At 38.2% G+C, this 72089-nt stretch overlaps 3 protein-coding genes and 2 long non-coding RNA genes across 11 annotated transcripts; 3 read left to right on the forward strand and 2 right to left on the reverse strand.

Moving 5' to 3' along the window:
• Positions 1 to 2004: 2004 nt before the first annotated feature.
• LOC133739766 (glycine-rich protein 5-like) lies at positions 2005 to 2812 on the forward strand. Its single transcript, XM_062167566.1, has one exon. It carries the CDS (start codon positions 2092 to 2094, stop codon positions 2638 to 2640), a length of 549 nt encoding a protein of 182 aa, XP_062023550.1. The 5' UTR covers positions 2005 to 2091; the 3' UTR covers positions 2641 to 2812.
• A 2888-nt stretch (positions 2813 to 5700) lies between these two features.
• Positions 5701 to 7466, forward strand: LOC133740397 (uncharacterized). Its single transcript, XR_009861199.1, has 3 exons — positions 5701 to 6033; positions 6104 to 6174; positions 6294 to 7466. It is a non-coding gene; the product is annotated as an uncharacterized LOC133740397 (long non-coding RNA).
• An 11427-nt stretch (positions 7467 to 18893) lies between these two features.
• Positions 18894 to 19472, reverse strand: LOC133737716 (cytochrome P450 71AP13-like). The gene has a single exon (XM_062165221.1). It carries the CDS (start codon positions 19470 to 19472, stop codon positions 18894 to 18896), a length of 579 nt encoding a protein of 192 aa, XP_062021205.1.
• Positions 19473 to 22413: 2941 nt separating this feature from the next.
• LOC133737718 (uncharacterized) lies at positions 22414 to 27366 on the forward strand. Its single transcript, XM_062165222.1, has 7 exons — positions 22414 to 22486; positions 23182 to 24648; positions 24730 to 25437; positions 25525 to 26327; positions 26430 to 26506; positions 27173 to 27251; positions 27301 to 27366. The coding sequence occupies exons 1-7, from the start codon at positions 22414 to 22416 to the stop codon at positions 27364 to 27366; spliced, it is 3273 nt and encodes a 1090-aa protein (XP_062021206.1).
• A 5468-nt stretch (positions 27367 to 32834) lies between these two features.
• LOC133738164 (uncharacterized) lies at positions 32835 to 37326 on the reverse strand. Of its 7 annotated transcripts, none has more exons than XR_009859999.1 (11): positions 37312 to 37326; positions 36776 to 36834; positions 36203 to 36406; positions 35974 to 36001; positions 35696 to 35741; positions 34818 to 35036; positions 34018 to 34201; positions 33786 to 33812; positions 33639 to 33695; positions 33245 to 33302; positions 32835 to 33089 (listed from the first exon to the last, which is right to left on the reverse strand). It is a non-coding gene; the product is annotated as an uncharacterized LOC133738164 (long non-coding RNA). The 7 variants fall into 7 exon arrangements; XR_009859998.1 differs by lacking the exon at positions 37312 to 37326 and adding an exon at positions 36932 to 37294; XR_009859995.1 differs by having other exon boundaries at positions 36203 to 36834.
• Positions 37327 to 72089: the final 34763 nt, after the last annotated feature.

A 72089-nucleotide genomic window follows, 5' to 3' on the forward strand; every position in this document is an offset into this window, starting at 1 on the left:
CATAATCGCTACGCAATGCGTGCGGGATCAGAGATCGTAAGAAGAGGAGGGCTATTTTGGGGATAAACAAAAGCAGTGCAGGCGGCGGCGGCAGCTCCAGCGCAGATGAAAATCGAAAGGGGAAGAAGAGTAGTAGCAACGCAGCTCGGCCGGAAACTGGTTAAAAGACAACCTCTCCAAAACCCCCAAAATTTTACCCACAACAAAAATTGGTGATAAGTAAATTTTGATATTTTGTCATCTTTTTTTTTTCTTTATGGGCTTGCCACGTCAGTTTTTTAACGAAGAGGTTATGAAAATTTAACGAAAGTATCTCCTTGATAGTATTATAAGACTTTAGGTATCACATTGATAGCTTTGTGAGTCTAGATTGACACCAACTAAAATGTGGGCACTGATGGTGAATTTTTTTCATTAAATAATAAGGAGTGTGTATTTGAAACTCCTGTTAGAAGTAACAGTGGATAAATGAAATAGGAAAACCCTTTTGGAAGAAAAAAATGCCAGCAAAACTTTCCTAGCTAGCCTGACAATGCATTATATATCAGCAATAACTTTCTCCCCAACTCCAAGACTAGATATTCAATTTCTAGCCATATAATTTGTTCAATTTCATGTATGTACTTTAAAGCCTTCGGTCCACATGTAGTCCTTTCCAGTCAGCAAGCAGTCTTCCCTGCAACACCAATATGGACCTCTGAACACCATCATGATACTTATTACATGGGTGCGGTTATTGCCACCCTATCAAATGCTCAGTTCACCCTACATAAAAATTTTAAATCAAAAATTTAACCCCACAATTAAGAATTTTTGAGAAAAGATAAAATAAAATTAAGATATATGCAACCATAATTGCAGCAGTTCTGAGTATCTCTCAAATCAAATTTGAGTTTTTTTTCCCCATCAGATACTGAGAGAGCCTTGACTTAATCTTTTGTACATCTCAATTAATTGTCCAACCAGTGCGTACAAGAAATAGAGAAATAAAGAGACAAAGATAGTAATGAATTGCTCTTCAATCTTCAATGAAGTGGTCGTACAATGCAGTGGGATTGTTTTGCATATTTTTGTTTTTTTTTTTTTTTTGTCTTTAGTATCTATGGACTATGGCTTCTAATGTAGTCTTAATTTCATATATATATATATATATATATATATATAATCATAAAGAAGGAAGAGATCGAGGAAAGCATATGATCATCTGAGAAGGATGGAGATCTATATCGATGATGGTTTGTTTTTATATATTTTTAAATGTACTCTTTAATTGTTCTTCTTTTTATATTTTTAGGTTAAAAGAAAAAAAAAATCAGTTTTTCTGACTTTGAAGGACAGAATTGGAACTTTAAAGGTCAAAAATAAAACGTAGGGTGAACTGAGCATTTGGTAGGGTGGCAATAGCCGCACCCTATTCATAATCGACTACGAAAATGAAAAATTTGAAAGGCACGAGAGACCAAAAAGTCTAGAGAAAAGTATTTAAAAAACTATTACAGTGAGGAGTGGACGAAAATAAATAATTGTAAATAAAGTAAAACAAATATTTAATGCCTTCCTAAATTTATGCTCTTAAAATTCAGGCATGTCGTAAGGATAAGAGAATATATTTTAAAATACTACCGAAATGAGCATCGCAAAAATAGTGCAAGACGCTTGAAAATACTCTTAATCCTCATTTGTACATCTATACAGATGTCATTATCTAAACGAACAAGCTAGCAAATCATAGGGGGCCGGGTACTGTCCTGAGCTTCAACAAAGCCACTAATGCAAACTCTATATCTGACAAATACATGTGACACGATCTGGTTATCCTTCAAATGTATTGCTGTTAATTTTTAAGATATGAGGATAGGTAGCTCTCTTGGTTTTAATCTCTGCGTTGATCATGAATGTTTAGGTAGAGAGATAGGTAGCTCCGTACCAATGCCCATTAAACCCTTATTTACTTCACACAACTGCCCCCCAACCGCTCTCTTCTTCTTTAAAAACACAACTCTTTCTCACACTTCACCACTGAACTCAGCCACAGAGAGTGAGAGAGAGAGAGAGAGAGAGAGAATCAGAGAAATTGAGAGATAAAGAGAGATGGCAAGGTGGTGCATTGTGCTGGTTGTTCTTGCCCTAGCTGCAGTTCACACTACAGCAGGTAGGAATGTGCCTATGCCTAATGATGCTGGTTTCAAGGACCAGAAGAACATTATCGGTGGCGCTGGTGGCTTCTCTGGAGTTGGTGACAACGGATTGCCCTTCGGTGGTGCTGGGGCCGGAGTTGGCGGCAATGTTGGCGGAGTAGGTGGTGGTGTTGGGATTGGTGGAGTTGGCGGGCTAGGCGGTACTGGTGGAGTTGGTGGGTTCCCTGACTTGGGTGGTGCTGGTGGCTTGGGTGGTCTCGGTGGACTAGGCGGCACTGGCGGGTTAGGCGGCTTGGGCGGCACTGGCGGGTTAGGCGGCTTGGGCGGCACTGGCGGGTTAGGCGGCACTGGTGGTCTTGGCGGATTGGGCGGTACTGGTGGTCTTGGCGGATTAGGCGGTACTGGTGGCTTTGGGGGACTTGGTAGTGGCATACTGGGTGGTGCTGGGGGCGGCGTTGGTGGTGGATTTGGCGGTGGAAGCGGTGTTCTTCCTCAACCTTGAAGATTTCAAGTTAAAATGATATCGTAGGATTTGTGTTTCACTGATCACTACCTCTCTACTTTATCATTAGTTCAAGTCATGTAATCATGTATGGCAGTTAAACAAGGTTGTTTTATGATCGAGATGAGTGTAGTATCTACTAAGAAGAAATGCATGTCTGTTATGTGTAGTACGTACTGTTTTTTTTTTTTTTTTTTTTTTTTTGACTTTGTCAAGGAGAACCCAAAGACTTCTTAGGCCCAAGATAAATCCCTTCGGAGTACGTACTGTTTCTTAATTTAGTGGATGATATTATTAAATTTCCGATTATGGTCCTAGAATGCATGTTGTTCTGTACTATCTATTAATTAAGAAGAAAATGCATGTTGTCCAAGTTGACTTAAACATTCCCCAAAGAATGCAACATGATCGATCTAATTTCAAGTTGTAAACATCAGTCTCATTTTGATTAGGTTATTCTAGTACGTACCAAACTTTTCCTCATCAGGACCAATATTACGTTAATTGCTGGTTGATCAACATTCTAGACAATTCGTTAAAACTGATCAAAACGGCAACCAAGTCCTAGCTAGCTAGAACACAAATTAATCAATGAAATCAGGTTAATTAAAATGGATTCACAAATGACATGACCGTTTCACTAGCTATAGCTAATGGTGTTTCCTTTTGTTTTAGTCTTGCAAAGACATTCTAGACAATTCGTTAAAACTGATCAAAACGGCAACCAAGTCCTAGCTAGCTAGAACACAAATTAATCAATGAAATCAGGTTAATTAAAATGGATTCACAAATGACATGACTGTTTCACTAGCTATAGCTAATGGTGTTTCCTTTTGTTTTAGTCTTGCAAAGACAGATAACTTGTGACATTACCTGACACAACTCGTGGGCATATAACTACTCGATCAAACTGATCGAACGCATAATGTGCGACAGAGTTAATGCGTCTGGTGAAAAAAGATGAAAAGCAGATATATTCAATGGGCTGGCTAAATGTTAGCTTGGTTAGTAGCTAGTCAATTTAATGAAATCATGAATTGAATTGAACTTGTAGCCAGAGGGAGAGGTCTTCCTCAACATAAACATAAACGCAGTAAAGAGCTTCCACCTACAGCTTCTACCTGTACTATATTTATATAACAGATAGATATTGGCTGGCTGGCTAGATTAAATACCAAGTGTTTTGATCGATCGACATGCATATATACGTACATACAGATATGTAGTGCGCGCAGTACTATAGGGAACAGTTGTATATTATTGTTTAAAGCCTATGCAATTGTATAAAACAATACACTGCCCATGCTTTACGAGCTAGAACGTTCTACTAGAAATCTGGGTACGTCAAGCTGTACCAACTTTTTTTTTTCTTTTTTCTTTTTTCTTCTTAATGTATACTGAATACCACCAATTCTTTCTTGATGACAAAGAATGTGAAAGTAAAATATGCATCACATTCCAGATGCATGTCAACTAATACAAAGGGGAGTGCTGGAGCCCCTACAACTATATATTTTCATGCGTTTCATAAAGCTGCAAATTAAATACAAGCAAGAGCTTCCCAACTATTGCATACGAAAACCATCAAGATGTTAGGCGTGAGTTAATTATCTCGTTCACAAATAACTTCCTTTGTACCAGTTTGTTCATACATCTTCTAAATAAAGAAAAGAAAATTTAATTTGAAATTTACGAGTTTTCGAGCAAGCTGGACTTTGATATTCCTACCTATACTATTAGCAATGATTTTATTTGTGGGTTTAATATACAGGATGAATGGCCATCCCTTCCCCAAACGACCCAAATGAATTTTTAGCAGAGCCTAGCTAACTCTTTTTAGTTTACATATAATTCATCGATGAAGGAACCTAAACCAACCACTACTAGCAAAATGCCAATTACCCACAGTGTGAAATAAGGCTATTTCACACGGATGTCAGTGAGTAAAGGGCTTTACCTACGGTGCAAGCACGGATTGTTTTTCGGTTGCCTTCGGAGGGGGCGCTAATGCTCTATTCACACGGTTTTGAGAGTCCGTGTGAATATTTATCGTGGGCCCCACTATCTATCAACATGCATGATTAAATTTAGATCAATCCGTGTGAGTTCAAAATAATATTTTAATACTCTAATCAGTGTGAAATGTCTTGCTAACTCACACAGATTTCAGTGTGGGAGAGTGATGGCATTGAAAAAAAAATTATTTTCAAAATCAATTAATGGTGACGGTGTTCATAGAATGAGTGACGGTGTTCAACTCTTGCATCCACCATTCACCGCCGCACCATTAGCTCCACGACACACGCTGCCTTCTTGATCGTGTCCTTCTTCGCTCTCTCTGTGTGTTCGCAGAGCGTGAGGGAGTTGTGGTGGTGGTCCTGGACTAATTGGTTTTACTCTCTTGCAGGAATCTGGAAATCAAATCAGGAAAATGGTTATCTAGCAAATTTATGCCCTAATCAGTACTAGAAAAACTAGCCAATGCACACAGATGTAGTCCACACAGATATTCACACGGGTAGAAATCTGTGTGAGAAACACCTCAATACATACAGATGTCTGTGTGAAAACTATATTCACACAGTCATCCGTGTGAAAAAAATTCTAAAAGTGGGACCGCAAAAATTCACACGGATGTCTGTGTGAATTAAAATTGACACACAAAAATCTGTGTGAATTGTATTTCAAAATAAAACTAAAATAAATTAAATACATAAAATTTAATAAATGTATTTGATTTCACACAAATATCTGTGTGAATTTTTTTCTTCTGTAAATTTCAATATTTCCTCATTATCTCATAATTGAACACCTCTCTCTCTCTCTCTTTGGGGAATTTTTTTTCCTGCAAATTTCAATATTCCTCATTATTTAACTTCAATTTATCAACTTCCTAACTTCATTTGAATTTTTGAATTTGATTGTTTTTCTCTTTACACTTTTACAGCATGAGTGGATAGAGGTTAGTGTTTTTTTTTTTTTTTTTTTTTTGATGATTGAGTTTAGGTCGGTATATATTATTTAATCTTCCTACTTCCTTCTTATCGTTTACTAGTAGCTAAGAAGGGGCTGTAAACAATTGTTGCCAAAAGAGGGAAATATCTCTTTTGAAATTCTGCCGAATAGAGACTCAAAAACTGGGTTGCAGACTATCAGATACACTTTCAGTCCTTATTTCCATTTCTTCTCTTTTCACTCCAATCACCTATTCCCAGTCTCCCTCTCTCTCCCAACCCCTCCTTTCTCAACCCCCACCGCCAGACTCCTCATCTCCTCCGGCAGCACCGCAAGTAGGAGCTATGAGAAGAAAGAAAGGAGAACTGATGGAAAATGCTCAGATCTCTCTCTCCCTCAGTTAACCTCATATATGAACTCGTGATGCCAAATCCCCAGGTAACATGGGTTTCAATTTTCTCTCTTTACTAACTCTTGTAGATCTGCCTGATGTTGTTGGTTGTTATAGGATCTCTCAAACCCAGCAGAAAATTGAGCCAAGAAGTTTCGATATTTCTCAACAAATTAAACACACTATAAGTCTCTCTTTCTCCATCTCTCCCCAATTTACAGTATTGTGATTGCCTTCCTAGATTTTCTGCACTTCTTACTACTTCTCTGATCCAAAGTTTGTTATTTTTCCGATTTGGTGCCTGCAGAAGAATCCGTAACAGATCGAAATCGAACCCACTCACTTCGGTTCTGCTTCTAGATTTGGTCAATTTCCTGCTTTTTGGGTACTAGATTTCCGGTCTCCGAAACTTGTATATCAGCTCATGCATTACAGACCTGTGAGGATATCTGTTTTAGTGTTTGAATCGGATGAGTTGGTTCTGCCCCATAGATTTGGTGGTATTGAGGAATTCAAATGGACCGGAGATTTGGTGGTATTGGTGACAGGAGATGTAGTGGTATTGGGAATTGAAAGGACAAGAAATTGAGGGACCAAAAAATAAATATGTAACTGTAAATAATATAATAAAATTCAATCAAATATATTATATTTGGTACATACGGATCTTTTCGGTCATGAGATAGTCGTCTACTGTTCATCTTCTCTCTACTCAGGCTCTCTTCTTCTCTGCAGCTTTTTTCTTCTTTGTTTTTCCTCACCCATGTGGTGATGCCTCACTCTCTGTGGTGATTCCTCATCCTCTGTGATGATTCCTCACCCAAGTGGTGTTTTGTTTTCCTTGTTTTTCTCTTCTTTTGCCTCTGATTATTGTCCTCAATGTTCAAATCGGTTTTTAGATCTTAGATCTGAATCTCTAAGATCTAGTCTCAGATTTGTTCTCATGGTCATTTTCAGTTTTTGTTCTGCCTTTGCTCCTCAAGATGTCCAAACCGTGAACAAATCTCTTTCTTCTTGTCTACCTTGCCCTGCCATGGAAGAGTTCGCACTCCTCTTCAACCACCTCTTCAGATCTCAGGTTTGTTTGCTAAGATCTATTTTGGTTTGGTTGTTGTTATCCTTTTATGCGAGATCTTTTCGTAATCGGTAAATTGGAGAATGCATTGCACCTCTGCCGACCACCCCTGGTTACCAACCGTCGCTCATGATTTCCGTCAGAGCTCCGGTGTCGAATCTGCTATGGCGGCTACAAGGTGGAGATGAAGAAGAAGCTTTGAATACGATTTGGGTTTTTTTTGGACTGCTTAGGCCTTTTTGTTTTCGGCTGTTTCTTTTTTGTATTTGGATTTCTCTAGTCTTGCTTGTTCTGGCAGTTGACTATGTGAATCATGCTTTACAGACTTGTCTGTATTGGGCTGTGTCCCTTGTACTGTTGTTTGGCTTTGAGCCTTGTTATTTGATGCTACCTTTCGACCAAAAAAAAAAAAAAAAAAAGATATAATTGCTGGAGTTGTGACTTAAGTGGGACCCATTAAATGCATTCACACGGATTCAAAAAATCCGTATGCAAGTAGTATTAGCAATGCCAGTAATATGTATGGATTGTTTATCCGTCGTTGTACCATGTGTATTGACATATTCACACGGATTTCCGTGTGAAATACTATGATTTCACACGGATTCTCATCCGTGTGTGATGGGGGGTTTTTCTAGTCTTAGTTCTTTTGTATGTTAGGTTCGTTTCAATGCCTTAACAGTAAATTATTTTACGAAATGGACGTGCACAAAAAGAATGGATGAAAAAACCAATAAGATAACAAGGTGTAGGTCGTCTTGCAGTTAGGAATTATTTAGGATTAGCATTAGTAAAGAAAAATAAAGGGTTATTATCACAAATAGTACCTGAACTTATCCTCTATTTTATCGATGGTACCTGAACTTCAATTTTGATCACAACCAGTACCCGAACTTTTCGATTTCATTTTAAATGGTACCTAAAGCCACTTTCGGTCACTATTCCGGCCAAAAAAGCCAAATCCAAAAAAAGAAAAAAACAAGTTCAAGGAAAGTCTATTACCAAAATGATCATCACTATGATCGCAGCCTTTGAAATTACCAAAGATCATCACTATGATCGCCTCACATGCCATTTTTAGTCGGAAGAGTGAGCGAATGTGGCTCTAGGTACCATTACAAAAGAACCCGAATAGTTCAGGTACTGGTTGCGACATAAAATAAAGTTTAGGTACCATCGATAAGATTGAGGTATAGTTCAGGTACTATTTGTGATTTTTACCCAAAAATAAAATACATGAATGTGTAACCTCACATGTAATTCAGTCTAGGATGTTATAATAGTCGCGTATTATTTATCTAAACAAAAAGTTTATATATGTTAGGTAAAGATAATGTTAGCTAGCTGATCAGGAGACCGGCCTTACAACTAAAGGCTATGTAGGTGAAGTTTATTGCCTCTTATGCAATCATCAACTTCAAGACGATGCTCATTTGTTTTGTAAGTGTCCAACAACCTCATTTTTACTGTCTCAAGCTCCCTTTAATCTTACTATGCCTCCCCATATTGATTTTTAGGAGTGGATGTTAGAACATGCAAGCTTTATATGTCAAACCTGAGATTTTTGAAAAGCTTTTCATGGTTATTTGGAGCCTGTGGAGAATAGAAATAACAAGTTATGGGAGGACAAAGTTCAATTTGCCACTGATATTTTCTTAAGCTGCATGACATTACTTCAAGAATTTCAGAAAGCCAGAATGACAGGTTCAACATCTAACAAAGCTGATGTGCACCGGTGGAAGCCTGCCCTGAATAGTTTCAAGCTAAATGTAGATGGAGCCTTTCTGATGCAATTACGTACCAAAGGGAGGACTAGGAGAAGTTCTATGTAACCAAAATGGCATGGTGCTTGCTACATTTGCTCAACCTGTGCAGCATGTGACCTCGGCATTACAGGTAGAATTGCTTGCTATTCAAGCTGGACTTGATCTACTGCATATATCTAAAGCTACTATTGAAACTGACTTGTTTCCGGGGCTTAATGAGAGTAAATTACTGTAGGGGTCTGGAATCACGAGTCTAAGTTATCTCCCTTCGTTCTCCTCTCGCAATCTGTCCAAAACAACAAAAGTAAGAGAGAGACTGTTGAGGAAAAATATGCACACAGTGAGCGTAAATGTCACCCAACATAATTTCACTCGTATTCATTTAGTGAATAGAGTTTTAATTATTTCGGGTTCGACCCATTCAAGACAGAATGTGTCTCTTAATTATATTCACTCGTTACAGGGAAACACCCTTTGATTCCATTTATGCAGAAACCAATTGTGGATGTGTGTTTGTTTATTTGTTTATTTGTTTTTGCGGCTGCACCCGGATATTTGAATGGGCTGCCTACAGACCCTTGGAGAGGGATCAAGCCACTTGTAGTTCAAAAATTCCATTGGGTGAATGACCCATTAGAGGGTATTGCTTTTGGAATGTGGATAGTGTTTGGACGAATTTGGTGTAAGTGAACCAGGGATTCGATTTGTTTGGAAAGGCTGTGACGTTTCCTGGTGTTTGGCGGAATTTGACTGATGAGGTCAGGGATTCGGATTGGATGAACCAGGGAGTCAGGGATTTTGTTTGGACTTGCGGTTGCATCTAGTGGGTCGCTAGATTGCCTACATACCCTCGAGGAGGGATCAAACCGTTGTAGTTCACATGAATTTGTATTTATGGTATTGGGAGAACTTGACTGGAGTCCGTGATTCAATTTAGGATTGGCTGAATTTGACTGGTGGAGTCAGAGATTCTGTTTGGATTTGTGGTTGCATCTAGTGGGTTGCTAGATTGCCTACGTACCCGTTGTGGGATCAAACCGACCGTAGTTCATATGAATTTGTATTTCTTGGTTTTGTACCAACTTTTGTGTTCGACGGATGTATATATATTTCTTGAATCCATCAGATGTATTTCTTTTGCGGACATTCGGATTGCTGATTTGAGTACCCGATGTACTGAGGTTTGCAGTGGGCCTTGAGATTTGGAATGAGCTTTGGGCTGCAAATTAATCGGGCTCGAGCTTCCGAAGTAGACGGGCTCAAGTAAACAAAGTGATTTGGACACCCACTGCGAAGAGTTGAGTTTTACACCGATTCATCGCTTGTCATTTTGACGAGTCGGGTTTTCAATTTGGAACTCAAGATATGAAGTGAACCTTCGTAGATTAGGCTTGCTTCCATTTCTTTTGTAGGAGGCCCAACAGATCGGGATTTGGAGAATTTCATTTCTTTCTTCCTTTCACCGGGAACTCTTACTCTTCACTTTCATAAACTTTGTCACCTCTTGTCGGGGGGGGGGGGGGGGGGGTCTTGATTAATTAGAATTCTTGACTGCGTATTGACAGAGGCTTCCCAATTTTTGTTGCTGCAGGTTCAGTTTTCATTGTGGCAATTTGTTGATCAACTGGTGTGCAGAGTTAGCGCTAGCTATCCTTTCAATTCTGGTGCGACTGACTCCTTCATAACATTTTGTTCACAAACCAAAACAATTAAACTTGCTTTTGTCTTCTTGCTTAACAGTAGAGCACCAACTCAAGCAATTCTTGTTCTAATTAATCAATTAAGCTTGCCCCCCATTTTTGTCTTCTTACAGATCACATCATGACCTCAAAAGATCATTTAATTAAACTTGCCTATCATTTATTTGTCTTGTTTGCCACACACCACCGCTTCAAGCTCGTCACATTTTGGCTTTTTTTTTGTTAGACCACCGTTTCAAAAACAAAGCAAAGTTTAATCAATCCTTCCTTTTGCGTTTGAGCATCTGGACCATGTTCTTCCATCCATAACAATTTGACAAATGCTTTTTATTGATTTTAAAGCGTTTGTCCACACTCAATTGTATTGCTTTAATTTAAACCCTTCTGCATGCTTTGGTTACTTCACCACCGCCAATTTTGGGTGACGCTTCTTGTTTGGTATTGCCTGTGAGCTTCGGGTTTTGTATGGCTTGTTGGTGCAAAAACAACTTGACTGCAGATTTGTTCACTTTGTGGCGTCATGATCAGCAACAACTTCAAATAACAATCAACTGAAAGCATCGGTCGACCATGGAGAAAACTTTGGTCGTGTTCATGAACGACCTCAGTTCTCGTAAGTTTTGGTAGGACGACCATGGCAGCGTCATTTCAGAGGAGTTTTGAGCATGAAACTTGGCTGTTCATGAACATGCAACCACTCTTGTTTCAATGCTTGAGCATTTGAGGAAGCAACAATGTCAATTTGACAGGCATGGGAAGACTCTAATAGTTGTGGTCGTTCATGAACGGCCTATTAGAGTCTTGAAGGGCCGTAAGACACACGAGGATTAATTGGAGAAGCATGTATCACAGAGAAGGCATGTGTATACCTGTGGCTTTTCTCTTTCTTTCTCTGGTGGCTTCTTCTCTCGTGCGTCTCCTCTTCTTTGTATTTCTTTTGTTCTGCTGTCTAGCCTTTTTTCTCCTTTTCTCTGCTGCCTCCTCTTCTTTTATGTCGAGAGTCTCCTTTTGTAGGCAATAATGAGGGAGTCTGTTTTTGATCGGATAAGCCTTTATTTAAATTTGAATGCGTACATTCAAATTTCAAACTATGTTGACTCAATCTTTATGTGCATTGATCACGTACGACTTTTATTTCTTTCTCTCTTGACCGACTCATGCATGATCTGTTTTGATTGCATGGGAGTTCAAATACTTACGGATAAGATCATAGATTCAAAAGAAACAAAAGAACTTAATAGTTCAGGCCAACTCGTCATTTCTTGTTGGCTTACTGTTTCTCTTCCTTAAGAGATAAGCATAGAGACTAATTAACCAACGCTTGGCCTACCTCCCTTTGCACTTGTCTCTTTTGCTTTGAAACCCTTTGATCAGACAATTACATGAGATTGCTTTACGTTTGAATTGGTAAAATTACCAACCAACTTCAAAAAGAGAGCTTTTCGATCAATATGAGACTGAATGTATTTCTTTTTTTTCTTGTCTCACAAAAGCTAGCTCTCTACAAGCATATAATTGTGCACCATCAATATATATATTTTTTTTGTAATGGGCTCCCACCATATAATTTTTGGACTTGTGATTTTTTTGGTTTCAACAGACACTGAGATTGCCAGACCTCGAGAATATAGGGATCGTTGGACATGCAAGGACGACGACACCAAATCTCATCACGTGTCCGACATCTCTGAGTGTTACAAAGGTCATGCGTCGTCGCCTCGACTCCTTACCACTACACCATTATTACACATTACGAACTCCAGTACACCGGACTTCCTGCACACAAAAAACCAATGACAACAGCACACGTGTCACCATGGTATAGCATCTGCGCCAAAAGACGCATGGAACCCTACCACAGATTCGCTATAGCGACACAATGACAATCGCGAGAATGATCTCCTCACCCCAGCCAAGACTCCTCTTAAGTGGGGACTGGGGGTAATGGTTGTACGGAAGCCACGTGGCATGAACTCGCCATGCACTTCCGATACTTCTACCAAAGACAAACTCCCCACCCAAGAGAACTCTTGACCGGGGACTTGGGGGACTTTTTGGTATGCATATATATACCTCCTAGGCACAAGTATCGGAAGCACAAGACTAGTATTGCCAACATAGAAGTAAGGAAAGCCCCCAGCTGAGGGTCCCGATACCCCTCGGGGCGATATCGGGAACCCCGATCACCCCACACCGAAAGAACGGGACCAAGCTCCCACAAACCTGCTACATTAAGGTCATCTCCAACAACTCAAAGAGGTAACTGTTTACTATCGCTTTCCATTATCATTATCTTATATCGATACTGACTTAGGCATCGGAGCGTCGAAGGCCGGCACACCCGGTCTTCCCTCTGACCTTCGTCTGTTTTGTAAATAAGCGAGACCGATTGCGATAGTGGTAGACCCCCATCGAGACAGCTGAAACAACATAAACATGTGATAAGCAAGGTTCTAAAAAACGCTAGGCGCTAGTTGGGCGGTAATCCGGGGCCTAGCGCCCAAAGGTCTAGGCGGGAGCCTAGGCGGGGATTAGGCGTTTTTTATTATTACTTTATTTTATTTTTATTTTTATTACATATATATAGTGTGTTAATGTGTGTGTATTTCCCGCCAAGGCGGGGATTAGGCGTTTTTTATTATTACTTTATCTTATTTTTATTTTTATTACATATATATATAGTGTGTTAATGTGTGTGTATTTTTTCCCTTTTAAAACTTTTTTTTTCCGTTTCTTTTGGTTTTAATCTCCACTCTCAGATAAGAGTGTTATGACTGTAATTATATTAATTAGTCTTAGGGCATAATTGTCATTTTCTAGTTGTGTGTGCTTAGAAGAAAGTCAAGAAACGAAGTCCAGATGCTTCGTGAACTCTCAACTCTCCCATTTTTCTCTCCGCACTCTCCCAGTTCTTCTTCTCGCCAAAATTGATCATCAAACACCAAAATCTTCGTTGTCTTCATCAAGGAAAGCTTCATTCATCTACCAATTGATAGTTTTGTTGATCAGAGATTCTGACTTAAGATTCAAATTTCAATCCCCGACTTTCTCTCTTATCGGGTTCATCGCCGGAACTCCACCACCACCGACTCATCCGAGCGCGCTGGGTTGTTAGTTTTGATCAAGGGCTCTGTCAAGGATTGGGTTTCAAATCAGAGAGAAGTCTTTGAAGACTATTGAGTTTGGGAGTTATCAATCTGGCCAGACTTATCCCATTATCTGCTGCTACATAGCATATTCACGTCGTCAATGGACTGAGCTCTGAAAGAATTTTCCTCGTCCATTGCAAGTCTAAAGATAATGACCTCGGCACCCATAATCTTGCAGTCGAAACCAAAACCACTTGGAGTTTCAGAGAAAACTTGATGGGGACAACACTTTTCTAGTGCTACCTGCGCACGGACTATGAAGAGTACGCCAGTTTTGATGTGTTATGGTAGGAGCATAATCGCAAATGGCTTCAGACCATATGCAACTGAAAAGATTGCATATGGGCCGCAACAGATGACTGAGTTTACATAAAGAACGTTCCTAACGACAATGATGAGCTTATTCATCAATGGGGAACTCACTAGTAATTCAATTCATTAAAATTTTAGGGTAAGCTATTATGCTTAGTCGTCATTGTGAACAACATGTAATGAATAAATCTTAATGTCATCAAATATAAGAATACATTCATTATTACAAACAATACTCCGGCATGCTTTTATGAAACACATATTTACGAAACAAGTAATCTAACCTGATATTGAACATTGTGAATCTTCTCCTCTGATTAATCCTTGATGCTAAACTCATTGATGGGGCTGAGTCAATTAATAACTTGTAATTGATAAAGCAGGGGCCCTCTATCTATATTTATAGGAATTGCACTTGCCTCCTCCCATAAAGCATACTAAGTCCTAAACCATATACTAAATATAAATTGAAGTCATCAGATAGATCTCCAAAACCTTGTGCAATATTGGTTCATATTGTTATAGGTCATAAGGATTAGAGACAACATTCACTAGTCCATTACTTATTCTGCTAGTAGTAAAGGCAAGTGAGTTGCATATATATTGAGTTTTTTTTTATTAATCAATAGAAACTTCATTCAAATGAACTGCAATTACATCACAATCACAACATCGAACAAAGGATTATAACTAAAGACAAATACTCTAGCTTCATACTACATATCCTAACTCTAACGTGGAGAGACTGAACTGTTAATGGATCCATCGATGAATGCCAATTTGAGCAGCTGGTCAAGTTAAATTGACCAAAATAGGTAGCAATAACTGGGACAGGATCTGACCACAATAGAAACTATTAGATGGGCCATTCCAAGATCTCCCAAAAACCTCAACACAGGCTGATAATGAAATGCACGGCCTTATGCCTGCAGAAGACTGGGTACTATTAACAACAAACCAGCTACCCAAATCCAACCATCCGTCGGAATCCATGACAGCAACCTTAATTCGAAATAGTATGGACTTATTTGAAATCTGGCCAATAGATCCAAAAACAAAAGACAATGAAAAAAGACTAAACATCAAAATCGCCAAGCAATAACACAGCAAAACTAGAAATAATAGCCCAGTCCTCTGCAACAGTGGTCCGTATCAACGGTAGACACACCAACGCCAACACCCCACCGTCACGAGACCATTCCATAGTCGACCCAGTACCACTCTGAGTAGCCATCGCCGCCTTCTTCCTAACAACAACTTCAAGGAAGGTTTGACAATCCACTCACCATCTTGGGACCACAATCCACTCAGCAACAAATTTTTGTTCCCACAAACCCAATTTAATATCAAATGACCATTTTGCCCTTGACATAATTAACAAACTACAATATATGCCACTCACTCTCCAGCGCGACTCTCTCACTCTCTCTCTCTCTCCCCTCCCCTCCCCTCTTTCCCCGATTTCCACATCCAGTTTTTCTCTCTCTCTCCGATCACCTCCGCCGCGGAGTCGAACTCTGGCATCATGATGTTGGGATACATGCGGCGATGGCGTCCAAGCCTGAAGCTCCGGTCGGAGCTACCGGAGTCGAACTCCGTCTCGATTAGGGCCACAAAACAGTGCCGCCTCGATGAAGTTCTGAGATAGTCGACGGAGAGGCCGAACTTCCGGTCGATCTGAACGTCGTCATCTCTCTTCTCTCTCTCTCTCTAGCACGACGCCTCTTCGATCTGAGGGTCTGTAACCGGCGAAAACTGACCCGACAAAGAATGGTTGAGGGGTGGCTGCCCAAAGCAGTTTTTCGGTGCCCAAATCAAATTTTTTTTTTTTAAGTAATGGGACAGAAGGTAGGAAAGGAAAAAAAAATTTGAATTTCTATTGGGAGGCAATAGACGTCTATTGGGGGGCAATAGACGTTATGAATTGATAGAATCTCTTCGTTTTTTTCTTTAATCAAAGTTTTATTTGTCTAATTTTAAGAAAATTAGTTCCCATTCCGGTGACCAAAAGTTTTATTGGGGGGCAATAGACGTCTATTGGGGGCAATAAATCTTTCCGGCAACCTATGAGATCTCCGACGACCTCTTTGGGGACCTCCGGCGAGGTTTTCAAAAAAGTCCGGTGGACGACGGTCGGTGACGGGACTCCGGCTAAGTCTTCTATGGTTTCTCTCTCTTCCATTTTTTTTCTCTCTCTAAGTAATAAAGGGTTGAGGGTAAAATAGTCTCAAAAATAAACAAAAAACCAAAAAAAAAACTTAATGGGGTATTAAGGAAGACTTCCTTAGAGTGTTTTGGGTAAAAGGGAGAATTAAAAAAACTTAATGGGGTAAGTGGGAAAAAAATCCAAAGAAATGGGGTAAATAGACAAAATCCCTTTCAAATAAATTAGTAATAGCTACATTAAAATATTCAATAAAGCTACTTGTTTAAGGAAAATCCAAATCAGATTATTTTGAATTGAATTTTGTATTAAATGATAAGGCCATAGGTAGAAATTAATTAATTTTTTTGATTATTTTAGGTAAATTATAAACTTATATAATTAATATAAGGAAATTCTAAACAAAGTTTGAGTGTTATATTAATGCGATTGTCCAAAAGAAAATTGAATGTTATATTAATGAGGGAGGTAAGAAGAGTATTTGTGTTTTTTTTTTTTTTCTCTTTGTCCTTAATTGCCTTTTCATATGAGTTGAGACCGTCTATTCAAAAGATGGAGGTCCAAATATCAAGTTTGGAGGTCCAACTAGAACCATTCAAATTAAAATTCTGGTAATCTTTTTTTTTTCTTAAATATCTTATGCAATTTATAGAAATTATGAACATTTCAAAAAATCTTAGAATCATAATAAGATATTTACTCAATATTGAATGTAGACATTTAGATGAATGTAAAATTATAGTTGACTATTGACAAAATCAGTGATTTGCCTATTGACAGAAGCAATGATTTGATTATAGTTCAACACAATAAATATAGAGTTTTTTATTGGAACCTCCAAATTTACTAACTTAACCTCCTATGCTTTTTACACCTCCTATCAAATTTTTTAATACTAAATTTACTCACTAAACCTCACTGAATTTCCTCAAATAACCTCACTCATATAATTTGCAAACAAACTATTATCTTTAAAAAAAAAACTTAGTTAATTCAATGAATTGATTACTCTATGAATCTTAATTACATATCCATTCCTTAATCAGACAACATAAAATTTTTTTTTCAATAAAAAAAATTAAACACAGGGTATTGACTTTTAAAATAACATGAACTATTTGTGTTTTTTTTTTTAAACTTTTTTTTTTCTGTTTTAGCTCTGCAAAAAAATATGAAGATTAATCATTTTTTCTTAATGTTTATTTTATGTACCTCATGATTAATTATTTAAATATTTGTTTTAAAAAATTGCTAGCTCATTTTTTATTTATTTATCTTATTTTTTTGTAAATATAATGGATAGACTTAGGTTTAGGTCATTATATGATTTGTTTTGTTTTCACTCACCAATACGCATTCAACATGTATATATATATATTTTTTTTTTGAAAAGGTATATCATATATTTTTATGTCACATAATCATAGTTTTAACTCTTATTAAATATAGATGAATGCTTTAATGAGTATGTAGTGAAATTAGAAAATTTAAATAGATAAGGGAAATAATAAAGAGTGCAATCTAATATTATTGAATTGGAAAGTCTATAGAACATCAATGTAATATTTTTTTGGTATAATTATTGTCCTTAATAGTCATTTTATAGTAGGTTATATATGTCATTTAATAATTCATAATAGAGTGAGGTCAAATGAGCAGATTTGGAGGTCCCAATAGAAACACTCTAAATATATGTACATAAATGGTATCGGCACTACTACAGAAATCAGTTTTGGAGACACGTGGTTAAAACTTACAAGGACGCATTTTTAAAAAATTGTCTTTATAACTTATTAAGGACGCTCGGGATTCTAAATTTCATTTATCTAAAACCCGGGCGTCTCATTCTATTCGATACTCCGTGAATCTTTTTGCTCTGTCCTCCCATCTTTCATCTCTCTCCCTCGCAGACTCGCAACCACAGCCATCGCTGAGAACCCATAACGATAACCTTCATAGATCACTATTGGGGCGGTCTTTTTCTCTTCGATCTTCATCTTCGATTAACACTTCTCTAAAAAGGTTGACTCACTTCTCTGGAACTTTCGTTGCGAGAACTCTCTCGCTCTCTACCCATTGGGCGTTCTCGTGTGCTCCCTCTAACGATGATTTCAACCAGGTTTATCTTCTAATCTTGCTTTAATTTCAATTTCGCATTTCTAGGGTTTGGATTTTTGCAAGTCTGCCTCGATTTATTCAATAAATAAGTTACAGATCTACTTTTTCAAACCAAAATTTCGCATCCCTTCCTCTAATAATTGTATCTTGTAAGGTCAGAATATTTCCCCATATTCCAGTTTTCTTAATTTCATACCAATCACTCGATGCTAAAGTTGTTAAACAGTCAACATTTAAAAGGACCAATAGCGGAACTGTTGGTAATGATTCTAATGAACTTTACTCTATATAATCAAAGAAAACTTACTATTATACATCAGAATTAAGTTATGAGATGCTGCTACAACTCAAATTAAGTCTTAATTTTTACCTAAGTTGTATCAAAATGACGATATTTCTGGAAGCACATGATCCCTTAATTCGCTTTTGAGGGTCTGGAATGCTAGTTTTCCCTCTCTTGATTAATAGTGTTTAATTTTAACTATGTTTTCATGTCCATATGTTAGCTTAGATTTCTTAATCGAAGCTGAAGCATTCAGGTTCCAAATGTATAGTGATGCGTGAATTAATGTGCTGATTCATATAATTACAGACTAAACTACAACGGCCTGGCGGCAATGATGTCAATTGACAAAGAAAATAGTAATCCTGACATCAGGATTGGAGCTTTGACATTGTGTCACCCGGTTAGTGTACTTAACTATGTCAACCCGACGAGCCAGACGAGCAACTTCTTCTTCTCTGGCATGGCTAAATGACTGCACTCTTTTGGCACTTAACAGCTCAAGTATGCAAATCTTACGTATGTGTCTCCAATAAGCACCATAAGGGGAGAAGACAACATCAGTGCAATTATAGAAGAGGTGTATGGCTGAAAAGATTTGTGGACGGCTTGATAGTGCAAGATCATGGGTTTTCAGTACTTCCTTGGCAACTCTAGCTGATGAAACCACCACAGTTGGGATCTCACCAAGTTGTAAGTAAATTATTGGACCATACTTTTGTGCCAAGGACCGGAGAGATAGGTGAGGCTGGTTTCCTAGCTGGTGAAGGTTGCCAACAACAGGTAGCTTTGGAGGGCTTGGTGGGAGTTTAAGTATTCTTTTTCTTGAACTATCCTTGAAGAGGAATGTAAGCAACACTATGAGGAAACTGAATGCCAAAAGCAAAGAGGGTATGTTAAGAAATTGAAGAAGATCCATTGGAGTTTAGATCAAAATCAGGTATGTAATTAAACAAACCTTTATATTTCTGTGTTCATCGATTTTTAGTTGCTTCTCACATGTCTCTTTTATCTCACAAAACAATTTGTAATGCTGATGCTTGACTTTTTGCAGTGTAATAGTCAGTACCAGCCAACGTAGCCGCCTAAATTATTTTGCATCGTTCAGATTTTCCAAATCTGTGTGGTGCTTGTTTTTCTAACTGGAAGTTTCGGTGCTAATTTCTACTTCTGATCTGGTGGCCTTGGAAATGGACGGACAGCTAGAAAAACTACAAAACATGTATGGAGCTCCATGAGCAAGTATCTAGAAGAAAACGACTGGTGTGCTGGCATGACTCATAGGTTGCATCTTTGCACTTCTCTCGAAGATAAAGTTGTAGAAAATGATTCTCATTGATTGGTTTTTTTTTTTCTGAATGTAAATTCACAAACTATATCATAGTTTAATTGTACAGTAGTACATGTAGGTTTATTTTTTTTTTTACTATATTTGCTTGTCTATGGTTTTATTTTAGGTACTTGGTTTTATTTTGTTTTGTTTTTATCTATATTGTTGCTCTCACAACCTTCTAACTTGGTTCTCTGTTTTGAAATTTTTGTTTGTTGCCTCATGACGGTAGCTTGTAGCCTTCTTGTTAGTCTAATAGATACAATATGTTTCTTTTTTCAGATTGTAAACTATATGATTATGGATGGGGACTTGGTTTGCCTTGCAAAAATGGGAAGATCTGTAGGTAATCCTGAATTGTTGTTTTTCCACTGTTTGATATGGATTTATTTTTCATTGATGTATTGGTTGCTTATTTTGCCAATGCCTAGCATTAGATTAATTGGTACACAAAAAAAATTACCTTTCTCCTGCCTTAATACCGAGCTGTACTATATGTCATCTAATATTGTTGCAAGAGGGATATGTGTTTTTTTTTTTCTTACAGAATTGGTGAAATATTTGAGAGTAGAGCTCTTGTTTTTCTTACTAGGTCTATGCTTGTCTTATACTTGACAGAGATAATTGCATCCAGTTTGGGACTGGATTTTTGCATTGTGCTTAGAGGTGTATTGTTTTTTCTTTCTTGAATATGAATCCTGTAGTGCATCGTCTCTTCAAATTGATTTTTTGGAATATGGATTCATGCTATGTCAGTTGTATGTATATGTCCTATATCTTGCTTTTATGAAATTTGCATTTTGGAAATTTACTAGTTATGTGACTTTATCTTATGTTCAGTAGAAAAAACTATTTGGATGGAAGCTTAATGGCAACACATGGAAGCTTAGGTGCCATGCAGAAGTCATTATTTGAATTTTGGTTTAATTTTTTTGGTCCTTTGACAAGATATATATGAAGAAACTTATGCTTTTGCTTGCAGACATTTATGATTTACGTGAGAAATCGCATTTGGAGTTGAGACCATTCATTAAGGCTGTTTGAAAGTTGCAATGTTTTCTCCAGGTATGGAACTATCTAAAGGCAAGACTAAATTTATTAGTTTTCTTACTTGTTTTCTTTCTCATACTGAAGACGTTATTTGATTGCCTTACTGCTTCTTCTATCTTGCGAGTCTCAAACTGAATGTGCTTGAATGTTGTTCTTTAGGTAATTCTAACTTTACGATGGAGGTTTATGGGATAAAAAAAAAGACTTAATGAGCAGGAGCTTGAGTTCAAGTGTTAGAAGTTGCAATCTCCAGAAACCTGGTACAACTCATTTTTAATTTTACAAACTCTAAGAACAACTTATATTTACACTTGTTAGTACTTCAAATGTGACAAAAATTCATCAACACTTGCTATTCTTTACTATTTTATTGATTTTTGCAGTTCAAAGTCAAGACAAATTCATGGACATCCACAATGAATGCGCTGTGGGTTGAACTTGTAAAGCTATAGTTAGATTATTGTTAGTAGTTATTATTGAATCGTTACTTATTGCCTAATAACTTTGTGCTCATTGTTTTGTATTTTAGTTATAATAGATATATTTGGTTACTAGTCTTGTATTGAATTGTGTGTGTATTTTTTTTTTTTTTTTGTGTCATGCAAAAGATACAAGGACGTTTTTTTAACGTTCTAATAGACATTAGATAACGTTTTTATGAGATACGAGGACGTTTTTCATGTGTCCTTGTAGACATTAGATGACGTTTTTTTGAGTTACAATGACGTTTGTTTAGTGTCCTTGTAGACATTAGAAGACGTTTGTGAATAGAAACAAGGACACTTTTTCAGCGTCCTTATAGACATTTAAGGACGTTTTTTCAACGTCTTAAAAGATGACTTACTATGACTCCTTGATAGATGACGTTTTTTTTGCGTGTCATCTAAAGTTTTCAAAGACGTTTTTCGAGTGTCCTTAAATGCATTTTTTGTAGTAGTGCGGGCTGATTTAGGATTAATGTATATCACCCTATAGTATAAATAGATGATGAGCAAAATCTCTATCATTCATAGACTGAGAGGTGAATATACATATTGTTAAGGACTAAATACTGTTTAGTTCTTGAGGTTTTGATCAAAAAACACTTCAGTCCCTGGCCTCTGAATTTCACAAGTTTAGTCCTCGTACTTCGAAATTTAGGACCAATAGGTCCAGTCCGTCGATTCTCTCGGTTAAGTAGGTGACCTGGAATACACGTGGACGCCAACTAAGAGCTAAGTAAGTCGGATGGATGGCAAATTCTCCATTATGCCCCTGTCGTTTTTTTTAATCGATAAGGACCCGATGCCTAACCCATTCTCCCAAAACAGCCCTAATTATCAAAGTCATCGATCGAGCTCTCTCATCTCCTAATCCCGCCTAACCCACAAAATCGAAAACCCCAAAGTAAGAAAAAGGAAAAATCTTCTGAATCGGGGGACTGAACCTCAATCCCAGGCGTTTTGAAGCAGTAGAAGAAGCTGGATATAGAGGTGGCGACATGGCTGGAGAAGACGGTGATGTTTGGGTTCCGAGAGTTGAAGACGGCGATCAAGTGGACATCCCTGAATATAGTGAGTTTTCTTTCCATTTTGAACAACATGATGACGAATTGAACTAATTGACGAACTATTTGGATGGTTTCCAGTTTTAGGGTTTTGAACAAAAATTGGGGGTTTCTTTCGGGGTGGTATGTGGGTTGTTTTTCGGTAGTTTCTGTGTTGTTTCTGACATTTTTGTAAAGGGTTTTGTGTTGGAATGGAAGTTTCGAGTTCTAGGGTTTGAAAATCGAAATTGGGTTTTATGGATTTCTGGGTTTTTGAGTTTAGGGATTTCCACACTATTTTGGGTTTGTGGTATTTGTGAACATGGTTACTTCAGGTTCAGTGTGTTGTGTATTTAAGTGCTTCAAATTTGTGGAGTGTTTGTTGAGAAGGTTGGGTTTAGCTTTTAATATTGTCGGAGTTGTGGGTGAGTTTTCTGCTTTTGCTTTTAATATAGTACTGAAAGCGCTGAAAGTGGTCCATTAGAGGCAGTAAAGAAATTTTTTTTTTGTCTTTGTCTCCCATGTGTGAAGAATGGCATTTCTGGTCCTAAACAATGTTTCAGCAAGTGGGTCTGTTTGTCTTTTACCTCTTTATGGAGGCATTCACTTTGCACATTTGTGTTTTGGTTCTTGCATGTACAGTGGCTAGGGTTTAATTTGCAAGTTCATTTCTGTTTTCTTGCTTTGGGAGTCAGCACTAATGTTGTTGTAATCCTTATGCAGCTCACCCCGATTATTTCACCATAAAAGTGTACCATGGAGGCTGCATACAGAAGGAGTGTTATGTTGGAGGGAAGTTTGACTACTACGATAATGTAGATAAAGATCGGATGTCATTGGTGGAGGTAGATAACATGGTGAGGCAACTTAACCCGGCTTATAGACAGCAAAGAATCGACTATTGGTATAGGGTAGGCGATGAGCATGATACACTTATGAAGCTGGATACAGATGAGGATGTGGTTGTCATGTGCAGTTCAGTACCGGCATGGAGGCTTATGGTACTGTACTTGGACCATGTGGAGCTTCATGAAGTGTTCGGGGATTCAGATGACGATGTATTCATGTACGAAGATTTCTTCTTCAGTCAAGGTGGTAAGAGTGGTGTTGTTATAGAAGAGCTTCCTGACTCGCCAAGAAAGAAGAGTGGTGTTGTTATAAAAGAGCTACCGGATGAGCCCAGACCACATTCAAGCAAAGGAGTTGTGATTAGAGAGGTTGAAAACCGTGTACCAACTCAAGCAAGCCAAGCTGGAGGTTTGGATCCAAAAGATAAGGGAAAACAGATGCTTATAGAGTACCATTCCAGTGGGAAAAAACCTTCAAAAGGTGACCAGCAAGCATCAAGTGGTTGGGGCCAGTCAAGTATAGGACAAGGGAGTAGTGGTATTGGTTCAACAAGTGGTGTGCAAGGGTCAGGTGTGGTGCTAGGGATAAGTGGTATAGATGGTGAGGATTTTGGTCTACATGATATAGATGTGTTGGACTATCTTCAAACCTTTGGTGGTGGTGAGGCTGATGTAGAGATTGAGGATGTTGGATTTGCACAAGGGGGCAGTGAGGAGGCAGATTCAAGTGAGGATGAGGATTATGATCCTCAATTTGATGATGAGGATTATGACCACTATGGAACTGAGGATGAAGATTGGTTGGAAGAAGTAGGGATGGAGGCAGCTTCAAAAGGCAATACTTCAAGGGTGGGATCAAAGGGTGAACAGTCAACAGTGGAAGAGGATTTAGGGCACTTTTCTGATGATGAGGATATGTTTAGGGAGGATGGTTCAGATGATGAACAGCTGCAATATGCCATTAATTCTGATGGAGAGTTAGAGGATGTGGGGATTGAATTCAACCCTCTAACTGATATGAAAAAACCAAAGTTTTGCTTGGGAATGAAGTTTGCAGATGTAAAGGTATTGAGGGATGCCTTAAGAGAGATGGCAATTCAGGGAGGATGGGAATATGTCTATATCAAGAATGATAAGACCAGGTTAAGGGTGGTGTGCAGGGAGGATAACTGCCCATTTTTTTTGTTTGCCTCAAAAATGCAACATGAAAGCACTCTTCAGATGAAGGAGTATGTACCAACTCACAACTGTACAAGAAAGTTCAACAATAGCATGGTTCGGATGAGATACCTAACTGCAAAGTTCAAGGACCAGATTGCTCTTAACCAAGAGATAACACCAGGTTTAATTCCGACTTGTTTCTAACCACTTGTTTATGGTTCTTATCTATTTTTTAACTATTAGTTCTATTTGGTATTTGCAGATTCTCTAGCTAAGACCATGTCATCTTCCATTAGAGCTAGAGTTTCAAGGTCCCAGGCTTATAGAGCTAAAAGAGCTGCCATGTTGGAGGTTGAGGGATCCATTAGAGAGCAGTATGCTAGGCTGAGGGATTATGGGATGGAGCTGCAGAGGGTTGATCCAGCAACAACAATAGACATAAAATGTGACTTCAACAACCGGGAGAAGCTCCCCATATTCAAAAGAATGTACATTTGCCTGGGAGCTTTAAAGGAGGGGTTCAAGGCTGGATGTAGAGCAGTTATTGGACTTGATGGAGCACATCTTAAGAGTTGCTTCGGGGGTCAGCTTCTAACCGCTGTCGGAACAGATGCCAACAACACTTCTTGGGTTGTGGCATATGCAATGGTGGAGCTGGAAACCAAGGATAGCTGGACTTGGTTTCTTGAATTGTTGGTGAAGGACCTGAGTATTGAGAATGAAGGTGCAGGCTGGATTTTTATTAGTGATAAACAGAAGGGGTTGAAACCTGCATTTGAGGATGTTGTCCCATCTGCAGAAATCAGATTTTGTGCAAGACATTTATGGACAAACTTCACCAAGCTGTTTCCTGGAAAGGTTATGAAGGATCAAATGTGGAAAGTAGCAAAGTCAACAACTTTGCCTTACTTTATAAAGGAAATGGAGGAGATGAAGTCCCTTGATGTTGATGCTTATAATTGGTTGACAGGTACTTAGTCTCCACTTAAGTTTCTGTTTATAATGTTTAATAGATTGTTTGTGATTTTTAGTTAATGATTTTGTTTGTTATTTGCAGCACCCGAGAGGCCACCCAAACATTGGTCCAGAGCTTACTTCAGACCAGGCAACAATTGTGACGTCCTCATTAACAACATGTGTGAGAGCTTTAATGGCCTTATTGTACATGCAAGGGGTAAGCCACCTATCACAATGTTTGAAGAGATACGGATGAAGTTAATGAGGAGGGTTCCAAGGAGGAAAGACAAGATGGCAGCTTATGAAGGAACTATCTGTCCAAAGGCCAGAAAGGTTATAGAGAAGAATAAGATCAAGGCTGCTGAAGACTGCATTTCAACATTCAATGGTGCGGACCAAGCAGAAGTGGAGAACATTGAGGGTTCCAAGAATGTTGTTGACCTTGCTGCAAGGACATGCAGTTGCAGGAGGTGGGATTTGACTGGAATCCCATGTAAGCATGCAATTTCTGCCATCTTTGGAAAGAGGGAGGATGTAGATGCATATGTGGCCGATTGCTACCTCAAGAGTACATATATGAGTATCTACTCCAACGTGATAATGCCTGTTAATAGCATGGATATGTGGTCAAGAAGTGAAGAACCAAGCATTTTACCTCCTCAATATTCAAGGCAACCGGGTAGGCCAAAGACTAAGAGAATCAAGGATGCTTCTGAAAAGGTTCAAGATGGTGTTGGGAAACTTGGAAGGGTGCAAAGGTCACTCAAGTGTAGCAACTGCAACCAAGTAGGACATAATCTCAAAACTTGTCAAAGGCATTTGCCTCCGAAGGAGAGGAAGACTTCTACTGTTTCTAGGAAGAGGAAGGCAAATAATGAAGCTGGTCAAGGTTCTCCAAATCAGGTATACAACTTTTCATTGCACTTTCTTTGTAGTTTCAATTGCAAAGTTTAAAAGTTAATTGTGTGATAAAAAGCTATTTCATATGGTTAATGTTTGCTGCAGTCCAAGAGAGGTAAAAAGGGTCCTATGACTGCCAATGAGTTGAGGGAGAAAGTGAAGGAAAGAGCTGAGTATCAAAGGTACGTTGCATGCCATTTTTACTATCTATTGCACTTAAAAGTCTCATTCTCAAGTTAAATTGAATCTATTTTTTTCTTGTGTGTCTAGAAAAAGTGGGCTGCAATGAAGGCAGCAAGCTTGGCAGCAAACAGATCTGCCCCAACAAGAGGGAGGCCTAGACAAGCCACATCTGCCCCAACTACCTCAAGACCTGTTCAAGCTACCTCAACCAGCACAAGTTCAAGGCATCCACAAGCTCCTAGGGCATCAACCAAGCAAGTTGCAACACCAACAAGATCATCTCAAAGGATAAGAGAAAATTCAGGTAAAGGAAACGAAAAATAGGTCTGCAGATTGATGAAGTGTTAGGCTGCCAAGCAATAAATGAAATTAAACATCCTTTTTTTGTGCAACCTTGTGCTGTGCCACTTGGTTGCTAGTTCTAATCTTTTGATAAGATGATTAGAGCTAAAGTATATGCATAGTAGAACAGTTCTTGAGGATGTAATGCTCTAGTTTTTGTTTTTTGTAAACTAGAGGTTCTTCATTGGCTTGCTGCAGATTTTATGGATTAATATGAATGAATTGGCAGATTATGGTATTTTCCATACTTTGGTGATTTTTTTTCCTTAAGGATTTTTCTTGTGGTATTGTGGCATACTATCAGTTTATATTGGAATTGGCAGATTTCTGCAAAATTTGTGCAATTCGCAGATGGCTGCAAAATCATGTGTAATTGGCAGATTTCTGCAAAATTTGGAGGAGGTAATTTTAGGGGAATATATGAATGATTTGAAGGGAATTTGAGCTGCAGATGGGGGATGATGAAGCAAGGGTCAATTTGGACAATTTACTAGTGACATGGCATGCCAGCAGCTGAGTTGGCATGGAAGGAAACGCCATGTCAGCCACTTAACGGCAGCTTTTAACGGACGGTTAACGGAAAGGACTTATTGGTCCAAAATTTCGAAGTACGAGGACTAAACTTGTGAAATTCAGAGGCCAGGGACTGAAGTGCTTTTTGATCAAAACCTCAAGGACTAAACAGTATTTAGTCCTATTGTTAATTAAGATGGCTGCAGCTTCTAAGGTTTCTCCTGTGGTTCAGTAACTCTTGGTGTTTTTTTGCATAGCTTTGCTTTTCTCATCCGGTAAGACTACTACTTATTATCTCATGCATTTCTTAGTATAAACTAATATATTTGCACACAATTTCCACATTTGTTTTGAAACTAAGAGGCTAGATTATATTTCCAGACAAATGAGATAATTTTTTCTGAAACCCTAAAGAACAAACATGTATAGATCCAGAGTCTCTTAAAGAATATTATCGATCACCGTTCTCATCGAACTATACATATACACATGAGCAAGTCACCATGAGCCCCAAGTATATATTGACGACCCATACATCTCTTACCTGGTCATTTTGTTTCTATTGTGAATTTCAGTTTTTTTTTCTTCAATAGTAGTTTCTAATTTTCAATAATTAGTGTTAATTATCGATGTTTATTTCTGTGATAATTTACAGCAACGGTAAGGCCTGCAGAGGCACTAACACCACCAATAGTAAGATGCCTGGGTTCCTGTTCAGCTTTCGCAGACTGCAAGGCGGCTTGCATTTCAAACAATTATCCTAAGGGGGGAATCTGTATGGGATTTGGGACTCAACCTCCGGCTTGTTGCTGCTATATTAAACCATAATTCACCTCATGCTTCTTTTTCTTATGCATCAACTATAGGTTATCCATGTCTTTGATATCGTAAGTTGGAAAATCCATATCAGTTGAAAATTAATAAAGTAACCTTCTATTATTTTGTCTTGCAACTCAATAGGTTATGATTTAATTGGTCCGGTTCTTGATAAGATACGCAAGATACCCAACTCTATTTAGTATATCTAAACAAAATTGCTTAAACAAATTATCTTATCACGTAGTTCTAGTTTTCAAGATTTGGAACATACAGATCGATCATATATATATATATACGTAATCATTCACGCAGGAATGACCACTAATACCAACTATAGTTTTATAAATTATTCCTCTCGAAAATCATTTTATATCAAAACATTGTTTTAACATACCCATGAACCGTTGTCGATCAAGTTCATATATTTTAAAACAAATAATTTGTTTCGAAAATGATTTAACAATTAAACAAGTAATTCCGAGTAATAAATAAATCCGTTCGTAAATGAACCACGTGAGATTTACTCACCTCTAAATCGAGCTGCGTCTTAAATACAGCCCAAAATCACAATCACAACCGTTTGCCCAACCAAAACCGTAAATCACCTAAACAAATACGACCTTAACTTAGCAACCGATTCATAAAACACACTTAAACCACGATCCCACGGTCGGATCCTCATCCGTGACCACACAAAGTCATCGGAACAGCTCTACGATCAACATATCAAAATTTGAAGTAAATCTGACGGTCGGATCCTCTGGGATCGCAAACCGAAGATAACGCGTAAAACGGTAAATCTCGCATGCATCAACCTTTTTCCAAATTAACCTTATAATATATCAAAACAACCGTATCGATGCGTAGATGCATAAACTGTCAACATAACACATTTTAGAGGTCCTACGCACCACCACGCGCCACCACAAGCGGTGGTTCAGATTGTGGTCAACCACGGCGGTCAACGCCGGATCAACTACCTCTGATGCCAAAGTTATCAACTACAAACTTGTTCAAAATGAAGGGATGATCAACTTTGATACCTGGAGCTAAGCGAGAAGAGGTCTAGATCGCCCTAGATCAAGCTTGGAAGTTGGATCGCTCTCGTGCGTCCGATCAGATCCTAGATCGAATCAGGGACATCGAAAGCTTCAAACCTTGATCTCTCGCTCGACACTCAAAATTGTGATGCAAGGCTTATATATGGATGATCAGGAGGAGGAGGACAACCCAAAACTGAGAAGGATCGGTCCGTGCAACGCCAGCGTCGAGGAGGTCCGACCGGGTCGGGTCGCACGACTGGGGCCTCTTCGATCCAGGCCTGGGGGCTGCGGTGGGGTGAGGGGACCACGGGGGTCGACTGGGCTCGGCGAGCCGACTTCGGGGAGAGCCGGGTCGTGACTGGAGGATGTCAGGAAGTGGCCGTTCCGGCCGGGTCATTTCAGTTGGGTCGCACGGATAGGGAGGAGAGAGAACGGAGAGTTTGGGGAGGAAAATGAGAAAAAGGAAACTTTTGAGATTTAATGAAAAATCCGGAATTTTCTCATATTTATAGAAATTTCCCCAAATTTCAATCGCTCATAACTTTCTCATACGAACTCCGATTTCCGCGTTCCACATGTCCACGAACTCGTATCGACGCACTCTACAACTTTTGTGAAAGAAGTTTTTGGAGAACCCAATGTATAAAAGTCAACCCTTGCCACCCCCCCTAAAACCATATTCTTTGAATAAATATTCATCCGAAACACTTCCGCACCATCCTTGAACCACGAACTCGTACAAACAAACACTTTATTAATTCCCAGAAACCATTAGAAATTAATAACGAATTTCCGGGGTCTTACAGCAATTGACGTCTATTGGGGGCAATAAATCTTTCCTGCGACCTCTTTCGGGACCTCGCGCGAGGTTTTCAGAAAAGTCCGGTGGACAACGGCCAGTGACGGGAATCTGGCGACCGGTGACTGGAATTCGGCGACCGGTGACGGGACTCCGTCTAAGTCGTCTATGGTTTCTCTCTCTTCCATTTTTTTCTCTATCTCTAAGTAATAAAGGGGTGAGGGTAAAATAGTCTCAAAAATAAACAAAAAACCAAAAAAAAAAAACTTAATGGGGTATTATGGAAGACTTCCTTAGAGTGTTTTGGGTAAAAGGGGGAATTAAAAAAACTTAATGGGGTAAGTGGGAAAAAAATCCCAAGAAATGGGGTAAATGGACAAAAACCCTTTTAAATAAATTAGTAATAGCTACATTAAAATATTCAATAAAGTTACTTGTTTAAGGAAAATCCAAATCAGATTATTTTGAATTGAATTTTGTATTAAATGATAAGGCCATAGGTATAAATTAATTAATTTTTTTGATTATTTTAGGTAAATTATAAACTTATATAATTAATATAAGGAAATTATATTAATGCGATTGTCCAAAAGAAAATTGAATCTTATATTAATGAGGGAGGTAAGAAGAGTATTTGTGTTTTTTTTTTTTTTTTCTCTTTGTCCTTAATTGCCTTTTCATATGTGTTGAGACAGTCTATTCAAAAGATGGAGGTCCAAATATCAAGTTTGGAGGTCCAACTAGAACCATTCAAATTAAAATTCTGGTAATCTTTTTTTTTTCTTAAATATCTTATGCAATTTATAGCAATTTTGAACATTTCAAAAAATCTTAGAATCATAATAAGATATTTACTCAATATTGAATGTAGACATTTAGATGAAGGTAAAATTATAGTTGACTATTGACAAAATCAGTGATTTGCCTATTGACAGAAGCAATGATTTGACTATAGTTCAACACAATAAATATAGAGTTTTTTATTGGAACCTCCAAATTTACTAACTTAACCTCCTATGCTTTTTACACCTCCTATCAAATTTTTTAATACTAAATTTACTCACTAAACCTCACTGAATTTCCTCAAATAACCTCACTCATATAATTTGCAAACAAACTATTATCTTAAAAAAAAAACTTAGTTAATTCAATGAATTAATTACTCTATGAATCTTAATTACATATCCATTCCTTAATCAGACAACATAAAAGTTTTTTTACAATAAAAAAAATTAAACACAGGGTTTGACTTTTAAAAATTAATTTCTAATCAACAAGAAAATAACATGAACTATTTGTTGTTTTTTTTTTTTTTAACTTTTTTTTTTGTTTTAGCTCTGCAAAAAAATATGAAAATTAATCATTTTTTCTTAATGTTTATTTTATGTACCTCATGATTAATTATTTAAATATTTGTTTTAAAAAATTGCTAGCTCTTTTTTTATTTATTTACTTTATTTTTTTTGTAAATATAATGGATAGACTTAGATTTAGGTCATTATATGATTTGTTTTGTTTTCCCTCACAATTACGCGTTCAACATGTATATCATATTTTTTTTTTTTTTGAAAAGGGATATCATATATTTTTATGTCACATAATCATAGTTTTAACTCTTATTAAATATAGATGAATGCTTTAATGAGTATGTAGTGAAATTAGAAAATTTAAATAGATAAGGGAAATAATAAAGAGTGCAATCTAATATTATTGAATTGGAAAGTCTATAGAAAATCAATGTAATATTTTTTTGGTATAATTATTGTCCTTAATAGTCATTTTATAGTAGGTTATATATGTCATTTAATAATTCATAATAGAGTGAGGTCAAATGAGCAGATTTGGAGGTCCCAATAGCAACACTCTAAATATATGTACATAAATGATATCGGGCTGATTTAGGATTAATGTATATCACCCTATAGTATAAATAGATGATAAGCAAAATCTCTATCATTCATAGACTGAGAGGTGAATATATACATATTGTTAATTAAGATGGCTGCAGCTTCTAAGGTTTCTCCTGTGGTTCAGCAATTCTTGGTGTTTTTTTGCATAGCTTTGCTTTTCTCATCCGGTAAGACTACTACTTATTATCTCATGCATTTCTTAGTATAAACTCATATATTTGCACACAATTTCCACATTTGTTTTGAAACTAAGAGGCTAGATTATATTTCCAGACAAATGAGATAATTTTTTTTGAAACCCTAAAGAACAAACATGTATAGATCCAGAGTCTCTTAAAGAATATTATCGATCACTGTTCTCATCAAAATATACATATAAACATGAGCAAGTCACCAAGAGCCCCAAGTATATATTGACGACCCATACATCTCTTACCTGGTCATTTTGTTTCTATTGTGAATTTCAATTTTTTTTTCTTCAATAGTAGTTTCTAATTTTCAATAATTAGTGTTAATTATCGATGTTTATTTCTGTGATAATTTACAGTAACGGTAAGGCCTGCAGAGGCACTAACAGCACCAATAGTAAGATGCCACTACTACAAAAAATGGCTTTAAAGACATTCGAAAAACGTCATCAAAAACTTTAGATGACACGCTAAAAAAACGTCATCTATCAAGGAGTCATTGTAAGTCACTTACAAGGACGTTGGAAAAACGTCCTCTAATATCTACAAGGACGCTTGAAAAATGTCCTCTAATCTAATAAAAAACGTCTTCTAATGTATAATAGGACACTTAAAAAGTGTCCTTAAATCTCCTAAAAATGTCATCAAATGTTTATTAGGACACTTAAAAAGTGTCCTTAAATCTAAAAGAAAACGTCATTGTATCTATCATAGGACACAAAAAAAAAAGTTCTTGTATCAATAAAAAGTGTCCTTAAAAAGAAAAGAGGACATTTACAAAGAATCATTAAATCCAAAACGGATGTCCTTGGACATAAAAGAAGACACTTATTATTACACATAATTGTATTCTAAGCTACAAGTACAATCTACTAAACAATTCATAATTACAAGTTCATAACCTATTTATCTCATATGACAGGAGACATGCAATACTGGGGCTGATCTCCACTACCTTCATTCACTACCTGATACAAATGCCAAAAGCCAAGTATTTCAATATTCAAATGAAACCATTATTTGAGACAGGCGTATTATGCATCATAGTACCATGTTAATAATGCATGCCAGATCTGCTACAATACCAAAAAAAAAAAAGAGAAAAAAAATGGAAACAACTTACTTTGAGAGGCCTTTAATACACTATCAATAGCAGCCTACATATCTCCACTGCAATATAACTACAACCAATGAGAAATGTACGTTATTACACAATGAAGCAATGAAGACACCAAGACCATAATCTTAAAGATCTGCTGACCACCAATAGCCAAATATAACTCCATGAAACAACAAGTACTCATAAACCGCCATCAAGATGGCAACTCCTGGCCTTTTACAACCAATGAGGAATGTGCATTACAACACTAAATTTTGAAGTGACTCATATTAAAGGAAATTAAGATTGCAAGTTGCAAAGAAACTAGTGGATGAAAAAGTTAGACAATATTTATGAAATGAAGTAACTAAGAAAAATAGATGCAAGTCAAATTGAAAACAAATATGAAGTTTCTTACTTATAGTGATATTGGAGAAACATATGAATACGAAGTCAAAAATAGGGTGATTAGAGGCTGCAAAATGAAAGTTGAACAATTAGAATGAAACAATAGCAGATGAAATATGCTAACTAGAAACTTTGATCCCACATGGCTTTCACTAACCAACTGAAGGTGTATCTTGGTATATATCTGCATACCAAAATAAAACAATGTTCAGCCTTCAAAAATGATATTTTATTTTCTGACAAGCAGTTATATATGAATCCAACACCATATCTGACACATTATATGCTGAAAACTTGAAGTAGATCATCACATGAAAACATGAGTATGGTAAGACATCACAATGGGGACAGACAATAATTTAGCGATGATAAGAGCACCGAAGATATACCTACAAAATAATTTTGGTAATTGTCGTCTACACTTTACCACCGAAAGAACAAGAAAATAAATGTACACCATGATTCCAGGTGAGGATGCATGTATGATCTCACGCTTGAAATTTGCAACCTCTGAAATATTGTAGGCTGAGTGCAGGGGAAAGGGGCACCTTCTGATACCAAGGGCAGGGAAAGCTGAGAGAAAAATGGGAAGAAACAAAAATAAGCAAATAGAGAAAGATGGAAAATTGAATAGCAAAAAGTCTTACATACTTTTAGCCAGACTTTTAGTTCATGTATCAGTAAGGAAGTGTCAATTTTTTTACATTAAGACATTTATAAGAATAGTAATGGGGCTAGAAATGAGCAAAAAGAAGCACTAATGCAAGACGGAGCTCAAGTATGTCATGCTTCATAAGTTTACAATGGACGGGTAATGCTTTCATAGTCTATAAGATTCAAACAAGGATATTCATAGTGATATAATATAACACTCTAGTGATATAAAAATGCTACAAATTCCCAACCTACAAAAAAGCTGCAAGAAATATGAAATTAGGTAGAGATTATAGCTACGTTCTTTTATGCTGTGGCTTAGAAATATATTGATCTCACATCATTCTAGCAAAGACAATCACGAACAAGAACAAATAATAGGAAAATCTAATGCATTTGTAATTGAAAAGAAAATATTGTAACCCTTAGCATCCATTCCCCCGCAAAATCTAAAAACAAACAAAACTAAGTGCTTCCCAATAATCATAGTCATTAGATTACAGGTTACATATAAGCAAGAACATACTATAGATACCTCGCTTGTAAGTGCCAGATATGACCCAGCCAATCTACTATATGGAGTTATCGTGCCCACGGTAAACGCTGGGTAGCCAAGTGCGGAGCGGATAACTGAAAAGCTATAAACAGAGGTAGGAGATCAACAATACGGACCAAAAGAAAAAACACTGACCTTGCACACCTATTTCACAACAGATAAATGAGTTGCAGCAATAATAGTAGTAGCAGGTGAAACCTGCATACAAAATCAATCACAGTTTAACATTAACAACACAGATGTGATATATCAATTCTCAGTTTTCTCTTGTGCAAACCAAGAAAGAAATGAAAAAAATGCATGTATGTAAATATAATCGAAACCTTGGTCCCAGCATCCCCTAGCAATAATATCAAACTGAGAAATTCATTGCAACAGAAGTTAAAAAATTATTGCTAATACTCCCAATGAACTTTAGACTGTCGAGCACTGAAATCATTACTCATGTATGCTTTGTTTTCTTCATCTGTTCTTAACATTGAATTATCAGTTAAATCATTACTCATGTATGCTTTGTTTTATCAGAGAAGTTAAACAGCATATATACTGATATCATATACTGAATGGATATATTCATGGTTTGTCTCCTATGATGGTTGGTGGCTCCCAATGAATAATACCCATCCATGCTTTGTTTTATCAGAGAAGGTAAACTGCATATATACTGATATCATATAATGAATGGATATATTCATGGTTGGCGGCTCCCAATGAATAATACCCAGTAGCTTTACATGTTTGACCTTGATATCAGTATATGTTTGTTGCTTGGTTCTTTCTTTTCACAATATTTATGGTTGAGTGTGCAGGCGTTCTTATGCTTAATGATTTAAATCTGCTCTAGTTTTGATATGTACCTTTTTCAAAAGAAACACAAACTGATTCGCCCTCCTCTTTTTCTCACTGCAAAAGGAAACCCCATAAAGCAATTACATCAGACACTACTAATCAGATAAATTAAAAAAAAAAAAAAAAAAATCTTCCAAATTCCAGTCGTTTTTTCCTATTCAAACTACTTGCTTATTGATCTACAAAGCTTATTCAAACCTGACCTAAGTTAAAACAAAAGATGCAAAGCTTATCAAACACCCAACTCAAACAAAAATTACAGCAGAAAATAACTCATGAAACTTACCATTAAGCACTCACTCTCCCTCCTATTGCTGCAAATACATTCACAAATCACAAATCAATTCAAAACAAACATAAACCACAAAAACAAAATGAAAAACAAAAATCAATTCCACAATCAAATTCTCAAATACTCAAAAGCCAATCGGGATTATAGCTCGCCCACTTAGAGCAGATAAAGATTCTCACCACCTCCAAACTTGAAAAAAAAAATACAGCAATAGATAACTCACCTTAAGGAACTTCTAATAACCCGCTTTGGAGTCGAGTCTTCCTTGGTGAAGTACCACTGAGCAACAGTCCCACTAATCACATACACCTGAGCTACCACCATAACCGTCAGAGACCACAACATTGTCAAAATCATAATAACAAATTCTTATTCCTTGATGATCTTCTCCCTTCCTCCTCTCCAACTCCCTGTTTCCCTTCTCTCTCTTTCAACGGAGCACGGAAGTAGAAGCACCAAATGGTCCAACAATAAACCCGGATCAAATAAAAGAATTGAGTTAACAGCCACTAATAGCAAAATAGAGATATACCCAAAGGAAAAGTTAAAAACAACAATACAGAGAGCCAAAAATCACTTCAAGCTTAAGGATAAATCTAATAATGATCTAAATGTTGCTGCTATTTACACGAAGTCAATAGCAAAAGCAACTATAAACTAATGCAACATGCAATTCCAATTCTAAACTAAATTAACCACATCCTTGCTTGTATCTTATAAACTGAATCATAGCAAACTCGAAATTCAGCAACCCAATAAATAGAATGAACAAAAGCTGGGAACTTCTTGAAACAACCTTAATTAGTAAGAACTTGGATTGAATATCCTTCTTTTCTTCTTTTTTCAATTCTGCACCTGCCAATACAAATACAACTGATAAGTGTAAAGACTCAAGATTTTATACAAGAAAACTGAAATTATCAACAAGAACGTGTACACTAAAATCACTAACACTAATACAAAACATAAACCCAGCCTGAACTTTCAACTTTGATTGACTAAGGATTCCACTCCTCAGCTATTTTCTGTCTTGATTTGGATGGCGCGGAAGAAGATTAGGGTTTTCTGGGTGATGAGAGAACAGTGATGTTGGATGCACCGAGGTGAGCGAGGAGGGAAGTGTTGATTGATAGGGTGACCTATTTCCATTTGACGGGAAAATCTGATAATGAAAGTGAAATTGAAGGGTTTGCATCTGAGATGGAAGACGAGAATGGCTAAAGCAATTTGGGGAAAAATGAACATAGAACGCGCGTCCAGTGAATGAATGCCCAGCATAGGGACTTTTCTATTATTTTGTTTTTTGGGTATTGTGTGAGTCGAACCCCATACCTCGAGGACGTGTTAGACGCGCTAGCCTTGGAGCAGCTTCTCCGTGTTTTTTGCTTTTGAAGTTGACGTCCTAACATGTATACAAGGACATTGAGTTTCAAAAAACGTCATCGAAAAAATTAGTGGGTGTCCCCAAATGTGTTTTCTGTAGTAGTGGTGCCTGGGTTCCTGTTCAGCTTTCGCAGACTGCAAGGCGGCTTGCATTTCAAAAAATTATCCTAAGGGGGGAATCTGTATGGGATTTGGGACTCAACCTCCGGCTTGTTGCTGCTATATTAAACCATAATTCACCTCATGCTTCTTTTTCTTATGCATCAACTATAGGTTATCCATGTCTTTGATATCGTAAGTTGGAAAATCGATATAAGTTGAAAATTAATAAAGTAACCTTCTATTATTTTGTCTTGCAACTCAATAGGTTATGATTTGGTTCGGTTCTTGATAAGATACGCAAGATACCCAACTCTATTTAGTATATCTAAACAAAATTGTTTAAACAAATTATCATATCACGTAGTTCTATACGTTTCCACTAGTTTTCAAGATTTGGAACATACAGATCAATCTCATATATATATATATATATATATATATATATATATATATATATATATATATATGTATGTATATATTGTTCTTGCAAACAATTAGTCAATCATAATGGATTGACAATATAACATCATCATTGTAAGACCTCGGAAATTTGTTATTAATTCCTAAATGTTTCATGAGATTAATAAAGTGTTCGTTTGTACGATTTCATTGTTCGAGGGTGGAGTAGAATTATTTTCGGACGAATAATTATTCGAAGTGCACGTTTTAGGGGGTTACGAAGTTTGACTTTTTATACGTTTAGATTTTGTGAGAACTTCCTCCACGAAAGTTGTAGAGCGCGTCGATACGAGTTCGTGGACATGTGGAACGCGAAAATCGGAGTTTGTATGAAGAAGTTATGGCAATTGGAAAAAGTTTCCATTTTGGTTAAATAGGGAAAAAATCCGAAAATATCAGAAAATGACAACTTTCCATTTTCAGAAAGTTTTCTCTCTCTTCGGTCCCGAGCCGAGTTTCGCATCCTCCCTTCGCAGACCGATTTCTCGCTCGTCCAGCCACCTTTTGCTTCGATTCCAACAGGGTTTTTTCTCGCCTTGATCCCATCTACATGTATGTGGTGGCAGCTCATCGTGGAATGCACCGTAGGCGACGCAGCAAGGCCGGAAAGATAGGCGGCGGCGCTGCAAATCGCCCAGATCGGAGCTGACGATTCCGGCCACCAAAGCCGGTGTTTCTTGAGGGCTTTTGGAGCCCAGAGGACGTAGATGCTTCTCTTCAAAGTTGCTTGCAACGATTCAAAGTGTGGAGGTCGAATTTTGAAGATTGTGATTCTAGGGTTCTTCAAATTTCTTAGCTTTCGAGGTAATTTCCGGCCATATGGCTTCGATTCAGACTTTGTGCTAGTTATGAAAGTTGTAATTGGAGTTGAGATGAAGATCTTTTGTGTTGGAAGTTTTGTCAAATTTTGACTTTGGGTGGGCGGCGGCGCCGCCACCGTGGTGGTGTTTTCCGGCGGCTTCCGGTCACCCCAGGGACAGTTTCTGTTTCTGATTTCGACCTACTCGTCGATACGAGCATTTCGATATGTGGCTTGTAATTTTTGGAGATCGTTTGAGCATGTTATGAATTTTCAAAGTTTTAGGGTTTTCGTTTAGTTCGGCTTTCGATCCGTGTGGATCCGGCCGTCCGATCAACTTGTAGATTTGATATATTGATCGTAGAAGCGTTCCGAAGACATTGGATGGTCTCGGATGAGGATCCGACTATTGGATAGTCGTATAATTGTGTTTTGTGAATTGTGTGCTTTGTGTTGTATTGAGTGTGACCTTGATGTGATTAGGTGATTGATGGAATTGTGTGAGCGGAGTATGGATGATTTTGTACTGGTCTTGGTTTGTGTGAAGACGCAGCAGGATTTGGAGGTGAGTAAATCTCACGAGGTTCATTTATGAACGGGTTTACTTATTAGTCGGAATTGTGTGATAAATTGTGAAATCGTTTTTCATAAATAAATATTTGTTTTAAAATTATATGAACTTGATCGTCAACGGTTCATAGGTAAGTAAAATGAAGTTTTATTATAAAAATGAATTTCTTGGTGTTATTACGTATGAACTATAGTTGGTATTAGTGGTTATTCCTGCGTGAATGACTACGTATATATATATTTACGTGGAATATATATATGTTGATGGCGTGACATGGTGATATGCGTATGATTTGGAAATTATTTGCATTATTAATTGTGCATTTACTCTTTTCGGGAATGCAATATATCATGTGATTGATTGATGTGATTGTGTTAAAGAGTATCTTGTGTTGAGTTGTGTGGGACTTTATAAATATTTTCGGATCTACAGATCTAGTGTCACAGTGGTGACTGTTTTCGGATCTACGGATCTGGTGTCACAGTGGTGACTGAGGCTAGTATATCGGGAACCACGCCTTTGGCCGGGTGTGTGGTTACGATCAGTTAGAGCTCTAGTCTGTCTGCCTTTGTACTGCATGGGAGTGACGCGTTGGGTTCTTGAGGCCCATGAGTACACGTGTTTTTAAAAGAGAGTTCGGGTGGGTTCTTTCTTTTATTGTCCAAGATCGAGGGACTTGATTTTCATATTATGGGTGAGTCAGGATAATATGATTTTTTTTATCACTTTTGTGATGTATGTTACCTTAAGGGGTAAGGATGTCGATTTTTGAAAACGAGTCATGTTGTGAGATGGGTGATCATCGACTTTGGTGTTGATGGGTGATCATCGACTCTAGTGTGAGTTGTTGACCTGTGTGGTGATCTGGGTAATGACCTGTGTACGTGGTGATCTGTGTGATGACCTGTGTTGTGATCTGTGTGATGACCCGTGTGATGACCTGTGTGGTGATTAGCGTTATTAATGAATGTTTTTAGTAAATGTTTCTATTTATTTCTATTATTGAGTTGTTTGTTTTCTTGGTAATCTCCTGAACTAAATTCTATACAGGGATTACTATGATTTTTATTATATGTTTTATTGTAATATCCTGAACTAAGTTATATGCAGGGATTAGAAACAGCATTCACTTGTCCATTACTTATTCTGCTAGTAGTAAAGCCAAGTGAGTTGCATATATATTGAGTTTTTTTTTTTTTTTAATCAATAGAAACTTCATTCAAATGAACTGCAATTACATCGCAATCACAACATCGAACAAAAGATTATAACTAAAGACAAATAACTCTAGCTTCATACTACATATCCTAACTCTAAAGTGGAGAGACTGAAATGTCAATGGATCCATCGATGAATGCCAATTTGAGCAGCTGGTCAAGTTAAATTGACCAAAATAGGTAGCAATAACTGGGACATGATCTGACCACAATAGAAAACTATTGGATGGGCCATTCCAAGATCTCTCGAAAACCTCAACACTGGCTGATAATGAAACGCACGGCCTTATGCCTGCAGAAGACTGGGTACTATTAACAACAAACCAGCTACCCAAATCCAACCATCCGTCGGAATCCATGACAGCAACCTTAATTCGAAATAGTATGGACTTATTTGAGATCTGGCCAATAGATCCAAAAACTAAAGACAATGAAAAAAGACTAAACATCAAAATCACCAAGCAATAACACATCAAAACTAGAAATAATAGCCCAGTCCTCTGCAACAGTGGTTCGTATCCCTATGCTTTACCGGTCTGGAAGAACAGTGGGCCTCACAATTGTAGACGCACCAACGCCAACACCCCACAGTCACAAGACCATTCCATAGTCGACCCAGTACCACTCTGAGTAGCCACTGCCGCCGCCTTCCAACCAACAACTTCAAGGAAGGTTTGACAATCCACTCACCATCTTGGGACCACAATCCACTCAGCAACAAATTTTTGTTGCCACAAACCCAATTTAAGATCAAATGACCATTTTGCCCTTGACATAATTAACAAACTACAATATATGCCACTCACTCTCCAGCGCGACTCTCTCACTCTCTCTCTCCCCTCCCCTCCCCTCTTTCGCCGATTTCCACATCCGGTTTTTCTCTCTCTCTCTCCGATCACCTCCGCCGAGGAGTCGAACTCTAGCATCACGATGTTGGGATAAATGCGGCGATGGCGTCCAAGCCTGAAGCTTCGGTCGGAGCTACCGGAGACGACGCTACAAGACCGAGAAGTTACACGGTGGAGCTGCAAATCGCCCCAAATCGCCTGCCTTGGTTCTCCCAGATCTGGCCACTATATCTCGGGTTCTTTGAGGGCTTTTCTTTCCCAGAGGATGTAGATGCTTCCCTCCAAGCGGCTTGCAACGATTCAAAGTGTGGAGGTCGAATTTTGAAGATTGTGATTCTAGGGTTCTTCGAATTTCTGAATTTGCGAATAAATTCCGGCCAAATGGCTTTGATTCTGACTTTGTGCTAGTTATGAATGTTTCAATTGGAGTTGAGATGAATAACTTTCATGTTGTGAGTTTTGTCAAATTTTGACTTTTGGTTGGTGGCGGTGCCGCCACTGTGGTGGTGGTTTCCGGTGGCTTCCGGCCACCTCTGGGGCAGTTTCTGCTCCTCAGTGCGATCTACCTCTTCGATACGAGCATTTCGATATATAGTTTGTAATTTTTGGAAATCGTATGAGCATGTTATGAATTTTCAAAGTTTTAGGGTTTTCGGTTTGATCGGTTTATGATCCGTAGGGATTCGGTCGTCCAATTGACTTGTAATTTTGATGGATTGATCGTACAAGTATTCTGGAGACCTCGGGTGGTCTCGGATGAAGTTTCGCCTCGATTGGAGTCACTTTCGGATTTTTAGTGTGTTTCGTAATTAAATGGTTTTTGTTAATTCATGTGCTGAATCGGGGTTGTACTTGCTTTAGGTGATTGACAGTACGTCCGGTATTTTATCTCGGCTGTAAGAGAAGACGCAGCAGGATTTAGAGGTGAGTAAATCTCACGTGGTTCATTTACGAACGGATTTATTTATTACTCGCAATTACTTGTTTAATTGTTAAATCATTTTCAAAACAAATTATTAATTTGTTTTAAAATATATGAACTTGATCGACAACGGTTCATGGGTAGGTGAAAACAATGTTTTGATATAAAATGATTTTCGAGTAGTTAATTTATAAAACTATAGTTGGTATTAGTGGTCATTCCTGCGTGAATGACTATATATATATATTTACATGGAATATATATATGGATGGAGTGGCTTTGTGATATGTATATGTTTGATGGTTATATTGTTGAAAGAGTGAATTGAAAATGTGTTGTGACATTGGTGAAGATATGATTAAGAGTTGATTGGATTGTCATTTCAAGTATTTACTCTTCGTGGCAATACATTATATCATGGAATGGTTGATTATATTGTGTTGAAAGAGTAATCGAGTGTTGGTGTAACATTTTGAGTCGTGTGGGACTTTTAAATGTTTTTCGGATCTACGGATCTGGTGTCACAGTGGTGACTGTTTTCGGATCTACGGATCTGGTGTCATAGTGGTGACTGAGGCAATTATATCAAGAACCACGCCTTTGCCGGGTTAGTGGTTACGATTAGTTAGAGCTCTAGTCTGTCTGCCTTGTACTGCATGGGAGTGACGCGTTGGGTTGCTTGAGGCCCATGAGTACGTACTGCATGGGAGTGACGCGTTGGGTCACTTGAGGCCCATGAGTACACGTGTTTTTAAAAGAGAGTTCGGGTGGGTTCTTTCTTTTATTGTCCAAGAGGGACTTGATTTTCATATTATGGGTGAGTTGTGTTAATATGATTTATTTGGAGTTGATGGGTGATCATTGGCTTTAGTGTTGATGGGTGATCATCGACTCTAGTGTGAGTTGGTTGACTTCTTCATTTATTTTCCTTTTCCTTCTAATTGTTGAATTTTATGTAATCTCCTGAACTAAGTTATATGCAGGGATTACTGTCTTTTGAATTGTTTGTTTTGATGTAATCTCATGAACTAAGTTATATGCAGGGATTACCGCTTTTGTATTGTTTGTTTTAATGTAAATTCCTGAACTAAACTCTATGCAGGGATTTATATGATTTCTATTGTTTGTTTTTAATGTGATCTCCTGAACTAAGTTTCCATGCAGGGATTACTATGAATTCTTTTGTTTGTTTTCATGTGATCTCCTGAACTAAGTTTCTATGCAGGGATTATTGATTTTGCTTAATTCTTATTGTGGGTACAGTTGTGGGTTGTGATCTGTAGTGATTGATAAATGAGTTGGGGTGGCATGATTTTGGCAACCGCGTTATGTTGAGGGAAATGAGTATGATTTCCTGATTGTACCGTTGAGGCAAAGGGATAGTGATCTAATAGATTGTGGGGACGTAAAATGAATTGAGAGACAAAGCATGTGGGTTTTTAGTTGGGTTGAAATTGTTGAGTATGTTATTGATTAATTTGAACTTGACGTTTTGTTGTGATAATTGCATATTGTTTTGTTATGCTAAGATGGTGAAAGCATGTATTTGGTGGATTTAAATATTGTTGCTTTAATTATCTCACGAGCTGAGAAATTATAAGCATGAGTGACGTGAGTCACTTTAATTGAGTTTACTCATACGGGCTGAAAAGCTTACCGGGTTTGTTGTTTACATTCCCGGTGCACTATTCTATGGTGTAGGGGTTATTGTGCATGTTAGAATATCGGGTGATCGTTATCGAAGCTGAGGTGGACTTTCCGTCACGTGGTGTTGTTTGAACCTAAATTTGGCAAGGCCTATGTGACATTAAGCCAGGTCGCACATGAAGCAGGCCTGGGTCATAGTGAGCCGTGATATAATAAATATTTAGCCGAGGCCCGACTCACTTCAGCTGAGGTCCGGCTCACTTCACCTCAGCCGAGGTCCGGCTCCCTTCACTTCAGCCGAGGCCCAGCTCACTTCAGCCGAGGTTCGGCTCACTTCACTTCAGCTGAGGTCCGGCTCACTTCAGGCTCACTTCACCTCAGCCGAGGCCCGGCTCACTTCAGCCGAGGTCCGACTCGCTTCACCTCAGCCGAGGTCCGGCTCACATGAGTCGATTTCTGGTTTACTTGTGGCTGAGAAAGTCCTATCCAAAACCCGTCAGAGACACTGATAGCATGACATTATGAGCAGATAAATGCCAACTTCTACGTTACAGCACTAAGTGTGGCTGTTACAAAATAATTATTGAAGAGTCATGATGGCTGATTGTCAGTTATGCACATCAAAGGAATTTTATTCTTAGAATTCAATTTGTAATCAATCCAGTCTCAACAATTAAGGCTGAGATTGTACGTATTAGTTTTGTTATCTTTATTCTGTACTATAAAAGGGGCCGTAGACATCTTTGTTAAATGTCCTCGACCAAACGCTCTACGCGATTATTCAAATTTTATCTCAATACATTTCAACATTTTTACAACACTTATCAATCTTCACGTGCTTATCTTAAGGCTTTTATTTTACCGGTACTTATCTTTCCTGCACTTTACTTCGTTGCTCTTTACATTCTTGTTATTTATTTTCCTGCACTTTATTTCCCGCATTTTACATTCTTGTTATTTATCTTCTTGCATTTTATTTGATGCACCTTTACATTCCTACACTCGTTAAGAAAATCACCAGAACGTTTGGATCTAGTAAACAAGTTTTCTAGCATTCATGCGTTTCTTTGTTCATACCCGTATAGAATCAAGGCATCAGGGTAATAATTTATACTTTGATTTTATTTTTACCGTGACTTGTGAGTATCTGCATCCCATAGATCTATGAATTGTCACTCGCACTTTCACGTTCACTCACCGAGTTGCACAGCACAAACATTCCGGCTAGGTAAAGCCGATCCGTGCTAAAGTCCTTGCATTCAAGGCAGAGAGAACCCTGCGGCCGAGATTGATCCTTCCTCGGCCCACAATCAACTGATTGGAAGTCATCGGCGCAAAGATCTACAATCTATAACAAAACCTCGCTTGGCTTACCAGCCGCGAGTTGGCACGCCCTCACACACGTCACCACCACTCCAGAAGGACACGTGTAAGCTAAAGAAGCCCTCGGCCCGGTGACACGTGGCCGAGACGATTTTTGAGCGAACAGGTGTAGAAGGGCGCTTATACTTGTAGTCTTCCGCTGTGTAGTGAGTTGGTGAGAGTGGTTACACGTTGAATTGATATTCAGTTTAATTTGTAAACTATTGTAATGTAATATGTGACTCTAAAGAACGAGTCGGTATTGACATTGTGAGTTTAGTTTGTTTGTTGCTTAGTTTAGATGAAAAATTTTCTATGTGTGTTTTCTTGTGTTTGTTCTCGCGTTTCGGATTTGAATTTACTTATTCAAAATTCGGGGCGTGACAATATTAATGAGGGAGGTAAGAAGAGTATTTGTGTGTTTTTTTTAACTCTTATTAAATATTGATGAATGCTTTAATGAGTATGTAGTGAAATTAGAAAATTTAAATAGATAAGGGAAATAATAAAGAGTGCAATCTAATATTATTGAATTGGAAAGTCTATAGAAAATCAATGTAATATTTTTTTGGTATAATTATTGTCCTTAATAGTCATTTTATAGTAGGTTATATATGTCATTTAATAATTCATAATATAGTGAGGTCAAATGAGCAGATTTGGAGGTCCCAATAGAAACACTTTAAATATATGTACATAAATGGTATCAGGCTGATTTAGGATTAATGTATATCACCCTATAGTATAAATAGATGATGAGCAAAATCCCTATCATTCATAGACTGAGAGGTGAATATACATATTGTTAATTAAGATGGCTGCAGCTTCTAAGGTTTCTCCTGTGGTTCAGCAACTCTTGGTGTTTTTTTGCATAGCTTTGCTTTTCTCATCCGGTAAGACTACTACTTATTATCTCATGCATTTCTTAGTATAAACTCATATATTTGCACACAATTTCCACATTTTTTCTGAAACTAAGAGGCTAGATTATATTTCCAGACAAATGAGATAATTTTTTCTGAAATCCTAAAGAACAAACATGTATAGATCCAGAGTCTCTTAAAGAATATTATCGATCACCGTTCTCATTGAACTATACCTATACACATGAGGAAGTCACCATGAGCCCCAGTATATATTGACGACCCATACATCTCTTACCTGGTCATTTTGTTTCTATTGTGAATTTCAGTTTTTTTTTCTTCAATAGTAGTTTCTAATTTTCAATAATTAGTGTTAATTATCGATGTTTATTTCTGTGATAATTTACAGCAACGGTAAGGCCTGCAGAGGCACTAACACCACCAATAGTAAGATGCCTGGGTTCCTGTTCAGCTTTCGCAGACTGCAAGGCGGCTTGCATTTCAAACAATTATCCTAAGGGGGGAATCTGTATGGGATTTGGGACTCAACCTCCGGCTTGTTGCTGCAATATTAAACCATAATTCACCTCATGCTTCTTTTTCTTATGCATCAACTATAGGTTATCCATGTCTTTGATATCATAAGTTGGAAAATCCATATCAGTTGAAAATTAATAAAGTAACCTTCTATTATTTTGCCTTGCAACTCAATAGGTTATGATTTAATTGGTTCGGTTCTTGATAAGATACGCAAGATACCCAACTCTATTTAGTATATCTAAACAAAATTGCTTAAACAAATTATCATATCACGTAGTTCTATACGTTTCCACTAGTTTTCAAGATTTGGAACATACAGATCGATCATATATATACGTAATCATTCACGCAGGAATGACCACTAATACCAACTATAGTTTTATAAATTATTCCTCTCGAAAATCATTTTATATCAAAACATTGTTTTAACTTACCCATGAACCGTTGTCGATCAAGTTCATATATTTTAAAACAAATAATTTGTTTCGAAAATGATTTAACGATCAAACAAGTAATTCCGAGTAATAAATAAATCCGTTCGTAAATGAACCACGTGAGATTTACTCACCTCTAAATCCAGCTGCGTCTTCAATACAGCCCAAAATCACAATCACAACCGTTCGCCCAACCGAAACCGTCAATCACCTAAACAAATACGACCTTAACTTAGCAACCGATTCATAAAACACACTTAAACCACGATCCCACGGTCGGATCCTCATCCGTGACCACACAAAGTCATCGGAACAGCTCTACGATCAACATATCACAATTTGAAGTAAATCTGACGGTCGGATCCTCTCGGATCGCAAACCGAAGATAACGCGTAAAACAGTAAATCTAGCATGCATCAACATTTTTCCAAATTAACCTTATAATATATCAAAACGACCGTATCGATGCGTAGATGCATAAATTGTAAACATAACACATTTTAGAGGTCCTACTCGCCACCACAAGCGGTGCTTCAGATTGTGGTCAACCACGGCAGTCAACGCCTGATCAACCACCTCCGATGCCAAAGTCATCAACTACAAACTTGTTCAAAATGAAGGGATGATCAACTTTCATACCTGGACCTAAGTGAGAAGAGGTCTAGATCGCCCTAGATCAAGCTTGGAAGTTGGATCACTCTCGTGCGTCTGATCTGATCCTAGATCGAATCAGGGACATCGAAAGCTTCAAACCTTGATCTCTCGCTCCACACTAAAAATCGTGATGCAAGGCTTATATGGGGATGATCAGGAGGAGGAGGACAACCCAAAACTGAGAAGGATCGGTCCGTGCAACGCCAGCGTCGAGGAGGTCCGACCGGGTCGGGTCGCAGACTGGGGCCTCTTCGATCCAGGCCTGGGGGCTGCGGTGGGATGAGGGGACCACGGGGGTCGACTGGGCTCGGCGAGCCGAGTTCGGGGAGTGCCGGGTTGTGACCGGAGGATGCCGGGAAGTGGCCGTTCCGGCCGGGTCGGTTCAGTCGGGTCGCACGGATAGGGAGGAAAGAGAACGGAGAGTTTGGGGAGGAAAATGAGAAAAAGGAAACTTTTGAGATTTAATGAAAAATCCGGAATTTTCTCATATTTATAGAAATTTCCCCAATTTTCAATCGCTCATAACTTTCTCATACGAACTCCGATTTCCTCGTTCCACATGTCCACGAACTCGTATCGACGCGCTCTACAACTTTCGTGAAGGAAGTTTTCGGAGAACCCAACGTATAAAAGTCAACCCTTGCCACCCCCCCTAAAACCATATTCTTCGAATAAATATTCATCTGAAACACTTCCGCACCATCCTTGAACCACGAACTCGTACAAACAAACACTTTATCAATTCCCGGAAACCATTAGAAATTAATAACGAATTTCCGGGGTCTTACAGCAATAGACGTCTATTGGGGGCAATAAATCTTTCCGGCGACCTATGAGATCTCCGACGACCTCTTTGGGGACCTCGCGCGTGGTTTTTAGAAAAGTCCGGTGGACAACGGCCAGTGACGGGAATCTGGCGACCAGTGACTGGAATTCGGCGACCGGTGACGGGACTCCGTCTAAGTCTTCTATGGTTTCTCTCTCTTCCATTTTTTTTCTCTCTCTAAGTAATAAAGGGGTGAGAGTAAAATAGTCTCAAAAATAAACAAAAAACCAAAAAAAAAACTTAATGGGGTATTAAGGAAGACTTCCTTAGAGTGTTTTGAGTAAAAGGGGGAATTAAAAAAACTTAATGTAGTAAGTGGGAAAAAAATCCCAAGAAATGGGGTAAATGGACAAAAACCCTTTCAAATAAATTAGTAATAGCTACATTAAAATATTCAATAAAGTTACTTGTTTAAGGAAAATCCAAATCAGATTATTTTGAATTGAATTTTGTATTAAATGATAAGGCCATAGGTTGAAATTAATTAATTTTTTTTATTATTTTAGGTAAATTATACACTTATATAATTAATATAAGAAAATTATATTAATGCGATTGTCTAAAAGAAAATTGAATGTTATATTAATGAGGGAGGTAAGAAGAGTATTTGTGTTTTTTTTTTTTTTTTTTTTTTTTCTCTTTGTGCTTAATTGCCTTTTCATATTAGCTGAGACAATCTATTCAAAAGATGGAGGTCCAAATATCAAATTTAGAGGTCCAACAAGAACCATTCAAATTAAAATTCTGGTAATCTTTTTTTTTCTTAAATATGTTATGCAATTTATAGAAATTATGAACATTTCAAAAAATCTTAGGATCAGAATAAGATATTTACTCAATATTGAATGTAGACATTTAGATGAATGTAAAATTATAGTTGACTATTTACAAAATCAGTGATTTGCCTATTGACAGAAGCAATGATTTGACTATAGTTCAACACAATAAATATAGAGTGTCACGCCCCTGATTTTTAACACAAATAAAAATCGATATATAATCCCATAATTATACATGCGTGAATGTTCAGCCATCAATTACAAATACCTGGAAAACTTTTTCCCTTATACAATATACATATTGATGCCCCGAACCCACTATGTCAATATTGACCCACCTACAGAGTCATATATTACATAAGCTTACGAATTAAATTGTCAACAACAAAATAAAACGTAAAGGCTCCTCAGAGTTTACTACATAGCGGAAGTCATAACAATGGCAAAGCCAATCAAGTTTGCTTCCTACCAGTTCTGCTGCCAACAAGCTACCTCAGCTTCAGCCCCGATTATCCGACCCTGCAGGATTAACCCCTACACAGTTGGAATGGTGCACCGGGTTGTCACACAACAAACCCGGTAAGCTTTTGCAAGCCCGTATGAGTAACTCAAAACAACTCGCACAAAACTACGGGATAAAAGCCCGCACGTTTCGATCGAGGAAACAACTCACACAAATCACGAGATAAACTCACACAAATCACGTTTAAATCAATAAACAAATCACGGGATAAACCCACACGAATCACGAGATAAACTCACACAAATCACGAGATAAACTCACACAAATCACGTTTAAATCAATAAACAAATCACGGGATAAACCCACACGAATCACGTTTCAATCAAGAAACAAAGCACGAGATAAACCCACACGAATCACGAGATAAACTCACACAAATCACGAGATAAACTCACACAAATCACGTTTAAATCAATAAACAAATCACGGGATAAACCCACACGAATCACGTTTCAATCAAGAAACAAAGCACGGCAGACAGACTAGAGCTCTAACTGATCGTATCCACTAACCCGGCCAAAGGCGTGGATTCCCGATTTTCCCACTCACGATCACATTTCGTGATCCACGACCCTTAACTCGTAAGTCTTTGGATCCACGGTATAAATACCAAAACATTTAAAGGGGTCGCACTGGACCCAAAATGTTACACGAATCTAAAATGAAAGATTCACCGTAATTGATCCCTATCAATTACTCCCGGTACAAGACCCACATTTAAATAAACCACCCGCGAACTAAAATGCTCCACAATACACAACACTTTTCAAAACAATAGAAATCAACCCTTTCACAATATTGTTTCACGAAAAGTCACACCCAAAACAATAAAATGAACGCACCCATAATTATTGTTTTATCACACAAATCCACCTACACATATATATTTCACGTAAATATATATATACGTAGTCATCCGCTCAGGAATGCCTACTAATACCAACTATAGTTTGTAGTTAACTAAATAACTAACAAAACGATAAGGTAAGCCCGTTCGTAAATGAAAATTGTGAGATTACTCACCTCGAAACTCCCGCTGCGTCTTCACACCACTAGACTACTTACAGAATGCACTCTGTCAAGCACCTAAGGAAAGTACAGCCTTGATTCAGTCAATGAAACACAAAGAATAACGTTCGAAACCCTAAATCGAACAAAAATTCCCAAAGTGACGCCAAATGAGGCGAAACCACATCCGAGACCACCCAATGTCTCCGGAATACTTCTACGATCGATATGTCCAAACCACAAGTCCATCGAACGCTCGAATCCTCACGGATCGAATAAATTCACCGATATGAAACGGTTAAAATCAAAACAAATCCATACGAACTCCAAAATTTGCATATTATATATCGAAACGCTCGTATCAACGAGTATAACATATATAATACCAGAAACAGTCGCTTACGTGGCCGGAACACCGCCAGTTACGGAGGCGCACCGCCGCCGGCCAAAACTCATTATTTCACAAAACTCCCAACATCAAAAAGCTTCATCTAAGCATGCTTGTGGATTTTCATAACTAGCTCGAAGTCAGAAAACAAGCATAAAGGGTCAAAAACTACCTCACAAGCCGTGAACAGTAATCCAAACTGAGTTGATCGAGTTTTCACTTGAATCCTTCCAAACAACCACCACAGATCGCACAAGGAGGCTGCTGCGAACTCCCCAGGCCAAGGTTGAAGCGCCGCCGACGTCAGAACAAGGATTTCTGACCGGGTCCGAAATCCTCAAACTGCACCGCCTTGCAGCGCCGTCGTGGAGGAGAATCGGCGCTAGAGGACACCAGAGGGACGACCAGACGGAGGAGACGATCTTATCTGGAAAATTTCTCGGCCGGAGTTCGCCGGAAAAGCCGGGTCGGGTCGGCCGGGTGCGGGTCGGGTCAGACGGGTTTCTTCGATTCTGAAGGTGCAACCGAGAGAGAAGAGAGAGAAAGGAAACCTTCTGGAAATGGAAATAATGAAAATAGTAAGTTTCCAACTTGGGAAACTTCTATTTATACCAAAATGGAAATTCCTTCCAATGGCCATAACTTTCTCATGCGAACTCTGATTGACGCGTTCCACATGTCCACGAACTCGTATCGACGCGCTCTACAACTTTTGTGAAGGAAGTTTTCGGAGAATCCCAACGACTAAAAAGTCAACCCTTGCGCCCCCCCTAAAATGGCGCTTCCCGAATAATTATTCGTCCGAAACACTTCCGCTCCATCCACGAGCCACGAAACCATCCAATAATTACTAATTTAATTCCGGAAAATCCTCGGAAAATAAATACGAATTTCCGGCGCATCACATAGAGTTTTTCTATTGGAACCTCCAAATTTACTCACTTGACCTCCTATGCTTTTTACACTTCCTATCAAATTTTTTAATACTAAATTTACTCACTAAACCTCACTGAATTTCCTCAAATAACCTCACTCATATAATTTGCAAAAAAACTATTATCTTAAATAAAAAACTTAGTTAATTCAATGAATTAATTACTCTATGAATCTTAATTACATATCCATTCCTTAATCAGACAACATAAAAGTTTTTCTTCAATAAAAGAAATTAAACACAGGGTTTGACTTTTAAAAATTAATTTCTAATCAACAAGAAAATAACATGAACCATTTGTGCTTTTTGTTTTTTTTTTAACTTTTTTTTTTCTGTTTTAGCTCTGCAAAAAAATATGAAGATTAATCATTTTTTCTTAATGTTTATTTTATCCACCTCATGATTAATTATTTAAATATTTGTTTTAAAAAATGCTAGCTCATTTTTTATTTATTTATCTTATTTTTTTGTAAATATAATGGATAGACTTAGATTTAGGTCATTATATGATTTGTTTTGTTTTCCCTCACCAATACGCATTCAACATGTATATCATATATATATATTTTTTTGAAAAGGTATATCATATATTTTATGTCACATAATCATAGTTTTAACTCTTATTAAATATAGATGAATGCTTTAATGATGAATGCTTTAATGAGTATGTAGTGAAATTAGAAAATTTAAATAGATAAGGGAAATAATAAAGAATGCAATCTAATATTATTGAATTGGAAAATCTAGAGAAAATCAATGTAATATTTTTTTGGTATAATTATTGTCCTTAATAGTCATTTTATAGTAGGTTATATATGTCATTTAATAATTCATAATAGAGTGAGGTCAAATGAGCAGATTTGGAGGTCCCAATAGGAACACTCTAAATATATGTACATAAATGGTATCGGGCTGATTTACGATTAATGTATATCACCCTATAGTATAAATAGATGATGAGCAAAATCTCTATCATTCATAGACTGAGAGGTGAATATACATATTGTTAATTAAGATGGCTGCAGCTTCTAAGGTTTCTCCTGTGGTTCAGCAACTCTTGGTGTTTTTTTGCATAGCTTTGCTTTTCTCATCCGGTAAGACTACTACTTATTATCTCATGCATTTCTTAGTATAAACTCATATATTTGCACACAATTTCCACATTTTTTTTTAAACTAAGAGGCTAGATTATATTTCCAGACAAATGAGATAATTTTTTCTGAAACCCTAAAGAACAAACATGTATAGATCCAGAGTCTCTTAAAGAATATTATCGATCACCGTTCTCATCGAACTATACATATACACATGAGCAAGTCACCATGAGCCCCAAGTATATATTGACGACCCATACATATCTTACCTGGTCATTTTGTTTCTATTGTGAATTTCAATTTTTTTTCTTCAATAGTAGTTTCTAATTTTCAATAATTAGTGTTAATTATCGATGTTTATTTCTGTGATAATTTACAGCAACTGTAAGGCCTGCAGAGGCACTAACACCACCAATAGTAAGATGCCTGGGTTCCTGTTCAGCTTTCGCAGACTGCAAGGCGGCTTGCATTTCAAACAATTATCCTAAGGGGGGAATCTGTATGGGATTTGGGACTCAACCTCCGGCTTGTTGCTGCAATATTAAACCATAATTCACCTCATGCTTCTTTTTCTTATGCATCAACTATAGGTTATCCATGTCTTTGATATCGTAAGTTGGAAAATCCATATCAGTTGAAAATTAATAAAGTAACCTTCTATTATTTTGCCTTGCAACTCAATGGGTTATGATTTAATTGGTTCGGTTCTTGATAAGATACGCAAGATACCCAACTCTATTTAGTATATCTAAACAAAATTGCTTAAACAAATTATCATATCACGTAGTTCTATACGTTTCCACTAGTTTTCAAGATTTGGAACATACAGATCGATCATATATATACGTAATCATTCACGCAGGAATGACCACTAATACCAACTATAGTTTTATAAATTATTCCTCTCGAAAATCATTTTATATCAAAACATTGTTTTAACTTACCCATGAACCGTTGTCGATCAAGTTCATATATTTTAAAACAAATAATTTGTTTCAAAAATGATTTAACAATTAAACAAGTAATTCCGAGTAATAAATAAATCCGTTCGTAAATGAACCACGTGAGATTTACTCACCTCTAAATCCAGCTGCGTCTTCAATACAGCCCAAAATCACAATCACAACCGTTCGCCCAATCGACCAAAACCTTCAATCACCTAAACAAATACGACCTTAACTTAGCAACCGATTCTACGGTCGGATCCTCATCCGTGACCACACAAAGTCATCGGAACAGCTCTACGATCAACATATCACAATTTGAAGTAAATCTGACGGTCAGATCCTCTCGGATCGCAAACCGAAGATAACGCGTAAAACCGTAAATCTAGCATGCATCAACATTTTTCCAAATTAACCTTATAATATATCAAAACGACCGTATCGATGCGTAGATGCATAAATTGTAAACATAACACATTTTAGAGGTCCTACGCGCCACCACAAGCGGTGGTTCAGATTGTGGTCAACCACGGCGGTCAACGCCGGATCAACCACCTCCGATGCCAAAGTCATCAACTACAAACTTGTTCAGAATGAAGGGATGATCAACTTTCATACCTGGAGCTAAGCGAGAAGAGGTCTAGATCGCCCTAGATCAAGCTTGGAAGTTGGATCACTCTCGTGCGTCTGATCAGATCCTAGACTGAATCAGGGACATCGAAAGCTTCAAACCTTGATCTCTCGCTCCACACTAAAAATCGTGATGCAAGGCTTATATGGGGATGATCAGGAGGAGGAGGACAACCCAAAACTGAGAAGGATCGGTCCGTGCAACGGCAGCGTCGAGGAGGTCCGACCGGGTCGGGTCGCACGACTGGGGCCTCTTCGATCCAGGCCTGGGGGCTGCGGCGGGGTGAAGGGACCACGGGGGTCGACTTGGCTCGGCGGGCCGACTTCGGGGAGAGCCGGGTTGTGACCGGAGGATGCCGGGAAGTGGCCGTTCTGGTCGGGTCGGTTCAGTCGGGTCGCACGGATAGGGAGGAGAGAGAACGGAGAGTTTGGGGAGGAAAATGAGAAAAAGGAAACTTTTGAGATTTAATGAAAAATCCGGAATTTTCTCATATTTATAGAAATTTCCCCAAATTTCAATCGCTCATAACTTTCTCATACGAACTCCGATTTCCTCGTTCCACATGTCCACGAACTCGTATCGACGCGCTCTACAACTTTCGTGAAGTAAGTTTTCGGAGAACCCAACTTATAAAAGTCAACCCTTGCCACCCCCCCTAAAACCATATTCTTCGAATAAATATTCATCCGAAACACTTCCGCATCATCCTTGAACCACGAACTCGTACAAACAAACACTTTATTAATTCCCGAAAACCATTAGAAATTAATAACGAATTTCCGGGGTCTTACAGCAATAGACGTCTATTGGGGGCAATAAATCTTTCCGGCGACCTATGAGATCTCCGACGACCTCTTTGGGGACCTCACGCGAGGTTTTCAGAAAAGTCCGGTGGACAACGGCCAGTGACGGGAATCTGGCGACCGGTGACTAGAATTCGGCGACCGGTGACGGGACTCTGTCTAAGTCTTCTATGGTTTCTCTCTCTTCCATTTTTTCTCTCTTTCTATGTAATAAAGGGGTGAGGGTAAAATAGTCTCAAAAATAAACAAAAAACCAAAAAAAAAAACTTAATGGGGTATTAAGGAAGACTTCCTTAGAGTGTTTTGGGTAAAAGGGGGAATTAAATAAACTTAATGGGGTAAGTGGGAAAAAAATCCCAAGAAATAGGGTAAATGGACAAAAACCCTTTCAAATAAATTAGTAATAGCTACATTAAAATATTCAATAAAGTTACTGTTTAAGGAAAATCCAAATCAGATTATTTTGAATTGAATTTTGTATTAAATGATAAGGCCATAGGTAGAAATTAATTAATTTTTTTGATTATGTTAGGTAAATTATAAACTTATATAATTAATATAAGAAAATTATATTAATGCGATTGTCCAAAAGAAAATTGAATGTTATATTAATGAGGGAGGTAAGAAGAGTATTTGTGTTTTTTTTTTTTTTTTTTTTCTCTTTGTCCTTAATTGCCTTTTCATATTAGTTGAGACAGTTTATTCAAAAGATAGAGGTCCAAATATCAAATTTAGAGGTCCAACTAGAACCATTCAAATTAAAATTCTGGTAATCTTTTTTTTTCTTAAATATGTTATGCAATTTATAGAAATTATGAACATTTCAAAAAATCTTAGAATCATAATAAGATATTTACTCAATATTGAATGTAGACATTTAGATGAGGGTCTCTTCCCGTTTACCCAAAAAGCCTCTCTATTTTGCCCAACTGCCCAACACTTTTGTATTACACTATTACTTTTGGGGAAAGACTAATAGGGATAAGTCTATTTGGTAATGCCTTTTATATCCTATGTTGACTCTTGGTTTTAATAGTATTATAAAAAAAAAAAAAAAAAACTTCATTTTAAACGACAAAAACGAAAACAAGACTAGCCTTCAACATGCCTAAGTTTTTCACCTAACGGCCTCTTGCCTAACGGTTACTTAACAGGCGGAATCACTGCTGCTTGTCCTAATTTTTGGTTTTAAAACTGGTTTTTTTTTTTTGGTTGAATAGTACAATCAGAACTTTGAGTTTCTATAGGATGCAGGCATCTGGATAGTGAATTAAGAAGAAACATAAAGACCACTATAATTAAGGAAATTTAATGACAACTATAAATGTTTGAAGAAATGGGTGAGCAACCATACGAATTTATTTATTCAAATATACATACATGTTAAACATTCAGAGCCTCATTCTCAGGTAAACAACAAAAGCTGTTTAGCTATCCATAAGAATGAGAACAGGTACTTACTTGTACTGAAGCACACTACTTCACTTCTAGATAGGAAAGAAAGCACACTACTCTTTTTTTTTTTTTGAATATCGGATTGATATCTCCGTTTTTCGAATGCCTTACAAATGAAACTTAAAGCTCCTTATATAGGGAGCGGACCTCAACCTAAAATTCAAAACATTTAATGTACAGAACAACTCCGTGACTTTTCAGCTTTCTGAGTGCTCCTGATAATGGAGGTCGGATGGAGAAAGCAGAAAAGGAGTGGATGAAGCGTCACTTTCTTCTTTTTGAAAAAGCAAAAGTAGCATTTAGAAAAAGTCTAAAGTTCTACAGTTGCAAAGTTGGTGCTTTATTCTTCACCTGTAGCTTCACATGTTCTCATCTGTTTCAGAATGGTGGCCAAAGACAAAGGAGTTGTTGTCTATCTAGGCCATGCGAGTGGTTGTAACGTTGTCCTCGACATCTGTATCAACATACATCTTATAGTGGTTGTCATTTTCAAGCTTTTCCACCCACTGCATGCATGCCATTGTCGAGTCTATCTCTTTTCTGGTGAGAGATAGAAATAGGTCACTGCTGACTACGTCAGGATGATCATAGGCAGTGATAATAGTTTTCTCTCCTGCTGCCAGGAAGTATTGCTGATGTCTTCAGAGATGATCTTTTTAATGTACTCCAGGGCCATGGCCTTCATCCATGGGATGCTTGAGTTTGGCTGACCATTATACCCAACGCAGGCAGGTTGGAGGTATTCTCTCTGAATGATTCTCACATAATGATATGGAGAAATATATTCAACCTCACCGTTTGCCTTTCGGATCCATTCTGGAGGAGTGGATCTAAACTTTAGTCGAAGTGTGCTGTCAGTTTTTCTGGTATTCTTGACAGTATTGACGATGATGGGGGGCAAACCTTTTAGATCATCATTTGTTTTAGTCCACAGATTATGGACAAAACCATTTTCAACAAGCCAAAGCTTGTGTTCTTGGGGGTGTTCACTCTGAACATTTACCAAGTATCTTCCAACATATGGTCCAGCTATGATGAAGAGGGTTGGGAACAGTAGACCACTGCTTCTCTCTTGGAAGGCAAATAAAAGGTTGTCCAGAATTGCCTTCTGGTGGTAAGCAAGTCTCCTGCCAGTTCTGAACACAGGAGTATCAAAAGTTCGAAGTTCATAATTAAAAACATTAATTACTCCAGTTGGAGTAGGTTTGCTTTTTGGCAAAGCAACAGCCGTCAACGGTCTTGATGAGCCTTTACCGTCTGCCGTTTGAGACGGGCTAGCCAATCCTTTACCCTGAGATTGATCAGTTATGGCTGGTCTTTTTGGACCTAGCAGGAATTTTTTGAGGATTTCTTCTTTGGGATCCTCGATATCTTCATGTTCTTTCCCAAGTCTTCTGCTTCTGGGATTGCGACCTTCGTCGTCATCTCTTCTGTTGAACATGGCTAATTCTCTTGTCAAGGCGTCTGGAAGATAGTTCTTGTTTCTAGCAATTAATTCAACAACATAATCGTATTGGTTAAGAAATAATTGCTAGTTAGCTAATCTTCCTCTATCAGCAGCTTTATCAAGTTTGAAATTTTTGAAATTCTTTACTCTGGTACAATCGGTGCGAACAGTAAAGGGTTTTCCAAGAAAAGCTGGAGAATTTAAAATCGTTTTCTTTACAGCCAAAATTTCTTTTTCCCCTGTGGGATAATTCAGTTCTGCAGGGCTGAATTTGCCGCTACAAAATTTACAGATCTTTTCAATGTTAGTTCCAGGCGTTTTTACCAGAACAACACCGGACCAGTAATTATCACTCGCATCTGTTTGGAGGATAATTTCATCATTCTCTTATGGTTGTTGAAGAGGAGGGAGGTTTTTGCAGAGATTCTTTATCTGCTTCACAGTTTTTTCATCATCTTCTGTGAAGTTCCATTTTCTTTTAGAACTTGTTTTTGGAGATAACATTGCTGTTAATCCCGATATTTTAGGAATGAAATCTCTCCCATAATTTATGACACCAAGGAATCTCTCTAGACTCTTAGCATCAGGAATTTTATCTGGGAATTTCCAGATTTTCTCAAGGATATGAGGCTGAAGTTTTATCACTCCATTTTTGATATTTATTCCTAGGAAATCAACTTCATCGAGGATAAAGAAGATCTTCTTTTCACCTAGGATGATTCCATGCTGAACTATCAGCTTAACAACCTCATGGAGGTGTTTCATGTGTTCTTCTCTGTTTTTGGAGAAGACCAGAATGTCATCTATGTAGACGACGCAAAACTCCGCAACATGTTTGAAGATATTATCCATCTTTCGCTGGAAGATTGAGGGAGCTTGCTTTAGACCAAAAGGCATTACTAACCATTCGTAATGTCCTTGAGGTGTTCCAAATGCAGTGAGAGGTACACTCTCAAGATGCATCTTGACTTGCCAAAATCCTGACTTTGCATCAAATTTTGAAAAGACTTTGGCTCCTCTGAGCTGGTTGATCAATACTCTTAATTGAGCAATTTGATAGCCGTCTTTGACAGTCTTCTTATTGACATCTCGATAGTCAATAACCATTCTAGCTTTTCCTCGAAGGGTTTCTGCATGATTTCTCACGTAGAATGCTGGAGCATGATGAGGGCTAGTGGAAGGTTGAATTAATCTCTTGTTCAGGAGATCTTCAATGTCTTTTCTGAATTCCTTTTGGTCTTCCTCTTTGTACTGAGGAATGGCTTTGACATGACAGATAGCATTCATGTCATGCAATCTTAATTCACAGACCACTGGGTCTTTTTCCCAAAACTTCTGAGGATCTACATCGATGTTCTGCTCGAGTAGTTTCTTGATTTTCTCAAGAGTGGGAATTTTCTGGGACTCAAGCTTATTCTGAAAGTGCTTGAGGTTATGCTCATGAATGAAACTAGCTTCTTCTTCTTCAGAAGATTCTTCAACAAGTAATTCTTCTTGTTGTTTGATTTGGAGTATGGGTTCAAATTTGGGTTTGTAGGGGGTAAGATCACCACTATTCTGTTGCGATCTCTGATATTGGGTAGTAAAGTGAGGTCCTACTACACTTTTAGCTTGAGTAAGCCTATCTGCCCAGAACACCCGTTCTCCTTTTCTGAAGCCTATTGCTTCTTCATCCTGAATAAATCTCTGTTGGAGGATGAAATCATTACCCAACAAGAAATTAGCGAAATCAGCGCCTTGGCCTTCAGATTGCCAGACATTATGGATGATAAATGTTCCTCCACCAATGGTGATGTGAACATTTTTTGCTACTTTATTCATGGTGAGATGACTTCCATCAAAAGTAACACCAGTAGCTGTTTTCTTTTCTTCTTTCCAGAGTTCTTCTGGAATTGCAAATCTTTTTGCAACTGTAAATCCTGATCCATTATCTACAAAGGCATGTAGATGATATTTTTTATGATCAGGGAATTTTAGTCCAATCTCTATGTAGTTGCTGTATCTACTAGTAGAGACGACTTTCGATTATTGAAGCTCATTTTCCTTAGCTTGTTCCTTTGGAATGAATGGTTTACATTCTTCTGGAACAATTTCTGGTGGTTCAACCAGTTCAAAGTTTTCATCGGTTTTTTCTTCTTCGATGAGTTCTTCCTTTGTTTTTGAGGAAGATGGTTCCATGATTTCTTGGAACAAAGTTTCGACTTCTTTCTCTTTTTTCTCAGAGAAATATTCTTCATATTCTTAATCAACTAATTGGCTGACAATGCCATTCTTGGTTTTTCTTCTTGCTTCAGCTATGAAGCATTCTTTGTGATAAGTCTTTTTTGACTCTTCACAAAACATAGGGAGACCATCCTTTTCGTGACATAAACAGTAGTCACAAACGAATGTACCAGGGTTCACCTGATAAGAAGACATTAAGGATTCTGTCTTACTTTCTTCCCAGTTTTTGATTTTCAAAACATTCATTTGTCTGGATTCGAAGTACTCTACTTCAGAATCTGTCTCAGACCCGGATGAATCTTCTTCTTCAGACCAGGCAGAGTAAACTGACCTGTCGTCTTCTTCATCATCAGAATAGGCTATTTCGTAGCCTTTCATATTTGCAGATTCTACTATATGCTCATATTCTTCAAAGAGAGCTTTAGTAGATCTTTTACCCTTTTCCGGGCATTCATTGGCAAAGTGCCCTTCAGCTTTACATAACCAACATCTGCAAGCTTTCTTGCTGGGTTGTTGTTGATGCTGATGAGTATTCTTCTTTTTCTTGAAGAATTTCTTTTTTGGATCTTCATCCTGTTGTTTCTTGTAATTGGAACTTTTCTTGAATTTCCAATCTTTTCTTTGATTACTCTTTTTGAATTTTTTAGAGTAATATTTTCCTTTTTTCTTCCTGTGGAACTTGGATTCATGGCATCCCCAGTTGGTTGGCATGTCTAGTATTCCATAACAGAAATTTTCAACTCCTTTGAGTTGTTTCTTAGCCATCTTTGCTCTAAGATTGGCTTTGCATTGTTCTTTCAGTAATTGCCGGATTCTATCGGCAATTCCTCCAACTGAAAATCTTTCAATTGGTTTTTCTGCTATGCTTTCTCGCACAGCTGTTCTCCATGGTTCAGGGAGTTTCCTGTGCAACAGGTTGACTAGATCAGTGCTTTCTAGTTCACCAATTGTACAGTAATATTCTTGAAATTCATTCAAGTATTCTTCAAAATATCTCATGTCACAAATTTTGAGAGCATAGATATTTGATTTGGCCGTTTCTCTGGCCTTTTCACTCATATTTGCAGAATCTCCACAGAACTGATCGTACAGGGGTACTGCAAAATCATACGGAGATTTTGAAGCTTTGATATCTTCCAGCCATTCTTTTCCTCTGGCTGTTTCTTTGAAAGAGAAATAATATTTCTTGGCTACTCCTGTGAGAGTAGTTTCAAAGTACATCTGAAGATCAGGAGCTTCGAATTTTCCAAAGGTGAGAGCAGATGCCATCATCAGGCTGTCTACCCATTGGTCAAGAGTTTTGTCTAAATCTAACCAGATACCAAAATTGGTAATTGGTACTCTGGGTATCTTGTCCTCTGGGACAAATCTTTGAGAATTTCTTTCTCCATCTCTGCCCGTAGGGGCCTTCTGTATAGGGAGTTTCACCTTTCCTTTTTCTCTGGTGATGGAAGTTTTGGAGCTTTCTCCTTCTTCCATTTCAACATCCTGGTAGGGAAGGAGTTTTCTTTCCTTTCCTGGATTGAAATTTTTCATTTCTTCGATTAGTTTTTCTAATCTTTCTGGATTTTCACAGAATTCTGCTTCTTCATAAAGATCATAGAGCTTTTGTGCTCTAAGCATATTAACTGGTCTGTTTAGATCAGCTTCTAGGTCTTCTTCAGTGATTGGCTCTTCAGTAGTGGGTTTTGTACCACTAGCACTAGCTTCTCTAGTGCTATAGCTTCTTCTGAGAAGATTTTTGTTTATCTTGATATTCTCAGGACAGACATCACTTTTTCTGTGATTGTCAAAATTTAGACTGATTTCTCCAGTCTTTCTGCTTTCATAAATTTTTGCTTTTGCACTTTCTGCTGGTAGCTTAGGACCAGATAATTTCCATTCAATAGGAAAAGTTACTTCATTCCAAGTAACCTTGTGGATCTGTTGTGAATGGTTCTTCTGACTGGTGAGGAATCCAGTAGTAAGACCAGGGATGTTTGATATCCTTGTCTTTGGCTCTACTGTGGTACTCATCAGTTTATAGTATATCCTGTATACTATTGCCAATTCTTGCATATCATTTTTCATGGATATGCCATCTGTCTTGACTCTCAGTCGGAGACAGTGAGCTGCATCTTTCAAGCTGGTTGAGAAGTTGGGGAAGCAATTGAAATATGCCACCTGATTGCACAGAGATGCTTCAAGGGTTCCCAAAAGACTAGCTTGAAAATCTTCCAGTCTATTGTCTTGTAAGACACATAGAACTGAACAGTTTATGCCTTCTCGAGCAAGAAGTTTTATGCCAACTTGGACTGCTCCGATGTGCATAAATTGATAAGTTTTTGCCTTTGCTCTGGCAACTTCAGCAGGAGTGATCAGTAAAAGATCTGTTTCTCCTGTTGTAGAGGGGGTTGTAAATTCCAGTAATTTGAAATGATGGCTATCCATCAGGTTAAATGTTCCCCTTTTGTATATTTGTTTGAAATCTAGCTTTGGGATTGAGGAGTTTTTTACCTCATGCTCGAAATCATTGTATTCAAATTCTTCAGCATTTAGGAGTTGTACTCCTTTCTTTTTCCCGAAGATGCTCATCATGTTAACATCTCGAGTTTCTTTCGGCTTTTCATACCGGATACTAGTAGAACTAGTTGAGGGATCCAGAAAAATCAAGTTTGGAACAGGATTCTCTGGTCTTTCTAATGGTTTGAATCCATTAGCTTTCTTTTTTACTGTAGGCACTTTCTTGTCCTTCAGTATAGTTTTCATAGAATCCAGCGTTTTTTGCTGTTCATTGATTTTTCTACTAACACTTGTTAGCTTCTCTTCTTCCGTTTTTGGAAGTCCTTTGATATAATCCAGTTTGTTTTCCAGTTTTTCTAACTGGTGGATTATAACAGGAATTTGTTCTAGATGATCTTGACATCTAGATATTTCTTTCTGCAGGATCTGATATTTTTTATCAGAAGAGTTTAATAGAGAATTCAGTCTCTCTATTATTAAATCAGACATTGTCCCCATCGGGGATTCCCCTGCTGAGCTATTTTACAAGCTCTGATACCAGTGATTTGCGGATCTAACCAATGCTCAGGTAATCAAGAGGTTTTTGTTCCTCTTCCAGAATATATAAGAGATTATCAATATCTTCTTCTATTTTATAAATTCTGGTTTGAAGCCTATAGATAATATCCCAGTAGTTGGGAGTTTCTCAACTAAGACTTTCTCTATATTCTTTCAACTTTCTCAATTTTTGTCTCTCTTTTTGCAATTCTTTGCTAGTATTTTTACAGATAGCATTTAACTCAAGTCTGTCAACGATTGAAATCTTGAATAGTAAAGGGCATTGTTTACCTTTGAAATAGAGGATGATTGCAACATCTGTATATATATTTAAACGAATAAAACTCCGATGGGCCCACCACGTTTCAACACAAAATTAAATATGCAGACTCTAAGGCAGACAAACAACTAAAAAGGAAAGCAACAAGGGGTACTGATGGTAGAGAAATTGACAAGACGGGTAGGTAGGAATAGAAAGGGGAAAGACTTGTGTAGAGAGGAAGAAAAATCATACATTGGGGTGTATGAGAAGTATTCTCAGGAATATGGGGTGTATAAGCATTAACCCTTTAGATGAATGTAAAATTATAGTTGACTATTTACAAAATCAGTGATTTGCCTATTGACAGAAGCAATGATTTGACTATAGTTCAACACAATAAATATAGTGTCACGCCCCTGATTTTTAACACAAATAAAAATCTATATATAATCCCATAATTATACATGCGTGAATGTTCAGCCATCAATACCAAATACCTGGAAAACTTTTTCCCTTATACAATATACATATTGATGCCCTGAACCCACTATGTCAATATTGACCCGCCTACAGAGTCATATATTACATAAGCTTACGAATTAAATTGTCAACAACAAAATAAAACGTAAAGGCTCCTCAGAGTTTACTACATAGCGGAAGTCATAACAATGGCAAAGCCAATCAAGTTTGCTTCCTACCAGTTCTGCTGCCAACAAGCTACCTCAGCTTCAGCCCCGATTATCCGACCCTGCAGGATTAACCCCTACACCGTTGGAATGGTGCACCGGGTTGTCACACAACAAACCCGGTAAGCTTTTGCAAGCCCGTATGAGTAACTCAAAACAACTCGCACAAAACTACGGGATAAAAGCCCGCACGTTTCGATCGAGGAAACAACTCACACAAATCACGAGATAAACTCACACAAATCACGAGATAAACTCACACAAATCACGAGATAAACTCACACAAATCACGTTTAAATCAATAAACAAATCACGGGATAAACCCACACGAATCACATTTCAATCAAGAAACAAAGCACGGGATAAACCCACACGAATCACGAGATAAACTCACACAAATCACTAGATAAACTCACACAAATCACGTTTAAATCAATAAACAAATCACGGGATAAACCCACACGAATCACGTTTCAATCAAGAAACAAAGCACGGCGGACAGACTAGAGCTCTAACTGATCGTATCCACTAACCCGACCAAAGGCGTGGATTCCCGATTTTCCCACCCACGATCACATTTCGTGATCCACGACCCTTAACTCGTAAGTCTTTGGATCCACCGTATAAATACCAAAACATTTAAAGGAGTCGCACTGGACCCAAAATGTTACACTAATCTAAAATGAAAGATTCCCCGTAATTGATCCCTATCAATTACTCCCGGTACAAGACCCACATTTAAATAAACCACCCGCGAACTAAAATGTTCCACAATACACAACACTTTTCAAAACAATAGAAATCAACCCTTTCACAATATTGTTTCACGAAAAGTCACACCCAAAACAATAAAATGAACGCACCCATAATTATTGTTTTATCACACAAATCCACCTACACATATATATTTCACGTAAATATATATATACGTAGTCATCCGCTCAGGAATGCCTACTAATACCAACTATAGTTTGTAGTTAACTAAATAACTAACAAAACGATAAGGTAAGCCCGTTCGTAAATGAACATTGTGAGGTTACTCACCTCGAAACTCCCGCTGCGTCTTCACACCACTAGACTACTTACAGAATGCACTCTGTCAAGCACCTAAGGAAAGTACAGCCTTGATTCAGTCAATGAAACACAAAGAATAACGTTCGAAACCCTAAATCGAACAAAAATTCCCAAAGTGACGCCAAATGAGGCGAAACCACATCCGAGACCACCCAATGTCTCCGGAATACTTCTACGATCGATATGTCCAAACCACAAGTCGATCGAACGCTCGAATCCTCACGGATCGAATAAATTCACCGATATGAAACGGTTAAAATCAAAACAAATCCAAACGAACTCCAAAATTTGCATATTATATATCGAAATGCTCGTATCAACGAGTATAACATATATAATACCAGAAACAGTCCCTTACATGGCCGGAACACCGCCACAGACGGAGGCGCACCGACGCCGGCCAAAACTCATTATTTCACATAACTCCCAACATAAAAAAGTTTCATCTAAGCATGCTTGTGGATTTTCATAACTAGCTCGAAGTCAGAAAACAAGCATAAAGGGTCAAAAACTACCTCACAAGCCGTGAACAGTAATCCAAACTGAGTTGATCGAGTTTTCACTTGAATCCTTCCAAACAACCACCACAGATCGCACAAGGAGGCTGCTGCGAACTCCCCAGGCCAAGGTTGAAGCGCCGCCGACGTCGGAACAAGGATTTCCGACCGGGTCCGAAATCCTCAAACTGCACCGCTTTGCAGCGCCGTCGTGGAGGAGAATCGGCGCTAGAGGACACCAGAGGGACGACCAGACGGAGGAGACGATCCCATCTAGAAAATTTCTCGGCCGGAGACCGCCGGAAAAGCCGGGTCGGGTCAGACGGGTTTCTTCGATTCTGAAGGTGCAGCCGAGAGAGAAGAGAGAGAAATGAAACCTTCCGGAAATGGAAATAATGAAAATAGTAAGTTTCCAACTTGGGAAACTTCTATTTATACCAAAATGGAAATTCCTTCCAATGGCCATAACTTTCTCATACGAACTCCGATTGACGCGTTCCACATGTCCACGAACTCGTATCGACGCGCTCTACAACTTTTGTGAAGGAAGTTTTCGGAGAATCCCAACGAATAAAAAGACCCTTGCGCCCCCCCCCTAAAATGACGCTTCCCGAATAATTATTCATCCGAAACACTTCCGCTCCATCCACGAGCCACGAAACCATCCAATAATTACTAATTTAATTCCGGAAAATCCTCGGAAAATAAATACGAATTTCCGGGGCATCACATTCTACCCCACTTAAAGAAATTTCGTCCCGAAATTTACACGTACCACTCCCACAAGTACGAATAAATCCTCCTCAATTCCAATTCTCATTTCCCAGCAAGAATGCCCTTATCTCACGTACAATTTACCTTGATCTAATAAGGGATACATGTACCCCACCAAGTATCACAACATTAAGAATCATTTCTATACCCCTTGCTGGTAATCCAATCATTTCATGGATCTCATTCTCACACGTTATCCCACAAAGACTCTGTGACTGTAGCACTACCCACAGATCACACAAGAGTCCAGAATCCTGCTATCACAACAGTATCTGCATCACAGCTCAATTCTTGTCCTACCATCTCAGAACACGAAATCACGATAAGGTCTAGCCTTCTTCAACCCATACATAACCTATCACCTGGCATAATCACACAATCGAGCCACTAACGATGAAAAATGTATCACGCACATACTACCCTCGCTAAAAGGAAGTCATATGCCAAAGTCTAACTATAGGCATCAAACAAAACTCAACACATCACATCACAACACAACACAACACAACACAACACAACACAACACAACACAACACAACACAACACACGGAAGAAGTACGCAACTATCACACATCATTCTAGCAACCCAAGTAGAAATAGATAAGGTACCTTCTTCCCTAGCACCTCGCTGACCAACAGCAAACACCCTCGCATTTCCCTCTGGTAGTTGCCTCTGTTGATTCCCTTGTCCCCTGCCTCGTGCCTGGGTACAATCCCTAGAGTAATGTCCTAACTGGCCACATTTGTAGCATGACAAATTCCTCGGCTTCGTGCAAAACCTGATTGCATGGCCTATTTCATTGCAATTGAAGCATCTCGAGGGTACCACCTGCCCGACAGGTGAAGCTGCTTCCCTAGCTGGCGCCTACTGATGAGTCCTCCGCTTCTTCCAGGACCCACCCTGATTATCAGTCCCTTCACTGTTCTCAGCAATTGCCTTTCCCTTCCTTCGGGAGTCCCTCTCAGCCTATTCCTGTTCCTGGAAAGTTAGGTTCTCCTGCTCAATGGTCATAGCCTTAGTGAAAATGAGCTCCACCGTCTTTAGTTCCAGAACAGCGACATCGCGCCGGATCGAAGCATTCAGTCCCCACTGAAACTTCATAGCTAAGCTCTCAGTATCCCTCTGCCTCACAAAGCGATACAACCTTGAGAACTCAGCCTCATACTCCCTCACACTCTTACTCCCTTGAACTAACGAGATGAATTCCCTTTCCATCTGCTCCCTCACTGAAGGCGGAAAGTACTTCTTCCTGAACAATTCCACAAAACCATCCCAGGTCATGGTGGACACGTCCATAACTCTCTGTGTGCCACTCCACCATACCCGTGCATCGCCTTGGAGCATAAACGCCGCAATCTTCCTCTTCTCAACGTCGTCACAGACGACCATCTCAAAGTAGGTCTTCATGTTCTCAATCCATTGATCTGCCAACATGTGATCCGTACCTCCCTGGAATGGAACTCCTCCCAACCTCGAAATCTCCTTTGCCAACTTCGACAAACGAGTGGGATCTGCAACATTCGCAAACTCCACTCGGGTGGAACAGGCAGCTCAACATTCGATGCCTCGATATCATCCTCGAACATCTCCTTAACAGGAGGAGGAATCCTGCCCCTTCCTCGGGCCCTACCCCTGCCTCTGGGTCTACCTCGACCCCTAGCTCTGCCTCCTTGTGAATCCATCACCTAAGGAGCATAGCAACACGTGGTTAATACTTGTAAAATCTTCAAACACAAGTATAAGTCAACAACATGACTAAATCAACCACCTCACTATGTCAGAACACACAATTCTATCCCCTACGTAAATCTCGAGTTAAATCTAAAGGTCCCTATTCCTTAAAAGATTATAACTCCTAGAAGCTACCTTAAGCTCCTACACTTTGTTCACTGAGCCAACACTACCCTCAAGACTCACATCCCCACGTTCACTGCATACCCAATGACTATATCAATACCGAGGAGCATCGGATGGGGATCCGCTGCAGACGGGCCATCACTCGAGGAGTATTGATTGTCACCAAATATGCACCTTACGCTCTGATACCAATCTGTCACGCCCCTGATTTTTAACACAAATAAAAATCGATATATAATCCCATAATTATACATGCGTGAATGTTCAGCCATCAATACCAAATACCTGGAAAACTTTTTCCCTTATACAATATACATATTGATGCCCTGAACCCACTATGTCAATATTGACCCGCCTACAGAGTCATATATTACATAAGCTTACGAATTAAATTGTCAACAACAAAATAAAACGTAAAGGCTCATCAGAGTTTACTACATAGCGGAAGTCATAACAATGGCAAAGCCAATCAAGTTTGCTTCCTACCAGTTCTGCTGCCAACAAGCTACCTCAGCTTCAGCCCCGATTATCCGACCCTGCAGGATTAACCCCTACACCGTTGGAATGGTGCACCGGGTTGTCACACAACAAACCCGGTAAGCTTTTGCAAGCCCGTATGAGTAACTAAAAACAACTCGCACAAAACTACGGGATAAAAGCCCGCACGTTTCGATCGAGGAAACAACTCACACAAATCACGAGATAAACTCACACAAATCACGTTTAAATCAATAAACAAATCACGGGACAAACCCACACGAATCACGTTTCAATCAAGAAACAAAGCACGGGATAAACCCACACGAATCACGAGATAAACTCACACAAATCACGAGATAAACTCACACAAATCACGTTTAAATCAATAAACAAATCACGGGATAAACCCACACGAATCACGTTTCAATCAAGAAACAAAGCACGGCGGACAGACTAGAGCTCTAACTGATCGTATCCACTAACCCGACCAAAGGCGTGGATTCCCGATTTTCCCACCCACGATCACATTTCGTGATCCACGACCCTTAACTCGTAAGTCTTTGGATCCACCGTATAAATACCAAAACATTTAAAGGAGTCGCACTGGACCCAAAATGTTACACGAATCTAAAATGAAAGATTCACCGTAATTGATCCCTATCAATTATTCCCGGTACAAGACCCACATTTAAATAAACCACCCGCGAACTAAAATGTTCCACAATACACAACACTTTTCAAAACAATAGAAATCAACCCTTTCACAATATTGTTTCACGAAAAGTCACACCCAAAACAATAAAATGAACGCACCCATAATTATTGTTTTATCACACAAATCCACCTACACATATATATTTCACGTAAATATATATATACGTAGTCATCCGCTCAGGAATGCCTACTAATACCAACTATAGTTTGTAGTTAACTAAATAACTAACAAAACGATAAGGTAAGCCCGTTCGTAAATGAACATTGTGAGATTACTCACCTCGAAACTCCCGCTGCGTCTTCACACCACTAGACTACTTACAGAATGCACTCTGTCAAGCACCTAAGGAAAGTACAGCCTTGATTCAGTCAATGAAACACAAAGAATAACGTTCGAAATCCTAAATCGAACAAAAATTCCCAAAGTGACGCCAAATGAGGCGAAACCACATCCGAGACCACCCAATGTCTCCGGAATACTTCTACGATCGATATGTCCAAACCACAAGTCGATCGAACGCTCGAATCCTCACATATCGAATAAATTCACCGATATGAAACGGTTAAAATCAAAACAAATCCATACGAACTCCAAAATTTGCATATTATATATCGAAACGCTCGTATCAACGAGTATAACATATATAAAACCAGAAACAGTCCCTTACATGGCCAAAACACCGCCGGAACGCCGCCACAGACGGAGGCGCACCGCCGCCGGCCAAAACTCATTATTTCACAAAACTCTCAACATAAAAAAGCTTCATCTAAGCATGCTTGTGGATTTTCATAACTAGCTCGAAGTCAGAAAACAAGCATAAAGGGTCAAAAACTACCTCACAAGCCGTGAACAGTAATCCAAACTGAGTTGATCGAGTTTTCACTTGAATCCTTCCAAACAACCACCACAGATCGCACAAGGAAGCTGCTGCGAACTCCCCAGGCCAAGGTTGAAGCGCCGCCGACGTCAGAACAAGGATTTCCGACCGGGTCCGAAATCCTCAAAGTGCACCGCTTTGCAGCTCCGTCGTGGAGGAGAATCGGCGCTAGAGGACACCAGAGGGACGACCAGACGGAGGAGACGATCCCATCTAGAAAATTTCTCGGCCGGAGACCGCCGGAAAAGCCGGGTCGTGTCAGACGGGTTTCTTCGATTCTGAAGGTGCAGCCGAGAGAGAAGAGAGAGAAATGAAACCTTCCGGAAATGGAAATAATGAAAATAGTAAGTTTCCAACTTGGGAAACTTCTATTTATACCAAAATGGAAATTCCTTCCAATGGCCATAACTTTCTCATACGAACTCCGATTGACGCGTTCCACATGTCCACGAACTCGTATCGATGCGCTCTACAACTTTTGTGAAGGAAGTTTTCAGAGAATCCCAACGAATAGAAAGTCAACACTTGCACCCCCCTAAAATGGCGCTTCCCGAATAATTATTTGTCCGAAACACTTCCGCTCCATCCACGAGCCACGAAACCATCCAATAATTACTAATTTAATTCCGGAAAATCCTCGGAAAATAAATACGAATTTCCGGGGCATCACATAGAGTTTTTCTATTGAAACCTCCAAATTTACTCACTTGACCTCCTATGCTTTTTACACCTCCTATCAAATTTTTTAATACTAAATTTACTCACTAAACCTCACTGAATTTCCTCAAATAACCTCACTTATATGATTTGCAAACAAACTATTATCTTAAATAAAAAACTTAGTTAATTCAATGAATTAATTACTCTATGAATCTTAATTACATATCCATTCCTTAATCAGAGAACATAAAAGTTTTTTTTCAATAAAAAAAATTAAACACTGGGTTTGACTTTTAAAAATTAATTTCTAATCAACAAGAAAATAACATGAA

This window comes from Rosa rugosa, chromosome 3, assembly GCF_958449725.1.
Source record: "Rosa rugosa chromosome 3, drRosRugo1.1, whole genome shotgun sequence".
Lineage (NCBI taxonomy): Eukaryota > Viridiplantae > Streptophyta > Magnoliopsida > Rosales > Rosaceae > Rosa > Rosa rugosa.

Bases quoted from the DNA above. Each gene is read 5' to 3' on its own strand.
- LOC133739766 (XM_062167566.1), top strand. From the start codon at position 2,092: ATGGCAAGGTGGTGCATTGTGCTGGTTGTTCTTGCCCTAGCTGCAGTT.
- LOC133737716 (XM_062165221.1), bottom strand. From the start codon at position 19,472: ATGGATCTTCTTCAATTTCTTAACATACCCTCTTTGCTTTTGGCATTC.
- LOC133737718 (XM_062165222.1), top strand. From the start codon at position 22,414: ATGGCTGGAGAAGACGGTGATGTTTGGGTTCCGAGAGTTGAAGACGGC. The intron at 25,438-25,524 runs GTACTTAGTCTC...TGTTATTTGCAG, and splicing joins TGCTTATAATTGGTTGACAG to CACCCGAGAGGCCACCCAAA. The intron at 26,328-26,429 runs GTATACAACTTT...TGTTTGCTGCAG, and splicing joins GTCAAGGTTCTCCAAATCAG to TCCAAGAGAGGTAAAAAGGG.